The sequence below is a fragment of the Pyrgilauda ruficollis genome, unplaced genomic scaffold, assembly GCF_017590135.1.
Source record: "Pyrgilauda ruficollis isolate IOZ18807 unplaced genomic scaffold, ASM1759013v1 scaffold54, whole genome shotgun sequence".
NCBI lineage: Eukaryota > Metazoa > Chordata > Aves > Passeriformes > Passeridae > Pyrgilauda > Pyrgilauda ruficollis.
The window spans coordinates 1,157,881-1,229,409 of NW_024527044.1; the positions used below are offsets into that span (position 1 = coordinate 1,157,881).

A 71,529-nucleotide genomic window follows, 5' to 3' on the forward strand; every position below is an offset into this window, starting at 1 on the left:
TGATGATCTGGATGTATGTTTCATGCATTTGCAGGAGCAGATCCCATCCTGTTGTCATATTATTGCAAAAGTTCCATATTGTTGTCTCCTTATCACAAAAGTTTCATACCTTCTTGGCGTGTTCTCATGGGCAGCTCCTCAGAGCACTGACTCTCCCTTCCTCACCAAGCAGCCAGCTGCCTCCAGTTCCTCCTCAACCAGCCATCCCACTCTATTATAGCGCTCTTATTATTATTGGTTACTGCTGTGGCCTGTTAAAGTCAGGCCTGCTCCTAATCTTTGATAATTGGCCCAGCTGCAACTCCTTAGGGGTGAAATTACTTTCTGCACTATCTTTATTTTCTTATATTCTATCCCCTCACACCATCCTGAAGTTAACTTTCCCACATCACCACTGCATACCAAATCTAGGCGCCCAATGCATTGGGTTCTGCATTCCATTTTGTCAAGAGACTTAATTAATAAAATCAATGAGTTTGAAATATTACAGTCACTAGAGATGCTGCTAGATGCATTGCTGTAGGAATTTGTTTGTATTTCATGTTTTAGGCTGGCAGTGACCATAATACATAGGCAGATTTAGTGCAGTATGAACTCTGTCCCAGTGAGCCAAGGCTCCCCCTTGGCTAATCTGTAGCCAGAGCCTCAGAGAAACAGGCTTAGGAGCTGCAGACTCTTTTCACAGCGGGACTTTCTCATTCCTGCATCGTTTTGCCCCACCATTACTTCACAAGCACAGCCTTTCCCTGCCACAGCCATTCATGTGCTGAGTCAGGGCTGATCTTCTGTTCTATTGCTTTTGACCACTAACCTGTTCAGCCTCTGCAGCTTCTCCTTGTACTGATACTGTTGTCTGAATTCTCTCAATCTTCACAGCCTTTCTCAACCCCCTCTTCTGATATGGAAACATTTGATCCACATTATGCAACTGCATCCATTGTCTAGTTTTAATGTTTATAACTGCATGTTTTAAGCTTTTAATCCCATGTGTGGGAAGAACTCTTCTGAGTTAGTTATCCTTCAAATTTCCCATTTAACAAAAACTGTACAAAAAGGCCTTCCCCTAGTATTATTCCCATAAACCCGTTTGACAACAGCCAGCCTCTAAGTATGCTGAAAAGGCCAATCTGCTCAATTTCTCAAAATTGTGGTATTATTTCCATTTGTTTCCCCCTACCTGTATGTGCACCTGTAAATTTCTTCAAGGAAGACCACATAATCTGGATTTTTATGGACTAGATAGCAACTGGCATATCATACTGAACTAGTGCACATGAGTTTAGCAGCAACAGAAAATTCACAATTGTATCATCGTAAATTTTGTCACAAATCCCATTTTTTAATGACTCATTACTATACTACTGTTCTAAAATGCTGGCTTGCCATTCAGTTGCATACATGGCCATTGCGCCTGTAGACATTATTAGCAAGATAATAATTCTGCAAGAACAAGAACAAGATGTTTAAAAGAAATGCATGAGAGGAGGTGTCAGTGAGTGGCATGCACAGCCCTGCAGCACAGATCATCATGAATTTGTCCCAAGAAAGAAATATCTCTCCTGGAAATGTTTTGCTAAGTAAATCTGTGCTATAATGGTGGAGGAGACTTGTTTCTCTTGCAGGATGGCTTGGTCCCCGAGTCATTAATCCCCTCATAATGGCTGAGGTCTGAACAAACTTCATAAACATACCTCAGAGTCACAGCCACCAGAGCCTGCCATTGTAACACAACCAGAATCACTAATGGCATTACCTCACGTACATGGATGAATGTGAATAGCTGTGGAGAGCAAAGCCAGAAATAATGCCAGCTGGTTTTTATATTCACATTCACTTCTTTCACAACAGAGTGGCATCAATGCTTATCTTTAAAAAAAGAGCCTGTGTGTCTCAATAGAAGTATATTTTTCTTTCCAGTGGAGAATTAAGTTACAGGAACTCTGCGTGACAGAGGCAGGGTGTGGCTCTTAGAGCTGAAGATTGAATATGATACTCAGTATAAAGAATGAAACCTCAGAGTTGGGCATCAAATTATTTGTCACTCATTTCATATATTAAGCAGTAATGAGTAAACATTCTAATTTCTAAAAGGGGGAGAAAAGTTCAAAGAAATATCTGAGGCAATGGAAGCAAGCTCAAGAACTCTGAATAATAGGGAGGGTTGTTGGGTTTTGTTTTTACACACTTAGGATGACATAATTCAGCCATATCAGAACAAGAGTGGGAAGAATGCATTTTTTTTTTTCTCTCCTAGGGAAATACATTATAAGAACTCTAAAAGCATATCCAGAAGTTTTGACAGTTTTGCATTGTTTCTCCAACTTAACTAGAACTTCTCTGTATCTTCAAAAATGAGAAGCTGTAGTGCAAAGGATAAACTAGAAGAAAGATCTGCAACAGTACTTTCACTTACATAATTTCATTTCTTAGGTTGCTTCTACCTCTCGCCATATCAAATGCTGATCCTCCCAATTGCCAAAGGTTCTTCTGACAGGGCTCTGAACCAGAAGCCTTGAGACCAAGTGGACTTTGCTTAGGGTAACATTTGGACATCTGCAGTCATCTCTGCTCTTCTGGTGTAATCACTAGGCTATAATTTTTTCTTCTATCTTAACTGCACCTGAAGCTCACAAGAATTTCCTGTTCTTATACAGTGTCAAGGGGGCCCAACCGCAAGCAACAAGATGACTGGACACATCATTTAAATACCAAAATGGAGCACAGATGTATCAGCTCAGAGCTAGTTCAGACCTCTGTTCTGACTCATCAGTATAGCATGAAGACATACCCACTGGCCCCCATTTCCATACAGAGAACCCAAACCTCCTTCTGTGCCAAACATGCCTTCAGAGCAGCAAGGCACAGCACAGTGAGTATAGAATGCCAGACACAGACTGAGGAAGAGAAATTCCATCTTGCTTCCTGAGCTTAAACAAAGTGGTTGAGCACTGTAATACTGAAAAGTAGGTGCCAATGTTATGCACATATTACATAAATAATAACAGTGTTTTCATACCTCTGTGGGTTTACCTTTAATTGTATCTGCAGGTTTTACAGACTCCTAAAGTTCTTCTCTTGTTTCTGATGCATCCTTCTTCCTAGGCAGTTAGTCAAACACAGAACAAAACAAGAAATTAATTGAGCTGAAACAATGCATTTTTAAACATTACAAAATTCAAGTTCTTTTTGTGAGTCAGCTCTCCCTCTCTTGTAGTACAGGAGTACAGGACCCTTGTCTTCAGCTAATCTATTATCAGGGCCCAACAGCTGCACCCCCAGTGCTGGGGTGGGGACCCAAGAGTGAGCCGGCATCTGGAGCAGCAAATGGAAAAGGCAGGGTGAGAGGGAAGAGAATTGCTCCTGTGGGAGCTGCTGGGGGAGGAACCCACCACCCAGCCAGCTATACCTTTGCTGTCTCTGTGACACCTGGAATAAAGAGCTTTGCAAGTGGGAAGCAGAGATTAGCTCTTCAAATGGGAATAATCAATTCCCATTTCCCTGGCACAAGAAAAGTAGGCACGAGACCACACCCTGCAGCTTGCTTTGCCTACTGGCTTGAGCTGGCTCCAGATGGAAATCCAGTTTGTCTGGAAAACTTCTTCCCTTGTAATACATCCTGTTAGTGGATTGCAAATCAGGAAGTTTATATGTGTAAATAAGAGGTGCCTTTCCACTCATTTTGGCTAAGGACATGAATTAGAGAACATCATCTGTAGATGCATCCAATTTTCATTCAAGAGAACAATACTACTTAAGAGTGATTCCTGTACCTCCATGTCACATCATGCTGACTGCATCATTGACAAGGCTGATTAAGGAGCTCTGATCTCTAGACCAGGAAGAGTCCTCCAAACCTTTTAGCACAGTTCTTTCCTTCATAAGATCTCAAGTGAAAATTTACCAAGTGGAATGAAAGCCTGGTTCCCATCTCCCACGCATGCATACTTCCCCTGGAAGGCCAAGAAAAGATGCTTAATCCATTTCATCCTTCTTTTTATTTATATCTATTTTTAGCTTTAACCAAAGCATACAGATGGAAGGAACTAGTCTCAACACATCACTATTTTCCCAAGATCATTAGTTTTTCTGTTGGTAAGAATGCACAAGATGAAGCATTAGTTGGAAATTGCATGTTTTTTGCAACTTCATAAAGCAGCAGCCAGAGATCTTAAAGTGTCATAAATTACTTGACTGTTCCAGGCAAACATTCATTTTTCCTTTATATTTGATAGAGTCTAAGTGATGTTATAGTTAAACAGCATTAAAATTACCCCCTTGTCCTAGCTCTTTGAGAAGCTGGGCAATTACTGGTATGGACCCTGGCTAAGCTTATCCCAGGAGATCAGCTTCACAGGGCTGGAAGCATGGATGGCCCAGAGCCTATCATACACCTTATAGCCACTCCACAAAGGAAGTGTTTTGGGCATGTAGGGACAAACCCTGCCCTCATGCTGGCCCTGACTGCGAGCTGAAGCACATCCCACCCGTGCGTGGGGCAGTAGTGCCAGGGTGATCTGCCTCACACGTGTTGACAGAGCAGTGCCAGGCAGGGATAACCACCCAGCCCCACCCTGCACTCCCGACTCTGGCCCAGGGAAAGCAAACAGGTGGAGGCAGCTCACAAGACTTTCACCAGCTGCTGCAAGCAACCTTACCCTATTTTCCTTCCTGGTTGTTGTTCTCCATCTGCTTTTCCTAGTCCTCTAGTAGTAGGGCAGGTCCTCTGCTGTGCCACACTACCAAAGCTGGTGCTTCCCTCACTTCTGTGATTAAGAGGAAGAGAGGTGGGTGGGCAAACAGCCCTTCAGTCCTCAGGGTTATTGGGGAGGTGTGGCAGCAGTGGGGCAGGCTGTGGAAGGGAGCTGCCTTCTGTCTGCCCTCAGTGTCCCTTCTTGTCCAGAGTTTCATTCAAAAATAGGGATCCGTTTTTGTGAAGTTTTTAAGGAATTCAGTTTAGTACCTGCAGTTACTATGTCCCCTTTTCTCCTGAGGAAAACTGGAATTATTTGGGTCGATGTTATTATGATGTTTCTGACAGGAATTGTACAGAGAAAACTATTTTATTATAGAATGCTACCTAACAGAATGAATATAGATTTACAGGTTAAGCTCTAAGCATGTGTTGTAAAAGTTTATCTTAAAAATAATAAAACTGTCTTGTGTTAGTGAAGGTATTATTGTGTATCTACTCAGAAATGTAGGAATGGATTTCAGTGATTAAATAGAATTTTGGCATGTTTAAGTTCTATTTTTAATATTGTTTTCTAGAAAGTTTTCATGAAAATGTGTATTTGTATTCTGGTAATGATAGCATTCATTTGCTAAAGACTTTGTATAGGACAAGATAATCTAATCTTTAATTAAACTTAATAAATAAATGAAACTTAATTCCAACATTTAAAAGGTGTTCTTAAGAGTACAAACTAGTGCATATAAATTATTAAGGCTAAATTGCTAGGAAAAGAAAACAGGACAGAATATGTGTGTGTGTGTGTACACATTGTATACATAAATAGCTATGAACCCAGGAAACACAGAATGAAGGAAGAAATTTGCATAATTTCCCTCAGTTGCTGAAAGATAAAGTACCAATAGCACTTGATAGATTAACTCAACCTGTGCAAGTAGCGGTGCAATCAGTACTTTTCCCAAGTTGTAATTATTTATTTTCAGCTGTGGTTCTCATTTCATCAGTGTTTCATCTTACTCCATCAGTATCTTCTAGAGCAGCTGGTATCATAAAATCATAGAATCATTAAGGTTGGACCTCCAAGACCATCAAGTCCAACCTTTGACCAAAAACCACCATGCCAACTAAACCCTAGCATTGAGTGCCACAACCAGTTGTTTCTTAGTCACCACCAGGGATGGTGACTCCAGCACATTCCCTCTGCAAGCCATTCTAATGCCATTCTAAGCCTTCCCTCTGCTAACCATCTTTTCATAAAAAGGATGAAAAAATTCTTCATGGTATCCAACATGGACTTTGATGCAGCTTGTGGCCATTTCCTTTCATCCTCAACACTCTTTATGATCTTACACAGTGGTGGCTAGATTGAGTTCTAGCTGAGCTTTCACCTTTCTAATTTTCTCTCTATATGACCCAATGACGCCCTTGTATTCTTCCTGAGTTGCCTGCCTTTTCTTCCAAAGGTCATAAACTCTCTTTTTTTCCCCCCTGAGTTTCAGCAAAATGTCCCTATTCAGTCAGGCTGCTTTTCTTCCCCACTGACTCATCTTTTGGCACATAGGGACAGCCTGAGCTGCTGACTTTACCCATAACTTTGGCTTACCACCCTTGCTTGTTTCTGGGGGGCCAGCTGCATCCCCTTCCCTCACTGAACATAGTTTAAAGCCCTCTCAATGATGGTGACTCCAGCACATTCCCTCTGCAAGCCATTCTAATGCCATTCTAAGCCTTCCCTCTGCTAACCATCTTTTCATAAAAAGGATGAAAAAATTCTTCATGGTATCCAACATGGACTTTGATGCAGCTTGTGGCCATTTCCTTTCATCCTCAACACTCTTTATGATCTTACACAGTGGTGGCTAGATTGAGTTCTAGCTGAACTTTCACCTTTCTAATTTTCTCTCTATATGACCCAATGACGTCCTTGTATTCTTCCTGAGTTGCCTGCCTTTTCTTCCAAAGGTCATAAACTCTCTTTTTTTCCCGCCTGAGTTTCAGCAAAATGTCCCTATTCAGTCAGGCTGCTTTTCTTCCCCACTGACTCATCTTTTGGCACATAGGGACAGCCTGCTCCCTAGCGTTTGAGATTTCCTTCTATCTGGATCCCACTGTTTTTAAGGGTGCGGTATGGCACTAGAAGCTTCCTCTTGAACACAGTAAGATAACTAAACAAAATATTCAGTGCCTAATTGGAAACATGGGATACGAAATACATTTTAATAAAGAATATCTATAAAACAAAAGCAAGTCCTTTAAAGTTTAATAGTTGCAGAACCAGAATATGCTGAGCCCTTGCTCAGCAGGAACAAGGAGGCTCAAGCTCAGCTGCAGGCTGTCTGCAGACCCAGACAGGGAGCACTAACTCAGCTTGTGGTAAATTATTGGGTTTAAGATTCACTTTTAACTCCCCAAATTCAGATCCGCTATTGTAACATGACAGGAAAAGGCAGTTACTCTAAATAGAAACAAGCTCAGTTTTAGTGATGATTCTTGTTGTGAACCCTAGGGCTATCCTGCATCCTTAGAAATGTCATTTCTACCCCACCATCCTACTCCCAGCAGCCCAAGCTGGGTTTTTGTTTTGCTAGCTGCAGCTCACATTGGCATTTTTAAAATCCCAGCCAGAGCTCTGCTGCTCAAGGAGCCCTGTTTTTATGCCAGAGGCACTGTTGCCTTGGGGGCAGCCACACACCCCTGAGCACATCATGAAAGAAGCTGGTGGGTCCAGGCCATCTGCAGTGGGGTGGAGGCCCAAAGCTGCACCCTTCCAAGGCTCAGATGTGAGAAGTGCCCGGATGCATTGGGGATGTAGAGCATTAGAGTCAAACACATGGGGCACCCGTTCCCCAGGCAGAGACCTCTCAAAAATCCTCTTTCCTTTGTCTGTTTTCACACAGGATATCTGGGGTGTGTTGTCTGTCTGCCCCAATTTTTCTTCTGGGCTCAAGATGTATTTCAGAGCTCCACTTTCCTGGCCTTTATTTCCTCTCTGTTTTCAGTCAGGCATCTCTACTTATGTGGCAAGCACAGGCATCACGATCTGCCTGCAAGTGCAGTTCAAATCTTGCATTTTGGAGGTAAGAGTATTCAAGCTGAATTTGTGGGTTTCCATGTTCTTAAGTAGAGAAGGCCATCAAACCCACATCTTATGTCTTGGATGAATTCTCTGAACTTTAGTACCTCTCATCCAACTTGATGTTTGTTGTTTGGTGGGTTTTTTTAATGAAAAAAAAAACCAAAAAGCCTTGATCTCTTCACAAATTTATAAGTATGGTATTGGTGTCTACCTCCAAAGAAAGTTATGGGCAATGGTTTTGGCCACTCCACCCTCAGATTACAGGTTACTTTTAATCCCATCTAGAGATTTGTAACTCTTTTCCAAGCATGGGACAGGGAAACCAAGCCCATAACTGTGTTCCAAATATCACTCCTGGGACCTAAAATTAAATATTGCAAAATATTTGCCCACATGTTTTGCCTAGTTTTTACCACTGACATTGACCTTTACTTTAAATTAGTTTTCTCTAGTCCTCATAGTTACTCCTGAGATAAAAAAACCCATAAAGACATTAAGGACACTGTTCATTCACAGCTCGAATATAGTCTGTTTGTGCTATCTTAATGTTGAAGAAGTAATACTTACGGTGGGCTTTCTTTTCAGCCAAAATGCAAAATACCAAACCCAGATGCGGACTGAGCCATGTTGCATTATTGCTCGGGACCAGTAGATGGCAACCACCCATTGCAGTGTCAAAGGTAAGTGAGAATTGTTCAGGTAGGGAATGTATTAGGTGACAGCTTGAGCAGCAAAGCTCTGCTACTCCACACGAGGAGAAGGCAGAACTTGTATTTTTACTCCTTATTATACCTCTCCCTTTGGGAAAGGAGCAGTGAGTTGCCCTTTTCCCTACTCACTTTTGCAAATTATAATTGTGACAATTCATTTGACTAAACTATCTGCTGCTGCTCCTATCTGTGGCTGCTCTTAACTGCTAATATCAGTCAAAAAAAGAACAAGACAACGGAAAAAAAATCCAAAGCAATCAGACTACCTTAGCTTCCACACAAATAGCCTCAATTTCTTATCGTTATTAATTAGATTCCTTATTACTTTAGGTGGAAGCAGTTAGAACTCAGTAACAATGAATCTGGGATTGGAAATAGACTTCCCTCTAGGAATTGACTGAGGCTATTGACATACCAGGTAATTAATTCTCGTTATATGAGGGGCCTTACAGAATTTTTTTTTTACATGGTCAAGCTGGAAGACATTCTACTTTTTTTTCCCTACAACATTAGATTAAAAGTTATTCATTTCTAGGAGCAAGAACAGTAAAGGTTTGAAAACATTCCTTCCAAGAACCTTGCATTTACACTTCAAACCAGAAGTTCCTTCATTAAAACAGGAGAAGAATTAAGGAAATATATGTATAGCTTTACCAGAAGGATACTTAACTACCTGTAGTCACATGACATTTTCTTTTAGCGTTGATTTAACCATATTTTGTGCCTTTGTTTTCAATAAGGATTGGAATACATAATACATGTATTGATGCACACAGGAGTGTCAGTACTGCAGGAAAAAAACCCAGACCTTTGGACCCCTGAAGGATTCCAGCATTGCCTTACAGTGTCGTTTGCAATTTACAGAAGAATACACTACAAATAGCTAAACCAGACAAGAAGAGCACTGTCACTTAGTAAAAGCAAACCAAAATACTTTGCATTAGTGGGATGCCTCCCTCCAAGTTCTCAACCACTTTGCAAACCATTAACTTGAAATGTGTTAATTTGCACCCTTGCAGTACAACGTGTATGTTTATTCTCAGAACTCACACCTTTGCTGGGAAAGCTTAAAAAACCTACTTGACAGATAAAGTATAAGCTTTCTCTTTTGTTACAGCTACCCCTTGATCAGCTGTGAATTTCTACAAGGGACTCTGAAATTAGGAGAAAACCAGCTGGCATTCATTTCCTAGTGAATACTAGAGAGGTGATATTAGGATTAGCTTCTGAAATCCTTTAGGAAACCCATCAAACTTTTTCATTATTTCCTTAATGATAACATTTATACTCTAAACCCCTCTACTTTTTAATGAGATTTGAGAGCTTTTTTCTTCTTTAGAGAACTTCAAGTCCTTCAACCTGATGATAACATTTGAGCACCTTTATTTGCCTTAGCATGAGAAACTATACGACTTGTATGTGATGTTTTTCTTGTGGACCCACGAGTGTTGTTAAGGGTCCAAGAGTTACCTTGGACTCTTCTTGCAGACAACTGCAAAGCTAGTTAGATATTTTTTTTTTTTTTTGTTCAAAAAGGCAAAGAAAGAGAAGTCTAAATTATTTAGAAGGAATTTTTAGAGAAACAATAGCTCTGTTTATAGTCATGCTTTTTTTAGCTCAAATATTTGAAAAGGACAGATAGTTTTAAAGATTCAAGGTCTGTGGTTGCCATGAAGAGCAGAGAAAGGTCTCACTGTAATAGTCGTATTTATAGCAGAACCTGCCTCAAGGTCTGGAATTTTATGTGTTAGATATCTGAGTAAGGGTCAGGGGTATCTTCAAAAGCTTGTACCATGTTTCTGTCATGTGGGCATTGAAATGTGTGTACAATGAGCTGTGACAAAGTGCTCTGAAGATTGTGGTCCGGTAGGACTGTGCACACCTTATCTACAATGGTAAAAAGGCCCTGGAAAAATGTAATTGTAGCCTTTTCATGCTTCTCCACCTCCACTTCCTAAAATTGAGAAAAGCCCACATTGCCCTTTACTTTGCAGAAAAAGAGTCTCTGGACTGTTTTTAGCAAAACCTTTCTGTTTCTTTGATCAAGACACTGGAAATGTTCCTTGTTGAGCAAAACCTTAGCATGTTGGCCAGCAGACTTGTTTGTTTGATCATGTTACAGTGAAGAATGAAAATATGATTGAGCGGTGAAGCAAGTGCTTGAACATTGACTTTTCAGCAAATAATAAAGTACAGATTTGCATGGGGACTTTGCTTACCTGATCCTTATTTCACATGCTGTCTGAGGCATGATTTAAAGGAGAGATAACCAGGATCACAGTCCAGTAATGTGCTGAGTGATTTTGAGGTGGTGCTGGATACTACCCATTACCATTACTTGCAGTGAGATTCAGGGATAATCAAACCTGGCATAATAAATTACCAAGATAAGATAGATAATGAAAGAATGTGAAATGCAGAAGACAGGTTTGTGCTTCTCAACAGCATTCAGTGTGACTTTTGTAATTATTAACTAAACCTTAAAGCCTGAGGTAGTCCTTATTCAAATGCCTTAATCCTTTTTCAATTCTCTCCTTACAACAACGTCTCCTGTCTCCTCACATTTCCACAATGAGGGAAAGGAAGGCAACAGATCCACTCCATTCATCCACAGATCTGACTGAAGGGAAGGAGAAGTTAAGACTGAAACAAGAGGTCGGCCTGATTAGCGGCGTGTCATTAATTGCAGGTACCATGATAGGCTCGGGGATCTTTATGTCCCCTGAGTGGGTACTGCACCACATGGGGAACCCTGCCAGCAGCCTGCTGATCTGGGCAGCATGTGGTCTCCTGGCCATGTTTGGAGCCTTGTCGTACGCTGAGCTTGGAACAATAATTAAAGAGTCTGGAGGAGAATATATTTACATTTTGAGGATTTTTGGTTCCTTTCCTGCTTTCCTTTTCGCCTACACTTCTGTCATCCTGGTGAGACCAGCTGGTTTGGCAACTGTGTGTCTGAGCTTTGCTGAGTACGCCATTGCGCCATTCTACCCAGGATGCTCGTCTCCGCAGGTTGCCGTCAAATGTACAGCTGCTGCCTGCATCCTGATTTTAACTATCATCAACTGCCTCAACGTGAGGCTGGCAACATCTGTTATGAACATTTTTACAGCTGCCAAACTCTTGGCTTTGTTGGTGATTGTGGTGGGTGGGTTGGTGCTGCTTGCCAAGGGACAAACTCAGAGTTTTCAGAATGGTTTTCAAGGCACCACTGCAGGTATTGGGGCAGTTGGAGTGGCGTTTTACCAGGGGCTCTGGTCCTACGATGGATGGAACAACCTAAATTATGTAACTGAGGAACTGAAGAAGCCTGAGGTGAGTGAGTGAGCAAGCTGGGTTTTACTTACTTTATCCTGCTGTTAATATGTTTGATTCTCTCTGTGATGGTGTCAAGAGTGGTAGTCAAGGGATTTACAGTGAGGGTGGTGAGACACTAACACAAGAGACATTGCGGATGTCCCATTCCCAGACGTGTTCAAAGCCAGCTTGTGTTGGGCTTTGAGCAGCTTAGTGTAGTGGAAGAAACCCCTGCTCATTGCATGGAGGTTTGAACTAGAGAATCTTTAAGGTCTCTTCCAATCCAAACCATCTTGTGTCCTATAAAAGTCCTAAAATCACCCATTGACAGGAAAGAAATTATTAGGCAGCACTTGGATACTTTGGGGATAAAATTTTGTCTTAGTGTTTAGATGATCTCACTGTAGACACCTAGATTTATTCAGAAAAACACTCACTGCTATAATCCATAAAGGATTCTTAACAACATGTATTTTCTTAAAGACTTGATCCATAATCTATGCTTTAGAAAACTACTTTATCTCTCCCTGTTGCATTGAGGAGCAACTTCAGAGCAAGCCAACCCTCACTGGAAAGGGAATCTAACTCTGTGAATGATCCCTGTCTTTAAACATCTATATTGTAGCATTGTGCAGTCCATGCTATAGGCACTGAAGTAGCTCACCTGCATTTCACATCACCTTCTCTGTGCCATATTACCCATTTTCACAGATCAAACTCTGCAGCAGTGCAAGAGTTGCGTGAGTGCAGAGTTTATAGAGTGTGCTTTGTACCAGTGCAGCACACAAGATCCTACAGATCAAATGCAAATATACAGTTAAATATTAACCTAAATGGCAGCAAAGATCGCAGGGCCACTCTCTCCCACAGGATCATGAGCACTGATATTCAGGCCCTTCCAGAGTGGAGACACCACCATTAGGAATTGCTGTATCTTGTCCTGTGTTGAGAATGGGGAATGCAAAAACTGGTATTTCAGTTCTTAGATGCATACAGTTGCCATTTCCCAGTATTTTCAGTTGCATGACACTTTTGATTTTATTGAGTCTTAAAACCATCCTGTGGTGTTCTAAGACACAATCCTGCCACTTAGAAAAATAAATATTTCCTTCCTAGAGCAAATCCTCTTTGAGATTTTGAAATCAACCCCCTATTTTGATTTAAACTGCAGAGTAGTTAAATGTGATACAACACACACTAGAACTTTTACCATGGCAGTGAGGTGTTTATGGGAAGATGCAGCACACCAGGAGACATAGCATACTAATAACAAATAAATCAATATTAAAATAATCAAGAAGTGTGCAAAAGGCATTTTGGGCAGCTACAAATCAAAATCTTTTTGATAAGATTTGGTGGGTTCTTTTTGTTTGAATTATTTTGTTTGGTTGATTGTGGGGTTTTTTAGGCTAACTTTGGAACTGTACAAGACTGGTGTGAAAGCTGCCATGTGAATCTGAATCTACGTCTTGTTCTGAGAAAAGGTTTAGGGAGTGGAAGAATTTGAATGAGAGACGTGGGTGGCAGCAAAACCAAACCGAACAAAAAAAAGCACAGTGCTGCACCTAACACTGCTGTCATCCCTTTTCCAGGTGACCCTTCCCAGAGCTCTGATGATTGCCATTCCTTTGGTTACGTGCCTGTATTTGCTGGTGAACGTGAGCTACTTGGCAGCCATGACTCCCTCTGAGCTGCTGTCTTCAGGAGCTGTGGCTGTCACCTGGGGGTGAGCTCTGCGTGGGACAGCATGGGCAATGCAGCTCTGAGAAACACTAGTTCTCTCCTGAGTTTCAGGAGATTTAAATGTTATTCCCAGAGGGAATGGCAGCACTGCATTGGTCAGGCCAGGAGGACCTGTCAGGCAGAGGACTGAAGCACATTGCTGTCTGAGAGAGCTGGGACTGTTCAGCCTGGAGGAGAGAAAGCACTTTCCAGTGCCTAAAGGGTCTACAAGAGAGCTGGAAAGGAGGTTTTTACAAGGGCATGTAGAAGTAGGACAAGCAGGAATGGCTTCAAATTGAGAGTAGGTTTAGATTAGACATAAAAAAAAAAAATATTTATTTCTTCTAAATAAGGGGGTGGTGGGGCACTGGCACAGGTTGCCTAGAGAAGCTGTGGATACCCCATCCCTGGAGACATTCAAGGTCAGGTTGGAGAGGGCTTTGAGCAACCTGGTCTAGTGGAAGGTGTCCCTGCCCATGGCAGGGGCTTGGAAGAGGATGATCTTCAAGGTCCTTTCCAAACTGTTCTATGATTCTATAATTCTGTGGTTCTATGAGGCCAAGGCTGACCAGCTTCATCTGGCTCCAAGGTGAATCTAGGCTGCCAAGATGGCACCTTCCTTACTCCCCATTCCCTTTGTTTACACTGGGAACCTGTAACTCTCCCAACTCATGTTTTACCTCATGGAAAGTGTCCATAAAGGAGAGGAGAAGGTGACACCAGGAGCATCTCCCCACAGGCACTGGGAATGCAGCGAGGGTACATATCCAGACTTGGGGACTGAGAAATTACTCACATTTTAGATATTTCCAGGGAAATGAAGAAGGCAATGTGCTGCTCTGCTAATGCAGAGGCAGTGGGTTGGGAGTGAGATAGGCATCAACTTGCTGAATCCTGTCTACTTGGCACCTGGAATTTAGAGGAGACCAGAGTCTTTTGTCTCAGTTTCTCCATCTGTGGGGAAATGGAAAATGTCATTGATCTCAAAAACGCCTTTAAGAGCTGTTATACACAAGTTGGCTAGCCTTTGGTAACTGTAACTTCAATTGGCTTGTGTTTTTCCAGAGCTGCACAGAAACAAATTCTACTTTTCATCAACCTGAAGTATTTGGTGACATTAAACAGTTTCTGTACAAGACAAGGAATTTAGGAAGAGAAGGAAGGGACCATTGTGAGAGGTATAGACACCATCAATGATCTTCCACCAGAACATCCAGCCTTAGTCTAAACATTTCCAAAGACACAGAATCCCTGATAGCCCTAAATGAGTTGTCTGGCAGAAATGATGGCATGGTACACAGATTATGTACTGCTCTTCCTAAAAAGTCAGCAGCAGCTTTGCTTCTTTGTGCATTTCACAAGATCTCCCATTTGAAGATCTGACTGAGCTCTTGCTGGATGTGTTCTCTAATAGCCTTTCACATCATTATGAGTAGGAGCTTTTAAAGGTCTAGTGCTTTGTTTGAGCATGTCACAAAGCCTCACTAAGCTGCAGTGTCACGAACTTTCCCTGCACTTCCTTTCCCATCATTCTTAATTAACAAGTTATTTGTGAGCTTCCTCCTTTGTAACACATCTCCTTTTCCTGCCTGATTAACCTTTTCACCCAAGAGTGCGATTCAGGAAGAAATATTGAACTAGTGACATGAGAACTGGGCACTCAAAGGCCCAGGTAGGGAGCCAGTCTGAGGAGGAGGTGAAGTTTATGGCTCACAAGCAAGACATGCAGCTATTCAGGCCATTAAGAAAGAATGGGAGGAGTATAAAGAAGCCAGAGGAGGACTTGTCACATTTAAATGCATTTATTCCCTATATAAGAGGAAAACTGCCAGAAAGAAACATTGTTCAGTGGTGACAGGTGCAGCCACAAAAGGAGCTCAGGAAACTCTTCCTAGCATTTCTTTGATGACAGTGATTTAACAGCAACTACAGACTTCAGTTTGTTTGTAAATAAAGTGATCTAAAAAAAACATTTGAGTTTTGGATTTTTGCCAGTTAGATAAACAGTGTTTGTGTATGTGATAATTACCCCAAACACCAGCATTTATTACTCAGTTAATACTCTTAATGCTGCTTCATTCCAGAAGACAGTCTTCACTTTTAGGTGAGAAAACTATCATTCCTTCCAAATGTTTACCTTGAACTGTGTAACTCTGCTACTTCTTCTGTTAAGTAGAAAGTGAAACAGAAGTGTCTGAACATGTTGTAGAACCAAACATCTGGAATTCAAACAATTTTTTTGGCTTAAGTCACAGAAGAGCAGTAATAGGTGTATGTGGGATTAAAGGGTTAAAATCCATATTCAGCAAGAGGTTGTAATGCAGAATATTTCTTCCAGTGTGATGGGAACAGTTTCTCTGGATTTCCAAGCTAATATTATTGGTTGTGATAGCAGTATCTTCAGGTGTTTTGCCACAGCATCAGTACACAAAAAAGGTGGTTTTGCCTGTTGTGACCTCTTTGTACACCACTGCAGTGTGGACAGAATATATATATATATATAGCAGGAAGAAAAGCTGTCAGACAAGATAAATTTTCTAGTCACTAAATATTATGGGAATTGCAAGACTTTAAATATTTAGAAAGACTTCAGAAAAAGATTCTGTATAATACAGAAATAATGGAGGTATGTAACCTGTCTGGTTCTACAGTGAGTATTCAGTACATCTTCGAACTGCATCTTATGCTGTGGACTCTTTCCCACCTCAGGGACAAAGTGCTGGGCAGCTGGGCATGGCTCATCTCCCTGTCGGTGGCCCTGTCTACGTTTGGTTCGTCGAACGGGACGTTCTTCAGTGGAGGCCGCGTGTGCTACATTGCTGCCAGGGAGGGCCATATGGTAAGCACAAAGAAAGGGGCCTGGCTTGCTTTGAACATCTTCACCTTCTTGTGACACTAAAGCAGAGAGGAAAACACTGTGTATGTTCAACTGGCAGAGTGATAGCTCTTCAAGGGGTTTCCTTGCTCATTAATCCCCATCTCTTTCAAGTGCAAGGTGTATGTTGTCTCTGGGCTTTCTTCTTCAATCAGGTGCTTTCAAAAAGATAACATATTCACATCTAGCCTGAATTCTAAGAACAGCTTTGAAATGAACCACTCAAATATTGCTGCATTGGAGCACCAGGCACAGGCTGTGGGGTGACCTAGTCAACACACCTACCAGGAAAGGAGAGCCTGGCCATGCTTGTGTGCTGTGAGGCACCTTTGCTCACACTGGGAAGGTAGCCCAGCACCAGCCAGCTGCCTTTGCAGCTCTTTTACTGACTACACAGGTTGGTCTCTGGCGTGATCCAGCCTTCACATGGGTAGTCCAGTTTAGATGCAGCATAGGATATCTCTGCTCTTCAAGCTTCATAGCAATTACAAGGTGACACCAAGCCTTACATCTCTCCTAGCTTGGGTTTATCATTGGTTTTGTTAGGTGGGCCAAATCTGGTAACCCAGTGGAGGTCAGGCTGCTGCAGCTCCCTCCTCTCTGGTCCAACCAATAAGTCCATCATCTATTCCCAGTAGCCACAGACACACAAACACAAGTATGAAACATGTTTATGTAAACACATACCTGTATAGCTGTGTATATACATACAGAGCCAGCAGGGAACAGAGAGCTGCACATACAGACATACCTGGGGCTCACACAAACACCAGCACTAACAACACCGAGGGCCTTTCATTCACTCTCTGGCTGATCAGGGGTCTATTAGTGAGAAATACATACAAAACATATATACAGTGTGGGTCCCTCCAGCAGCTGGGCTCAGATACTCAGCCCCTGGATCCCAGTCTCCCCAGTTGCTGGTATCTGGACAAACAAGCCCCCAAGGTTGCTGCCACATCCCAGCTGCTGATACAGACCCCCTCACTCAAAGGTACACCTCCACACACACTTAACCACACTGCTCCACAAAGAGGAGCAAAAAGGCTGACTGCATTTGTCCTCTGTTTTGAGCAGGCCTCTTGTGTTCCTCCTGAATCTCTCTGCTTGTTTTGGTCCTTCCCACCCACAACATCTGGATTTCTGTTCCTCAGGTGTGAAGGCACTGAAATAAGTTGCACAGAGAGGTTGTGGATGCCCAGTCCCTAGAAGTTTGAGGCCAGGCTTGATGGGGCTCTGAGCAGCCTGGTCTAGTGAAATGTATCCCTGCCTACAGCAGGATGTTGGAACTAGATGATCTTTAAGGTCCCTTCCAACCCAAATCTTTCTATGAATCTATGATTGCACACCAGCTCCACTCCTGGTTCGTAGCAGGGAATCTTTTATGCATATGAATGACCAGGTTGGTGGAGATGACTGGGCTGGTGGTTGCTAGTTTTGGTGGTTCTTGAGTTCGGTGGTTACTGGTTCCTCAACTTCTCTCTCTGAGGATAGTGCCTGCTCTATCATGGCAAGCTCTGTGCTGAGAAGTGCACAGATGGTCTGAATTTGACCATACCAGACTGTGAGCTAAATGTCATTTATGACATTTCTCAAACACTCATCTCTAGCAAAGGCCTTTGCATGATATTTTGGTTGGGAATTAAAAATAAAATAAAAAAATTTTAAAAGGAGCCTTTCTCATTAAACTTTCCCAATGAAACAAACAATAAGAGGCTACTAATCCTGTAACAAATCCTGGTGTAATTTGTATTTACATAAATGTTTCAGGAGTAGTCCTTGTTTCATTTTCCAGTCATCCCAAGAGAAGTCAAGTCCCAGAGAGATGTTACAGAGGGCAGAAGAGTGGGCCCACGGCAAAAGGTCCTGATGGTGGTCAGGAAAGCTCTAATTTGACTCATTGTGTCACATCAGTAGTTTGAAAACCTCATTTTGCCTGCTCAAACTGAGTATATTTGATATGAAACCAGTGAGACACAATAAAAATACCTTTGAAGGAGTTTTCTGTATTTACACTCCTTGGTGTTGGTCTGATTTTATATAATGCTTATTTGCTGATTATGAATGGCTCTGGCTGTAGGCAAAGCTCCCACCAGCAGCTGGGGGGGATGAGTAAGGACCTCTGAGTTCATGAAATGATGATGCAGGGCTTTGCTTTGTTTTTCAGCCAGACATTCTGTCCATGGCTCACGTGCGACGCCTCACGCCCTCCCCTGCTCTACTGTTTACATCTGCCATGTCTTTAATAATGATAATATCAGGAAGCTTCACCAGCATCGTCAACTTTTTCAGGTGTGTGTGTTAGGGTTTCTGTTTGCATCCCCTGTGCTCCTGGGGTTTACACTGTTTATAAGTATTTCCTTGCATTATTTTTTTGAGCCTGGGGTATTGCTTTCTAACCAATACTGGAGAGAGGAGGAGGGAAGAAAGAAAAGAAAGAGATTAGGTACCAGCACCTTTGCAATGCATGAGTGCTCCTGTCACTAGAGACCTAACTGAATGTGATTCATCCCCACTGAATCAGTAATGTTCAGATAATTCTAAAGTTCTCATTGTTTCTACTAGAAAGGAAATTAATGGAAGAACTACTAAATTTGTATCAATATTCACCTTTTTAATTGGAGATATGAACATCTGGGATCTGCAAGGCAGGACTGACATTCCTGGATGATCTCACCCCAAGTTTAATGCTGTCTAATTTTTTTTCTTTTCTTCAAGTTTTATGGCATGGCTTTTCTATGGAATGACTATTTCTGGGCTCCTGTATTTAAAAATCAAGAAACCAGAACTGCCAAGATCTTACAAGGTAAAGTAATAACATTAAACCCTCAAATATTTTCCTATATTGTTCAAATGACTATGAGAACATTTAGAGAATAGAGGGAGCACTGGTGGCTTACAGATTCAATGTGGTTGTCCTTCCTTTTTTAATTTCAAGTTTTGTGTCAGTAAGGCCAACAAGGGATGGACAGTGTTAACATACAGGCATAAGTCAAGGTTGAATTCTCTGTCTTGATAAGCTAATAATGCCCTGCCTTCTCACTATGAAAATATGTCTACCATATGCTTTCTTTCTAAAATATTTAAGTGGTAAAAGAAGGATGATTCTGATCAACATTGTAATCACCTGTTTATGCTCACAGACTTTGGGCAAACTCCTTGGAGGCTAGCCCAGGTGTAAGAACCTTGCAGAGAGAAAAATAACTTAGGTGGAGTGCCCCAGATTCTTTGGGATAACACAGGGACAGGTTTGTTCCCCACAAAACAGATACAAGGAGGGAAATCAAGAGTTATGTGTTCTTCCCCTGATGCCATGAGTGAGCTGATCTTCAGTGCTTCCTCAGTGACTGAGGATTATTAATGAATGCACAAGCCACTCTTCTTTTTTGAAAGGGTGGCTTCAAATTGAAATTTAAATGCTTTCTGACCAGGCTTACAGAAACTGCTTCTGAGATTGCCTTTCCACCTGTCTGGCAACACATGGACAAAACTTCTTGTGCAAGAGTGCTAAGACACAGTTGATTTGAAAACAATTGCTCTGTGTTTTGTCTACAGCTTGGCTTTTAGATGCAAGGTAGTAGGGAGTACAAGAACAGACCTGGCACTAAACCCAGTAGTTTGCATCTTCAGGTCTAGGAAAGACCAGGGGTTAAGGTGTGATATGGTGGCGTAGCTCTTGCAGGGGTGCTCAGCCTTGGGGTGGGGGTAGGCTGGGAAACAGATGTCTGGATTAATTGGTATTTCTAGGTAATACCTCAAGTTGCAGAAAGGTTTAATCTAAAATCCTTCTGCAGAAGGGTTCCAGGGTTGTCCAGACACACAGAGGCCCAGAATTACATGAGTCTTTATGCTGATGTTTTGCTTTCACAGGTCCCAATTATCATCCCCATAATTGTGCTGATGGCAGCTGTGTACCTGGTGTTAGCTCCCATCATTGATCAACCCCAAATAGAGATCCTCTACATCGTCCTGTTCATTTTCAGTGGCATCATTTTTTATTTCCCACTGGTTCACTTTAAGTACCACCCTCGCTTCTTACAGAGAGTCACTTTACACCTCCAGTTGTTGCTGGAAGTTGCTCCAACTACCAGGGATGCAAACTGAGATAACATCCTTCTGGTGGCTGCCTGCACCTCATGGTTTATCCCACCACCTTGGTTTTCAAGGCTCAGAAAATATTCTTCTGTAAAGAGCAATGAGTAGAATGTGAATGACACTAAGTGTCCAGGTGAGATGGACTACAGCTATGACTCCCCATGTTTCCCTAAAATTCTGGGGACATGTTTTTCTCCTTTTCAGCTTTGCCTTGGCATTACATATAGATTCCAAAGGAATATGTGCTTTTGTATTTTTCATCCCCAAAAGGGCTGTTTCTTAGGATCTTATCTCCTATTTCAAGATAAAATGCAGCACAAGATAGACAATGAAATATTATTCATATAGCAGACTGAGTTCCATAGCCATTCCTGGCAATGCCTTTAATTATTTACACCTTGTTCTACCCACTGTGACTGCAGAGCTTCTCAAATCAATAAAGCAAGGGCTCACCATGGCCACAAGAAATAAACCCTTTTTCACTCAGGTATTCACCCTGGAAGATTATGCTTCTTCCAGTTCCAGGTGCACAGTCACAACAGTCCTTTCTCTGTCTCAGAAACCATCCCACATCTCCCACAGAAAACCCTCTGACATGAGACAAGAAGTGCTTTAAAGCTCTGTAAGTTCACTCAGTTGAGAATGCACTTGTCATCTGGGATCCATCCATTCATGATGAGGACACAAGCAGCATCACTCAAGTACCAACATTCACCCATGTGCTTCCTCTGATCCCCCTGAAGAAAAAAAAAAAACAAACTTATTTTGTGACAAAGTGAGGGAAAAAAAAAATCAAAAAACCGTAGAGCATATGTACCAGCAAGATACTCTGACTAGGAATTAAAGAAACCACATACTGGGCTACATTAGGAGAAGTGTGGCCAGCAGAGCAAGGAAGCAGTGTGTCTCTTTGGACTCAACCCCTGAAATCATGTATTTAGTGTTGGGCCCTGCTGTTCAAGGTGGAGTTGTGAAGACCACCTCAGCCCTTCTTTATAATGGCAGCTCAGAGCAGTGGTCACAAGCTGTGGCTTGAGACGTTCAGGCTGGGAACTGTGCCCCATGAGGGCAGTGCAGCGTTGGAGCAGTGTGCAGAAAGGTGGTGAGATCTCAGTTCCCTTGCATTTTCTACCACAGCCTTTTCCACCAATTTCTGTGATTCTAAAGGAACAGCACAAAAGTCACAGGCTGTGCTCCCACCCACACCTAACACACTGAAGTCACTGTTGTTTCCCATTATCCTGAGGCACAGCTGGTTTTTTCCAGCTCTTGGGGAAGGAGAGGTATTATAAGCTGTTTTCTTCACATTTTTCCAGATGGTTCCAGAATGATACCTGTCATAGACTAAAAAGGTCTAGGAGTTAGTTCCTAAAATGCCTTGTTAAAGTACTGAAAGTTAACTTTCTGTCAGCATTCTTCTATAGAACCTGCTACAATCCTGCTGCCTTTTACCTAACCTGCTACCATCCTTGAACACAGGTTACTTGATCCTCCAGGCCTCTTCCAGCCCATCTCAGAGTTGTGTATCTGATTACAATCTCATTCTACAATGTCACCCCTCCTGCTCCTCTGAGTGGTGATATCAGCAGCTACAGGGATGCACCAAGGGTCTTTTTCCAAGGATTAGGTATGGATAGGCCAGATGCCACTCATCCAAATCCTTAGCTTAAACAGTGTTTAGGAGGATTTCCTTCCACTGATTTTTACTGGAGTTGCCAACAAAGGCCAATGAGGGAACAATTTTCCCTCCTGAATCCCTTGACAATATAAAATTCTTGGGCTGCATCTCTTAAAGGAGGGGATGTTCTTAAAAGGACTGATGAGGTCAGGAGCTCTAGGTTGCCTTCCCCCCGACTGCCCCAGGCTCTTCATCTGATGTCAGGAAAACTTCTTAAAGGAGCTGCATCTCAGCTACTTACCTAAAAATTAGAATAATACAATTTCTCTGATTATAATTTTTTGGAAACAATCTTTTTCCTACCTATTTATGAAGCCTATCACACAGGGCTGTGCACTGATAAAGAACATGAAAAGACTTAGCACTTTGAATAAATAGTTTTTATATGTTATTGGTTTGTGTATGGATATAGGGGAACTGGAAAGCTGCAATTATCATACTCTGCACCAATCTCATTTTCTATAGATATTATTGTAAAAAGATGTTCTTTTTTATTTATGTTGCCTCGGATTTGCAGGTGTTTATAATGCCAAAACAAGATGCTGAAAGCTCAGAGAATTGAAAGATAATTACAATAAAATGGGCATTACAATGAAGTGAGTTAATGTGTCTGTTTCTGTTTTTCATCCAAGAAAAACAATTCCATAGAAATTTTACTGCATGATCATAAACAATCAGCATCAGGCTTATCTCTCCTTGGTCAGAAGGTTTAACAACATGCGTGGGTGTTTATATGTGCGCACACTCATTTTTCAAAATGATTGCTTATCTATTCAGCCCCAGGATATGTAAATTGGAATCACTTTTTCCTTCATGAGACATTTACAATAGAAGTGCCAGGAAGAGGCAACACATCCTTACCACTTATTCCTGCAGCACAGTGACAATGTGACAGTGGACTGAGCTCTGCACCTGCAGCTCGTACCAGTTATCCTACAAGAGCTTATTGGTCCTGTCTGTTTCCAAAGCTCCAGATCCCTGTGACCTGTGCTTAGACCCTTTCTTCACGGGCTCAGAGGAAAAATGGACTATCAGCATTGACCTCAAGATAATCATAAGATCTCTACTTCACCTCTAGACCCTGAGTATAATTGAGTTCCATCCTTCAGCTGGCAAACTGCAACAACCTGTTGGGAGCTTTACTTTGGTGCACAAAGCTGAATGTATTCTGGGCTTTTTCCTGACTTCCTCAGAAGCATCAGAGATGGACTACACCTAGGGACAGTAAAGGACAGTACAGTGTGTGAGAGAGCACAGAAAATCCTCCTTTGGTGATTTTCTAGTCAGGCATGCTCATATGCCCAAGTTCAAGTGATTGCCATAATTCATGGTTGAGCACAAATTTCCATTTTGGTGGGACAGAGCAGAATTCAAGATAACTTTAATTTTTCTCTGTTCAAGAAATACAGTTCACCCACTTGGACTGAGTGGGTTTATCTGAACAGTTCTCAGCCAGTGCAGAAGATTTGGTGTTTAGTCTCTCCTGCTCTTTGCTGGGAGATAGGAAATAAAAAAGACCTCATTGTACTCTCTCAGCAGTGTTAAGTTGCTCTCCAGGTCATCACACTTCGGGGATGAAATAAATACAGTCAGCTCTGGGAATCACAGACCATTCCAGTGTGGATTGGAACTGGACAAGAGACTCTGGAGGTCTCTTGTCCAGCTTCCTTCTTGAAGCAGGATTATCATGTAAGGTCGTTTACCTGTGCCTCTGTCTCTTCATGTTTTGGAAAACACTGAGGATGGAGCCCACCATCTATCTGCACTCTGGATAAAGAAATTTTGCTGAAGTTCAGTCTGAACATCTCAAGCTGCACCTTGTGGCTGTTGCCCTTCTCTGTATCATCTTCCACTGCCAAAGTGGTTGGTTCTATCCTTTTTGTAACTCTCTTTTGTGGAGCTGTAGGTTGCTGTTATGTTGCCTCTTTCTTTTTGCCAGACTCAACAAGCCCAACTCAAGAAGGTTTTCATGTAGGCAAAGTGCTCTGGACCTCTGACTTGGGAGCTTTTTGCTGAACTCTCTCCAGTTCCTCTGTTTTCCTTTTGAACTGGGAAGGGGTCAGAAAATTGAATGCAACATTACAAGTGTGCCTTCACAGGTGTCAAGTCTACAGAGACACTGACATCCCTTGTTCTGCTTAGGTGTCTTTCCTAATGCAGGCCACTATGTGTAACCCTTTCAGTCAGTTACTTCCGAGAGCTTCAGCTGACTTAGTTGAAGGCAATGGAAAACCCTTACTTTGTACAGTTGGTGCTTTTATTAGAAACTTTGTCTAGGCTGTGATAAATCCAGCGTCAGGATGACTCAGTCTAGCAGTGCAAGGGGATCTACATCTTGCACTTTACCATTTATTGATTAGTTAGTTGGATACTGTCAGGGTATTTATGTATGTGACTCATTCCTCATGAAGGAGTGCTTTTGCTAAAAAAGGATGCACACCCACAGTCATACAATAAATGGGTGGTCTTAGGTTTGTGAACTAGCAGTGAGATTAATGGCTAGTGAAATAGCCCATCTGTTTTTAGAATCAAGCTACCGTGTCATGTTTGTCCTCAGAGACAGTGAACCCTATGGCTTGAGTGTCTGGCAGATCATCTTTTCCTTCTAAAGCTTGGTCATCAGTTGTTATTGTTTAATTTAATGGACTATGCCCTGGTTTCCATGCAGTGACATGAAAGGCAACGGGAGCTTGAGAACAGGGAAAATGAGAAGTAGCTTGAAAGAGAATTACCGTACATACAAGTCTTGGCTTGTCTGTCTGAATTACCTATGTAAAATCCAGACGTGGACAACACCCAAACAGCAAAGACATGTGCCCAGAATTTTTGAAATGACAGAATAATTTATTTTTTTTTTCTGCTTAGCAGTAATTGTACATTTCTGTTTGTACATTCTGGGCCTGTTCTTCAGTTCACAATCTGTTTTTCCCACAGCATAACTGTGTCAGTAACAAATTAGAGCAATGGTTCAGTCTTTTTTCATTGCTCAGTCTGTGGTTGCCAAACGTCATCAACAGGTCATGATTCCTTTGAAGAGAGGGCACCAGAATGCACACAGATTTCCAGCAGAAGCTACAGACCCTGGCACAAGGAGCACCACCAGTTCCTGAATTAGGAATCCAGAGCTGTCCCCAGGATCTCTCAGGGTATTGGATCTGCTGTCCTTCTCCCTTTGCTGTGGCCTTACTCCAGGGCTCTCAGTGCTCAGTTTTCCACTCACATCCGACCCTGTTTAAAATTGGGTTAATGAGACTTCAGCCTGTCTGAGCTGTTACAAATTTTAGTTCATTCACATTTGTAAATAAAAGGAAATAATCTCATCTTGCTGAAGAGGAAGCAGGAGGATCAGATGATGCCAATAATCTTCTTTCTTCCTAGGCCAAGTAGTCCCTCTTACCTATACTTTTACGATCTGTATTAAGTGTGCAGCGGCTGCAGGAAATACGGAGGGTTTCATTCTGGCTAAAGGGCCACTCTGTGAGCTGTAAGCCACCAGCTGAGCCACCCTTTTGGTGTCCCTGGATGGCTCCCAGTCCCCTGGGGCCATGTGGGCACTCTGAAGGCAGGAGCAACGCCTCATGCCCAGCAAGAAAGTACAGAGGGGTATGGATGTATTTGAGCACACCCAGGTGATGCTGCAAACTGTCCCAAGTATCAGGGCCCCTGAGATCCCCAAAACACAGCAGAGCTGTGTCCTTTGGAGCAAGACAAAAAGCTTGGACCAGATCCTGCTGCAGGTTCCTACCAGGATTCTCATGTACCAGGCACAAGCATGAGCAGGGGTAAAGAAGCATATGGTGACTTTCATCCCCTTGGAGCTGCCTGGACTCCCTGCCACTGTGAAAGCAGGAATGGTCCTTAAAAATCCCTTGAAAGTCCCCTGCAGTCTTCATCAGCTTCCCAAAGGGTCCTGTCATGCCATGACCCCTTGGATCAAGCTTTCCTGCTCCTCCTGCCCTGAGGGCTGTGCTGCCAACCTGCCCAGCAACCCCCTTGCCTGTTTTTCCACTCTCATTTAGTTTGCTTTCTGCTAAAAGTAGCATTCGTCACATTTACAATGCAAAATACCCCTCAAACAGCACCAAAATACTTTACTTAGGAGTCTTGAATATGGGCAAAGGACAGGGATTGGGAATAGACATTGGCACAGATGGAAATGATGCGGAAGCCATTGCACTCATTTTGGGCTGAAACCTCAGCTTAATGTTGGCTTCCTTAAAATCACAGAATCATTTAGGTAGGAAAAGACCTGTACAACCATTGATCATCGAATCCAACCATTAACACAGCATGGCCAAGCCACCATTAAACCATGTCCCTAACAATACAGCACCCACCAGAGCCCCCTGCTGAACAGCACTGGGGACACTTGGGCTGCAGCAACTGCCCTGGGACAGGGGATTCTCCCAGGGCCATGGCTTTTTTTCTTGAAGCAGTAGTGATTAGAAAGGAAGGCAGCTTTCAGGCTGAAATCAGGATGAGTCCTTGTGAAGTCAGGCAAATACAGGAAAACTGAATTATTCATCACTGTATTCAAAACATATCTATCACCCTGCCATTTTGGAAATCCAGGTTAAATGCTTTTGTGCTGGAGTTGGATACCCCTAGAGGTACTTTTATAGGTGCATTTTAGGAGCCTGGCTCTTTGTCTTGTCTTGAGATCAAAGCTGTTTGGGAAGCAGGAGCTGCCTCCTGGAGCAGGCAGGACCTTGCCCTGCTGAGCTCAGGGCTTGCTGGAAACCCACAGAATAAAATGCAATGCTCAAGTTGTATAACTGAGCACAAAGTGAAAATGACTTTTTCATTATTCAAGGTGAGTGCAGACAGATAAACACAGGGGATAATGGGGAAGGGTTAATTACATGTATTTTTTTTTCCGGCAGATGGAATATGGGTGGAAGAATGTTACAATTTATTTAAGATGTGTTAGTTCCTAACACAAAGAAGCTGTAGCTGTGAGTTAGGACCTGCATTTTGCTGAACATATGCAGAAGCCCCCTCAAAAATTAAACCATTTGCCAGAGACTATCTCAACATAACTCTGCTATACAATGCCTGAACTGTGCAGAAGAAGCACATTCATGTTTTCAATAAATGAAGTAATAACAAATTGGAACCCAAATTACTGTGCAGTTGAATGGGCTTGGCAAAGTGTGACCCATGGAAATGCTTTGTGGAACAGTGCTCCCTCCAGGAGTGTTTTCTTAGAAGAGATGGCACTGGCAAACAAACTCAGTTTTCCTTTTCCAGCATTCCCTCAGGTAGGACAGCAGGGGAGCACATTCCTCCTGAGGCAGAAGAAAAACAGAGCTATCATTCCACCAGCCGGGCTTGTCCACAAGGATCTATCTCCTTGCCCTGCATCCTCTGTAGGGAATACCTGGATTCATGTTCCTGATGTGTCAGCTGCCACAGAGATGTTTTCTATGGCTTTAAGCAGAAATGAAGATATCTAGCCCATACCATAAGTCTTGTAAAGGAAAGAATACATATAAAGCACTATACCTGCTCTAGCTTGCAAGAGGTTCTAGAAAATAAAGTTCAGAAGGGCAAAAACTTTGGCTGATGGCTCTGACAATGTCCCAGGCAGATGTAGTCAGTCACAAATGGCATCAGCAATAGCTAATTAATTCCTAAAAGCACTTTGAATATTAGCAGGTCGCTTCAACAATTGTCTCTTTGTTACTACACAGAGAAACAATTTCTCCAGAGTTATTTTAGGTTCCACTATCTGGCTTTTCTCAAGCCCGTGTCCTGGGATCCATGTTGCCCCTGAAATAATGACCATCCTTTCCAAGAGAGGATCCACACTGTCCACAACACTATTTTAGCATTTTGTGGGGGTGGCTTTGGCTTAAACTGGTTGGGGGCTGTAAGGGAGAACCAGGCACAGCCACCAGTAAAGCAAGAAAATCAACCTGATATAAAACCTGCATCATTAAGCACAAAGCCTTAAAATCGCCCCACCCCCCACTGTCGCAGAAGTGCCATACTGGGGGCAGACGTGGCCAAGCTGCCCCTCACTTCCTGCTGAGGTTCTCCCAAAGCCCAGTGCAAGACACACAGGTCTCTCTGAACTCCTTCCCCCAAGTGAATTTCACCCCATGTCACATCCCAGCCAGATCCAGCTCTTGTCTCTCACAGGCTAGGTGGGTCACCGGGAGCTTTCAAACAATCTGATACACCTCCAGAGATAATGGACAAAAAATGGGATCCATATGTGTCCTCCAGCAAAAGGCCTTGCTTTTGGAAGGAATTTCCCCAGGTCTTTCCCCAGATTTTGCTCTCAGGGTTTCTTTCATATAATGTACAGCAGCTTCCCTCCAGCTGCCAGCCACCAGCATTGGCTCCCAAGGTGACAGCATGGTCAAAATTTTGCCTGCTCCTTTCCATTGCCACAGTCTGCTGCTTGCCCATCCCCTACATGCAGGGAGTGGAGCACCCTGAGCTCTCCTGAACACCCCACACCACTTCAGAATGCCAGCCACATCCTGGGATGCATCCAAAGCTGAGTGGACAGCAGGCCCAGGGAGGGGATTCTGCCCCTTTGCTCTGCTCTGGTGAAACCTCACCCACACTCCTGCATCCAGCTCTGGGGTCTCCAGCACAGGAAGGCAAACAACCTGTTGGAGTGAGGCCAGAAGAGGCCACAAAAATAATCAGAGGGCTCAAACACCTCTTCAGGCTGAGAGAGTTGGGGTTGTTCAGCCGGGAGAAGAGAAGGTTCCAGGGAGATCTTATAGCAACCTCCAGTACCTGAAAGGTTCTGCAAGATGAGGACAAACTTTTTAGTAGGGTCTTGTTGCAATGAGATAAGAGGCAATGGTTTTAAACTGAAAGAGGATCAATTCAGCTATGAGGAAGAAAGCTTTTACAAGAAGGTGTTGAGAAACACTGGCATGGGTTGCCCAGAGAGATGGTGGGTGCCCTATCCCTGGAAACGTTCAAGGTCAAGGTGAACAGCGACAGCTGCTCTGAGCAGCCTGATCTAGTTGAAGGTGTCCCTGCTCATGGCAGGAGGGTTGGACTAGATGGCTTTTAAAGGTTTCTTTCCAGTCCAAACTGCTCTGATTCTGATTCTGATTCTGATTCTTCCTTTGGAGTCCCCAGCACACAGCCTGCATTTCATAAAGGAAACAGGGCACTGAGTCCTGCTGTATTGACATGAAACAAAGCTTAAAGCTCACAGTGAGCAGACAGTGGAGCCAAGAATGGAGCCTGGGCTCCTTAAAGCCTCCCTGCACCAGAAATGATGATGAAACATTTATTGATTGCAATGAAGCATTGCTGCACTGAGAGAGCTGAGGCAGGAGTCCATATGGCTCAGTGTTTCAAATCCTTTGCCTCGATATTTTTCCAGCTACAAAAATGTATGTTTTTTTTTCCTCTCAGGCAGACATTTGGCAGCAGAGTTAAGTGAACTCTAAGGGTTGTTATAACTTATCTTTGGGAGCCCAGTGATGCATGAGAAAGAGCTCTGTCTTCACAAACTCCTAAAAGCACATATGACTACTGCACACTGCTTTTCCATTGAGACTTACAGACAACTTCCAGCAGGATCACGGATTAGGTTGTGGGCAGCCTAACATCACTGCTGTGTCATCTTGTCTGTTTATTTGGTGAATTCTGATTTTCATAATTAATGCAGTAGAGAAATTCAACAGCGAATTCACTTGGGGGAAGGAAATATGTCTGGGACTCCAAGGTTGAGGAATTTTAAACAAACTCTCTTTCAATAAAAGCAACCCATTAAGAGCATCTTGATTACATATTTGAATATTTCAAATTAAAATGCTAGTTAAAAAAAGTAAATAAAATATGCTTCAGTTCTGCAAATTAAATTTGGTCTCAGTTAAAGTCCATTGAGAGATACCCCCAGGGTGAATTTTTCCTACATCTCATTTCTGCCCTGGGGTGTTTTCATAGCAGTCTGAGTCATCCAAAGCTCCCAAGCTGAATTAATTTCTGAATCTCATAGTTGATATCCCACAGCCAAACCACGTCTGTGATTCAGAAAAATGCTGATTAATACAGAGCAGGAGGAAGTTGGGCACTGCTATTTGCCCCTGCTCGTTTACCTCTGCTTGTTTGCCCCAGCCCGTGTCCCCAGCCCGTGTCCCCTGCCCCTGTCCCCAGCCCGTGTCCCCTGCCCCTGTCCCCAGCCCCGTGTCCCCAGCCTGGCTCTCTGCAGGTCCCACCTGCTGCTGGCATTCTGGGGGAATGCAGAGCCTGGGCAGACTGGATGGGAAGCCACAGCACGGGTGTGAGGGTCCTGCCCCATCCCTGCCCCATCCCAGCAGCCAGGCAGCAGCAGCACTTTGAGCACATCTCCAGAGGCAGCAGCCAGGACTTTCTGCTGCAGCAATGCCCCTGTGAGCCTGGCCAGAGCTCTTTGCTCATGCTACAGATTGTCTGCCATCTGCTTCATCCTTCCCTGGACTTCAGCTCCAGCCTCTCCAGCCTGTCCTGGCCCTGCACAGGAGGTTTTCTCACAGATTGTTGCTCCTGTCTGTTGGAGCAGCACTGAGCTGGGTTATGAGGAGGAGGAGGAGGAGGAGACCCTTCCTCGCAGGGCAGGTGGGGCACTCACACCAGAGCCTCATATGGTGACAAGTGACAGTCCATAGCCAGTGAGCTCTGCCACGGGATTTCTCCATCCCCTGCATGTTGATGAGGCGCTGAGGAGCTGCACACACCAGCAGTGATGCCTCAGGCATCTGGAATTTTCAGCATTTTTGACTCCTCTGTTTTTCCTGTGAACATTCAGCTGGTTTTGGGCACCAGGCAGAGGCAGACCTGACAGAGTTCTCCGTGAAATCTGCACTCCCAAATCCCCAGATCCTCCTATACCTTCAGCTGGGCTTGTTTCAAATGCAGTGAGAGGTGCAAACCCAGCTGTGCCAGGGCTCTGCATCCACTGAGAGGGTCCATGGCTGGGACCTCAGGCAGGGTGGTTCTCCTGCTGCAGCTTGGTACATGGGCAGATGGTGCCATCAGGATGATTAACAACACTGAAGCCAGTTTGCCAAGAGCCTATTGATTTTCCAGAAGGGTGACAAATCTTCTCCTTATGTACCAACACTGAGACTGAAGTAATCTGCTTACAGCAGGAGGGAAGTCAGCTTTCAGTGTGATTTAGGGAGGGCTGAGTTGCATCCACACACCAATATGATCTTTCCTGAGTGCTGTTACACATTGCCTTAATAATTAATTAGAGATAAATAACATTTATGTTTAACACTAATTTGTAGCTGAGACAGGGCAGCAGACGAAGTGCCAAGACCAGATCCTGCACTGGGTGGATGGCTTCCCAATGAGTCAAAGTGAGTAAAGATTGTCCCAGGGTTCTCCCTCTCTTTCCCCAGGGGCCTTGGTGGATGACCACATAGGGAAGCCCTGTGCTAATGGCAATGTATTGATTTCTTTTTTTGACAGACTGATAATCTGGGGAGATCTCTGGTTAGCAGAGTTTATCAGATGTGATGATTTGCCATGGTCTTAAAGCAACTGCGCTGTGGCCAGACAAACAAGGGACGTCAGGAAACACTGTCACCATCAGGGGCACCTCCCTCTGCTCTGGGGTGGTACAACCCCTCATGTTTGGCACTGTGTGAGCACAACACAAAAGGTCAGTGCTGAGTTTGCAATCTAATCTCTTGATCCATGCGGCAATCATCACAGAACTGTGTCAAAAAAGGCTGGTAGGGGTTACCATGAGGCTTTTCCGTATCTGTCTAACTGTAATGGGAATCCAGCTGTCTGGGTTGTAGTGGGAGAAAATAACAAGCTTGTTTTTGTGATGTTGGATCCCACTCATTCCCAATCCTTCATCCTTTCCTCTGTGGTCCCTGCATGAGGCTGAAGTGGTGGTTTAGTGAGGGGGACCATGGTGATGCTTTGACAACCATGGCAGAGGCTGAGCAAGTCCTGTGGGTCTTGATCTCCAGTTGCTGGGAAAGAAGCCAGTGTGCTCTTTCCAATGAGACTGGGATGAAGAGAAGAAAAAGTCTGAGCTGCCTCCTTCATATTTTCAGAGCATCATAATCTGTTGGCAATTTACTACTGATGCAGTGTGCGCCAGGTTTACAGCAGGTCACTGGAAATGTACCCAGGCCCATTCATTGTTTTTAAAAGCAAAGCAATGCTTAAGTGCAACATTAATTTAAATTTACCTTCCTGCAGAAAACTGGTGGACAGGGAGCCTTCCAAAAGATGTATTTTTATTATCTCTCTCTTCTACCTTTGGCCGTTGATAAATATTTATTTAGGCTTTAACCTGCCAAAAGCTTTAAGCACAGCCACATTTCACTTCCCTCCAGGGTAAGTGTTGGCAGGCTGCTGTCCATGATGGGCAGAGCCTGTGGCACACCCAAAAGTGTCTTCCCATGGTGGCTGAGGAGTGTGACACAGGAACATGTGGATCAGAGGCAGTGGGGGGAACCCCAGAAACCCTCAGGAGGGGTCATGACCCTGGTGCAGCCCCTCTCAGGGCTGTCCTGGGGGGTCTCAGCCTGGGGCACTCCTGAGCTAAAGGAAAAGGCTGTGTGGACTGAGGGGGGTAAGGGGTACAGGACACAGCATGGGACACAGAGGAGGAGCATCTTGGAATTGTATTATTTACTATGGGCTCTTTAGAGGAGCAACAATGCAGGGGGGAAAAGAGGGATCTTGGTGGTTTGGAAAGGAATAAGGGTAGAAAAACACAATGATAAGGGGATAAAAGGGGCCAGTGGCATGTCAGGGGTTGGCTGGTTGCTTTGTCTGGCTGCCTATGCCCTGCATCTGGTCAGAAGGGCTTGTCTTCTCCTTGAACTCCACTTCAGAGGCTTTTCATGGGTGAGAGACTCTCTGCCCTGTGTGCACGTGTGGGAGTCTAGGTGAACCACTGGTGAATGTCAAGCTGGAGTAACAGGTGAGTGGGATAAAAGGCTTTAGCAGACAGATACCAAAGCAACCATAAGCCTGGTCTGGATGTTGGAGGCACCAGAGATCTCTGTATTGGCTACTGGAGGGAGCAGGGGGTCCTGGCCAGATACTGGGGGTATTGTGGAGCCTGAAAGTCAACAGAGAGACATGACTGTGTCTGTGTGAGAGCCAACTGGAGATGAGAGAATTCAGGGACCAGCTACTGTGTAGACTTGAGTGTCTCCGGATAATGGCTGAGGGATCTACACTGTATAGATGTCCATATAAACAAACAAACAAATAAATAATTAAATTCTATTGATAGGCTTTCATCATGATCTGCCAGAGAGCAGAACAGGATGAGGCCCTTGGAGCTGGTTGTGCTTGTGTGTGTGTTGAGCATTTCTGTGGAACAGATCACGTGTGTACCAGATATGTGTTTAGTGTGTTTGTGCTCACTGGGAACACACACTGAGCCCCACTGACAGCTGGCCCTGGGGCCAGGGACCTGCAGCAGCCTTGCCTCTACTGGACCTGTCAGCCTGTGATAGTGACCTGCTCACTTGGGCCTGCAGTGGGAGCCAAGGATAGTCTCTGCCAAGACTGCCCTACTGCCTGAGCAAAAGGGTTGAAAGAGAAAAAATTCTCCTTTTAATGTCTTCAAGCTTACAAACTGCCTCTCAGTCAAGGCTGGATGATGACAGGCAGCTAAATCCCCCATTCCCAGCACCCGAGCATACACACCTTGCAACACTGCTTGGCTCAGCCACACCTGAGCTGGCAAAGTTGCTCCCAATGGCATCAAACTGCTCAGAAGCCAGTCATGGGTGTGATTCATGAGCTGACTGTTTGTCTACCAATCTGTCCCCTCAACAGGCACAGCCTGAGGGATGTGCTGAGACAAGTCCTCTCCAAAAGCTGTGTCACCCTGACACAGGAGGTAGCTGGCATAAAGCACGTCTTGGGAAACTGAGCAGAGTGAAATGTGAACACATCAACAGTGCAGAGGTAGTTTCAGTGATGGACAAGTCCACTAGCAGAGATGAAACTTACAAGGCCTTAGAGACACACAGAATTTAGTTTTGGCAAAAACTTGCATTCTCTTTTTCATGTGCTAGTCTGAGTTGATGTAGAGGAATACCATGATCCAGCCCTGTATCTCCATCAAAATATGATACAAAATTCAAGGCTCTTGTATCACTTTGACATTCTCCAAGTGATTGCAGAGGTAGAAGATGATGAATTATTTAAAACAGATGCAGTTTCACAAAATGGATTTGACTGAGTGGCAAGACATTATGAAGAAAACTGATACAAAAGCCTAAGAGAATCTATTTTCATGAAAGAGAACATGCACCCTGTCTGAAGATAATTTTGAGTAAACAGATGAATTAGTAGGTAGACTGATAGATTGTCCACTAGGAAGACCTATTTACATAAGAAACTAATGCAAAATGGAGATTGGTCTTGCTAAGCAAGACATATTACCCTCTCTCCACTGCATCTGCAAAACAGGCAATGAAAAGGAGAGAACACAGGGCTTTTTTAGTTCCAAACTGCTCCTCCTTCCAAAGCCCTGCACTGGTGCTGTGCAGGGAGGTTTTTGCTAAAGCATTGCTGATATATCACTTTGTAGACGTCTCTGAAGCCTACAGGTTCTTCCTACACCTCTGCACAAGACACCTTCTAGATTGTCATGGCTTTTGTGGCTTATCATGGTCTGCAGAGCTCTGTGGGGGGAAGTCAGGTCCTTTATCAAATGGGACCTGGAGGAGGTCTTTGAAGACTTGGGTGCCCAAGAGCTTGTCTGTTCTTTTCCCAACTAAGTCAGCTTGTCTACAAACCTTGCCTTGATGGCATTCTTAAGCATGCAGGCTACTACAACACTATTTCATGGAATGCATAAAGTATCTTTGTAATGAAAATGGAAAATTGCTCTCACATACTGTTTTCTTATTGTTATGTATTGACATCATTTATTTATTTATTTATTTATTCTTATTTCTACATCAATATAATTTATTTTCATATTTGCTTCACTGAAATCCCAAATTGTACTGTATAACATCATATTCACCTAATATAGTATGAATTCCCCTGCTGTTTCAATTGGACAACTGTGGTGATGGGGAGCAAATAGTGTTTTTCATCTTAGAAATGGCCATGTTGAATGATATATGAGCTTCATTTAATTTCCATCTTCTGTTCCATAGTACTTCTTTCCTTTGTTTTTTTTATTTTCCTAATAAATACTCATATTTAATATTTAAATACATAAAAGTAAAAAAAAAAAAAAGGTTAATAAAACAGTTTCCTCTCCCTCTCTTTCTTCTCCTTTCACCTCCAACACTGGCAGCATTATTTAAATTAGAGGAGAGCACTTTGGCTCAAGCTTAGCCTGGGTATTGACTGCTGGCAGTTTGCTTCTGTATGGATTCATCACTATTAATTTTTATTCCAAGCTTAAGATACGAGCATGTATCACTTTCCAAGTGTCAGTCTCCTACAGACTTTCTAGCTCTTCAATGGCTAATGTCTGAGTTCTTCCACAGGTAAAGTCTGAGCTCTTGCCACGAGTGAGTACAAAGCCCATGCCAGCAGGCTGTGGGCAGGAGCCCAGTGCCACCTGGCAGGTGTTCCCGCACTGGGGTGGGCACAGGATCCTGGGGACACATTCCTAAGTGGGAAGGGTGAACTAGCACCCTGCTGCCATGGGGTACTGCTTCTTTCCAGCTACCTGGCAGTGCAGACATGCACATCCTCTTGTGTTCAGACATAGCCTGAGGTGGAATAGAGAAGTGACCCCAGATGCAGATGCCTTAGGATAATGCACTGACTGCTGGATCTCAGAGCAATGCTAAAATACAGAACAGGAAACTATCCAGCCTGTATTTCTCTTGGGAGACAGATGCCCTTAAATATGGACTCCAGCCAAATCAATCTCTTAGCCACATAGTAAAGATCTTTTGAAAAAGTGCTCTGAGACAGATACAGCGGGAAATAGTTGATTTTTTCATAGAAATGGCAAAAAAGTGAACTTATACACTCTTTAAGAAAAGATGATGAAAAACCTCCCCTGTGTTTCTCTTTTCCAGTTGCAGAGTGGAAACAGATTGCCATCTTTCTATTTCCCATTAAAAAATAGTAAAAAGGTTAATGTTAAGAAACAGAAACTAAGGTCAGTGTAACAACAGTTTAATTCAGAGATATGTACAGTGAATACTGGGAGTGAAACCAGTTACCCTTGCCTTGAACAAAACACCCTTCTGGAGGAAGGCACTTGTTTATTTAGACTGAAAACAGACACCAGCCAATATGCTGCCCAGTGTCCTACTGAGCAGCAGGCAGTGTGAGCTCTGATTCACCCAAGTAGTCTGAACTTTCCAAGCAGGGGGAGCAGTAAGTGGTTGGAGTCTTTGCAAAACTGCTTCTCTCCAGTTCAGTGCTCCACATCAGAGGCACCTGAGACACCTGTGCTCTTTAACTCATCTGCAGACTAATCCTCCCCACCCACACATGCACGTACAGGGTGGAAATAACAATTTAAACCTATCTACATAAATACAGCTCTTTGAAAGGCTCAGTTGGTGCTACTACCTGAATCAGGAGAGCACTTATGCACAGCACACACACACCCAAGTTGCATGTGGGGGCAGGGGGGGAGAGTTTTAAAATTTTGGTACAACATCAGGTTGCATCGAGGGGATTATTATAGACAGAAGGGAGAAGAAATTGTGGTTAAGAATGGTCCAGGAGACAAAAGGGAAAGGGTATGGAAAACAAGAAAAAGAAAGCTCCAGGAAGTAGATGATTCACAGTTACTTTAGGCAGCAGTTTAAGTTTCTCAGTTTGAAGATGGAAATAACACCTACTTATCACCTAGAGATGGGCTGGCAATTCATGCTGAAAAGCACTCAGGGATTCTTGGAAGAAAGGTACTTTTGGAAATGTCATCCTTGAAGCATTTGTTGTTATGGCACAGTGTGATTGTGGACTTCAAACTGCTACCAGAAAGTGATGTAGAAGGAAAGCAGCAATCCATCCAATACTGAATACTTGGCCAGCCCCAGCATTTCTACCCATGATATCATCAACAGACAAATAATGGTGGGAAGAGTGGGTAAGAAAAAAATCTTGTGTATTTTGCTAGGTCTCTCATCTGGAAAAACTCATTTGCAAAGTGTACAGCTCCAGGTACATAATGAGTTTAGAAATTTGTCTTTGTTCTCATTTTATTTTCTCCTGGGGAACTTTAACCAGGCAGCCAGAGTGATGACACCAGCATCGAGGAAGGCAGCAAAACAAAGGGACAGACTTCCAAGTTCTCCTAATTCATGGCAGTTACACTCAATTAGTGCTGTACCTTTGCTTCAGGATCAGAAGGGGTTTACCTTAGAATATTTCTCTGTCCATTTCTGTGTTTCAGCATGTGCCTTCAAACCCTGCAGTCACATTACTTGCCTGCTTCCAGCCTTGTGCCTTTAATCTCAGTTCATAACTCAGTTCTTTGGGCTGCCAGGACTCACTGCTTCTCAGAAGGGAGGAATGGGGAGTTGCACCCAAAATCTTTTCATTTTTGTCCATCTCTGTGCCTCTCTGAGATGTGCTGCTTAGGTTGACAGTATGTCTCAGTCTCCTTCCAGATTGTTAATGACTTGCAAAGTTGACAGCATGGTTGCTGGCATTCCCTCTTCTTTATGTCCTCTGCCTGCAAGCACTACGGAAAGACAGAAAAATTTAACATACATTCAGATTATAAGAACAAAGAGGTGTAGAAATTGAAGTCTAGACTTTTTCTCTACTTTTAAGGTAGGAATTCAATCATGAACTGGACTATCCTACCCCAAATCCAGAGTGGTTTACCCCAGTTAATTCACTTGTGCCTGAAGAAGAGGTGGAGATAGCACTGCCTCCATTGTACTCTATGCTATACATTGCATTCCTGATGCATATATGGAACCAAGCCTGGGCCAGCTCTACAAATGAATCCTAGAGAAAGTCAGACCTGCTCTGCCAGTCAGAAACCCACTGCCATTAGCACAGCAAACTATTGGATACCTGTGTGGTGACACCCTTCCCTAAGGACACCCTCCAAGGAAGTGTATGGAAGGAAACTTTGTCAGCACAGCAGTTTGCCACTGAGTCCTACAACCAGGAACCTGGGATGAGATTCACTAAAACACATGTTCTTGTGCTTGTCCCAGTAGTGCTGGTTTATATTTGTCTTCCTCTGTGTAACTCCCTTGACCAAAAAACCTCCATGGAGAATGGTATCTTGGTAATTTCCATTTCTCAGGACTGGTTCCACATCTCAAACCTAGAATTGCTCTCTTCAGCCTCTGTTGGAGGTGGAGAAAGAAATAAGTCCAGCTTTCAAGTGTGATGCTTTGCAGATAAGGGATGTTTTCCTCCTATAACATATAAGCAGCCTTTATAGCACAAACACAACAGCAACAAAGATATCTGCTTACCTTTCCACATGATGAAATCCAACTACAAAATAATGCTCCCTTCTCACAAAATTTGGCGGTGCCTGTAGTGTTTTTTTCTTCTCCTTTCCTCATGTAATGCACTTGGTTAATGATCTCCAGGCCTCTATCATCACCTTCTTTTGTCTTGGCAGAACAGCCCAGGCAAGCATATGCCCCAATGCTGGCAGCCTAAGCTTTTCCTTCTGTAGTGTTAATTGTCTCGTTGCCTGGAGTAGTTTCTTCTGAATACCTTAGTTCTGTCTTGGCAGCCACTGGAATAATAGGCACTGTGAGGCAGAACACTTCGATTTCTAGAACCCCAAAATCAAGGATGTTTTGCTGTAAGCCAGTCCCGTCCATGAAGAAGCACATTAAAGTAACATCTGTAGATGTCTACATTCTGGTGGAACTCTGGGCAGAGATCTCAGAAACCCACTTTGTCCTTCCCTGACACATCCAAGAGAATGTTTCATCTCTTCCCCTTCTATCTCTGTGTCAGTAGTGTCAGCATTGGCTCGTAGGACTTGGGAAGGTGTTCATGTCAAAGAGGAAGCACATTTTACCATAGGGGTGATCTCCAGCTGCAGCTAACTTCCTCCTAAAAGCAGCCACTCCTTGAAAATAAAGATGAAGTAAAAAAACTACATATTCCCAGGATGTGGGGTATTTTTTTTAAGCTTCTGTGAAGGGTAGAATGAGGAGAGCAGAGAAATTCTATTAGTTTGAAACTTCCCTTATCTCCTTTTTTCTCCCCATACTCCTGTCTTACCTTTCTTCCCTATTTTTTCCCATCTTTTAATTTCTCTGACATTAGAATTTTCTGAAATTGTGACTACCCTGTTCTTGCCTAATATTATAAATCAAAAAATTAAGGTATAAGCCAAATCTGCATGTAACCAAGACTCCTGCAGTACCCTATATTTCTGTTTTATCACCTCAGATATTGTTTATGGTCAGTGTCCAGTCCATAACAGATTTAATTTTTTTAGATTAAATGACTTAATTTTGTGAGTGAGATGGAATGCGAAACACTGTAGCGAATAACTTTCCAAATTGGTTTTATTGACATTTTCCCTGCCATGATCTGTTAGTGGAATTCTACAATGACAATAGCTCTTCTGCGTGGACCCATGCTGCTTCTGCTCACAGATCAGTGATCACGTGGGAATTGGGAAAGTGTTCTCAGTCTTCACAGAGTCATGGTTAATTTATATGAAATAGAAGTTTGTTAGACTTACAGGATAGTAATTTCCACCATCAACTGCCTTCCCTCAGACCAGTTTCTTCTAATATTGTTGCTGCCTCAGCTTCCTCAGGTCACAGGTTCCCCTGCAGAGAGAACTGACCGCCACACTTCAAAGACCATCATGAAGACCACAGTAATTAAAGGAATATGTTAATGTATCTTAATATAGCAAATAAATCTACATGGAGAACTATATGATATCATTGTTTTTTAAAGAAATCTACTTTACTGCCAATAAAGTGGAAATTACACAAATCATTAACAAATCACAACACGTTTACTTCAGAAGTTTCCTTGTTCCTGTTGCCAAAGCCTCATCCTGTGCGAGCACTTCAGAACTGAGCGTGCCAAGCTCCCTGGTGGAACGTGGGCTGGCGGTGCTGGAGTGTGAAACAGGAGCAGACCTGCCAGAGAGACCCTCCAAACATCACTTTTCAGATCTGCTGAGGCATCTCAGATAAATGAATTGCAGAATCAAAGAATGGATGAGGTGAGGAGGGGTTACCTGCTGCACCCTGCCCTGCTCACAGCAGGATCAACTACAGCAGGTTGCTCAGGACTGTGTCCAGCTGGGTTTGAATATGCCCAAGGATGGAGACCCCACAGTCTCTGTGGGCAGCCTTTTCCAGGGTCTGACCATCCTGAAAGTAGTGGAATGAACTACATCCACTGGAGAGTCTAAAGAGAAAGAACTTCCCACTGTTAAGGATATTATTTTGAACTCCACATAGAGACTGAATTCCCTGCTATCTTGTTGGCATTGAACAATCAATTTTTACTGTCTCAGCTTTCCTGGTAGACAAAGACTGCAAGGTGTCTGGAGTCAGTAAAAATTGAGAACAAAGGGAACCAGAGGGTGACAAGTTTGGTCTCTCTGCAGAGAGAACTGTTTCCAAAGGCCTCACTGGTGATGTAGGTATGTAACATGATTAGTATCTATAATAGTTATGTGGTCAGCTCATTTGTTTCATTCAGCTACAGAAGGGTTCTTCAACTGAGATGAGGGGTTGTAGGTCTAAAAATTCTAGCCTAAGGATGAGGCACTTGTTTTTATTTAATTTGAACTCAGCTGGAGACAAAAGGCCACTTTAATTTACTGTAGTGGTATAATTTTACTCTGCCAACCCATATTTCCTGAGTCCTATTAAAGTATGAATTTTATAGTCTTGCTATAAGAACTGGAAAAAATTAAAACCAACAGTTTCTAGCTGACCTCTCTTATTCCCTGGAAGAGCAGTGGATCCCATACAGCTCTTTAGTCAGGAAAGCATTTCTTTTTTGGGATGGTGTGCTTTCATGTGCACTGTACTTAGCATAAATCTCTGTATGAAAACACACAGGTCATTTCACCTTCTGCTGTGCCTTGGCACTCCAGTTTCTAGGCAGATCTGTCTGGACTGTCTGCTGGGGGCACTGATCCCAAGGGGCTCTGAGAGTTAAACTCTGCTTTTCTCCAGGTACTCTGGAAAGCAATGGACCTGTGGTGACACACAGCAAGGTTTGGTTCCTAAACGTGCCAGAAATTCTTTATTTAGGGAGACAGATACCATTTCTGCCTGTTCTCTCACATCTACCCAGAGCTCTTCCTGTGCTTTTTCACTGGCCTGTGAACTGCTCATATTTCACTGCCTCTTGCCTTCCTCACTTTGCTGGGAAGCTTTGCCTGCATGAGGATGCAGGATGCCTGATGCCTGTGTTACAAGCCAGTGTGCAGGACTTTGTGTGCCACTAGAGCACACATGGCTCCCTCAGCACGTTTTGCCACAGCAGGTAATGTACTTACTTGCCTACTTATTGACAAAAAGGAGAAAGATTGCCTTCCCCACTGAGCTTTCGTGCTTTTGGTACAGATTTACACTTGAACAAAAATTGTCTGAGTTACAGACATGCCCTTTAGAAAATCTGTTTAAAAGAAGAGCAGGGGGGGAATATAATCTGGAAACAATCTCCAGTAATTCACAGGAATTGTCTTCTCAACAAAAAAAATGCCACTTGAATTAAATAATAAAAAAAACCCCCAACAAAATCTGAGTTTTAATCTCAAAACCATCAGCACAAGCAATAAAAGCAAACAAGTGGTGTCTTCTTTCTCCTCCTTGATGCTTTCTTCTTCAATCATGCAGATGAATGTGGTGCAGCAGAACTAATGCTGTGCTTAGAGAGTGCACATTTTGGGATAACTAGAAGATTCAGGTTGCTTAAAGAACTATAGTTGAGCATATGGAGATTAATGTAGAAAATATAAAAGCTACAGCATAAGTTAAAATGCCCTGAAATACGTGAGCTGAATGCATTCACTAATTACAGATGTGTAATAAGCACAGGGACTTAGATGTTCCCCAGAGAGGCTGTTGCTGGAGTGTACCCCAGCACAGTGAAATGAGTGTCATCTCAGCCTGAGCTGGTCACAGGGCTGAGTCTCATGATATAAAGCTTCTGGAAAAAAAGATTTATAGAGCATTTGAAACCCTTGGTCAAGGAGTTACGTAGCCTTTGCTGAAGTCTGTCTTGCAAGGTGAGAGATGAAACATCAGGCACTTTGCTTTCAGTGCAACTGTGTGGAAGACTTGAGATGTGAGACTTCACTTGAAAATGAAGCAGTTATGGCTCAGACCATAACTGGGTGCTGCAAATACATGTGCACTGCTCAGTTACAAGAAAAATTCATGCTATGGATTTAACTTGGGTTAGCTGGACATTTGTGGAGTAATTCCTTTGCACAACTTGGAAGCTGGAACCAGCAGACAATTTGGATGAGGCCACCCTGCTTTGAAGGCTTTAAAGAGTTAAGCAGCATGAATGTGGGACACTTAAGGCACACCGGTAATTGCCAGCAGCACTTTGGGCAACAACAGAGCCGTGTGCTTTGAAATGAATAAGCTGCTTATTTACCTGCCTTCCGTGGCACAGCACAGATGAGTCGATCCACGCAACTGTTCATTTGCATTATTCCTTTTTCTATTTAACAAAACCTTTTGCTCCTGAAATGACAAAACCAAACACCCAGGCATGATTCAAGAGTCAAATACAAGCGGAATCAGAAGCATATTTAAGCAGCACCTCTCATCCCGGATGAAGCAGTCGCAGCTTCTTCTGCTGTCGCTGCAGAGGAGGACTTTTCCAGCTGTGGATTTTTCCAGCTGTGGATTTTCCCAGCTGTGGATTTTTTCCAGCGGTGGATTTTCCCAGCTGTGGATTTTTTACAGCTGTGGATTTTTCCATCTGTGTGTTTCCCAGCTGTGGATTTTTCCATCTGTGGATTTCCCAGCTGTGGATTTTTCCCAGTGCGGGTTTCCCAGCCGCGGAGCCGCAGGAGCGGCGCTGGGTGGTGCAATGCGCGGAGCCGCCGCGAGAGGGCGCTGGGGCCCCGCCGGCAGCGCGGCCGGGCAGCGGCGAGTTCTTGGGATTTCCATGGAACAGGGAAAAGAGCGAATTCCTGTGCCTGCCTCCCCGAGCGGCATGAACCTGCTTGGGACTGGGGAGAAAATAGCTACGAGCTGCCAGTGCACCATCGCCGGGAGGACCTGGCAGCACGGGGATGATTTCCGCGCAGTTTTGTGAAGAATTGAAGCCGGTGAGCAGTGACAATGGATTTAAAGGGACGATGCAAGCCAGAAATTTGGCCCGCTCGAAGGCCGCAGGTACTGAAGAACATCCATGTCTATGTCTACACTTTATTGCTGGATTCTTAAAAAAATCAGCTTGAATTTATTATGTTCACATAAAATATGCTGTACAAACCCCTGTAAGATCAAGGTACAAAATCGTTCATCAGCATCCAGGGACATGCTCTTTTGATTGGGAGTAATGGATATTACAAAAATCTAACAGAAAATTAATTTTATTTCAGTGTCTAGGATTAAAAGAACCTTTTGCCCTATTAACACACACCCCTCTGTAGCAGTCTGCTGCAAGTAACTTGTCAGGCAATTTGATGGACTCAGTGATGCATTCAATCTCCAAGTGCGTATTTTAAAATACAATTTTTAACAACAACAGTATTGTACAAACCACTCATTTTTCTTCCATTCCCTAATGCCACTGCTGGCTAGGAAAACGAGACACTTCGAATCCAGCCCCGAGAGGCAGTAGCCGCAGGACATCGTCTGCGTGGGAAAGCTGGCAGGGAAGAAGTTTGGGACACCACCCGGCTGAGCAGCGACAGCCGCACCGGGGACCGAGCGCGTGGCTGCCGGCGGTGTCTGTGTGTCCCCCGGCACTGCGGCCAGCCCGGCTCAGCCCAGCCCTGCCAGGCTCAGCCCGGCTCAGCCCAGCCCAGCCCAGCCCATCCAGCTCCTCCCGTGGAGGAACTCGCTCCCAGCAACCCCGCTCTACAGCGCTTTGCGCCCCTTTATTTTCCACGTTCATTTTTTCATTGCTGCGACTTCCGATATCCCTGTAAATTGAGACCCAAGGGCCAGTCCATTTCCAGCCTGAGCTGAAGCCTGCTTCTCCCGGTTTACAATTCCTCCGCTCCCTTTTGGCCAAGCGCTGGCGAGAGTCGAACATGATGATTTTTTTAAGGAAGGGAGTCGAGCGCTTTTCAGTAGCACCCAGCGCACGCTTTCATTTTATTCACCCGCCTGCAATACTCTGTCCACTTTGCCCGGGCTTTAAAGCAGCACCTGGGACGCGGCGGCGCCCCCCGTTCCTGCCGGGCGCCCGCCCAGCCTCTTCACACCGGCCATCCCGAGCGGCGAGGCTGCGGCGGGGACCGGCCCGGCCCGGCCCGGCCCTGCCCCCCCCGCCCGCCTCGGCCCCGCCTCCCGCCCGCGGCCGCCCGCCAATCGCAGCGCTCTCCGCCGGGGATGACCTCACTCCTTGCCTTCCCATTGGCTAGCTATATTAAGAAAGTCGCGAGCGCCTTTAAATAGCGGCGCCGGGCCGCAGCTTGCGGCAGTGGTTGCGCGGAGCCGGTGCCGTGGCGGTGTTTGCGGTGAGGGCGAGAGAACCGGCGGCAACGCTTCCACCGCAAGGCTCCGGGGCCGGCGGCGTTGCCCTGCGGCCGTAGCGCTCCCGCGAGGCAGGGTACGGCGGCGCGGTGCCGGTGAGCAGAGAGAGCAGGGCGCGCCCGCCTGCCTGCGCGGGCCGGCTCGCCACGGTGCCCTGTGAGAAGCGAGAGGGAGCGGGAGGCGGCGACCGCGGGGAGGAGGGCGCTGCCATCGTCCTGCTGCACGGCAAGGCCAGCTTGGCGAGCCTGGCCATGGCTGCCATCCGCAAGAAGCTGGTGGTGGTGGGGGACGGTGCCTGTGGCAAGACTTGCCTCCTCATCGTCTTCAGCAAGGACGAGTTCCCCGAGGTCTACGTGCCCACCGTCTTCGAGAACTACGTGGCGGACATCGAGGTGGACGGCAAGCAGGTGGAGCTGGCCCTGTGGGACACGGCTGGCCAGGAGGACTATGACCGCCTGCGTCCCCTTTCCTACCCGGACACCGATGTCATCCTCATGTGCTTCTCTGTGGACAGCCCGGACTCGCTGGAGAACATACCGGAGAAGTGGGTGCCCGAAGTCAAGCACTTCTGCCCCAACGTCCCCATCATCCTGGTGGCCAACAAGAAGGACCTGCGGAACGACGAGCACGTACGGAACGAGCTGGCCCGCATGAAGCAGGAGCCGGTGCGCACCGAGGACGGCCGGGCCATGGCCATTCGCATCCAGGCCTACGACTACCTGGAGTGCTCGGCCAAGACCAAGGAGGGGGTCCGGGAGGTCTTCGAGACTGCCACCCGGGCAGCCCTGCAGAAGCGCTACGGCACCCAGAACGGCTGCATCAACTGCTGCAAAGTCCTATAGGGCGTGTCTGGAGCGCGGCGCTGGGCACAGCGCCTGGGTCACCTGTTGGCAGGTGGAGAGGAGCTGGGTTACACACGCACACGGCATCTGCCTGTCCCCTCCGCTAGGGACTGGCTGTGGACGGGGTGGGGGCTGAGGGAGGGAGCACGCTCCTTGAGCCTCGGCCAAAAAGGGTTGTGCTTGCTCAGCCGTGGGGACGGAGGGAGGGGGGGATTGCATGCCCTGAGTCTTGGGAATAAAGTGGGGAGAAACCTTCTCCTACCACTGACCCCTGCGAGTTAGTCGTGGACTCAACAACAAAAAGCTGCTGAGACTGGACTGAGCAAACGTTGCACCCGGTTCTGCCCCTTTGCCAACACCTGCTGCTCCCGGGCAGCCTCCTCTCTTTTGCAAGAGGAGGGCGGTGGAGCTGAGATGCTCGAAGGGACTTCTGCCTCCTGCCTGCATGTGCCTCCACCCAGGCGAGCTGGGGAAAGGGGCTGCCTCTCCCAGGCTGCCTGCAGCATCCTTGCTTCTCCCTCACATGTTTCAGCCTGAGACTGACCTGCTGTGGAAATTAGTGCCCTGAAGACCGAGACTGGGAGGGGAGGGAAGGGTCATCCCAAGCGAAGCCTGTATATATGTTACCTTTTTTGTCTTGTGCAAACTGGGGGAGTGCAGGGGGTGCTTATTTAAAGTGAGGTGGGGAGGGGGTGCCCAGGTGGGACTTGTGTTGTGCAAAGGAACTTGCCCTGAGTGACTGATGCCTGCTGAGAACAGGAGCCATGAACTGACTCCAGCTGCAGAAGCCACCAGGCCAGAAAGTAAAGCTGAACTGTCCTGCTTGCTGGATATCCACCTCCTGACAGATGAGGCAGGGTGAGCAAGGGGATGATATTGCCATATTATGATTTTGGTGCCTGCTCCTTACTTTTAATGTTGTTTCCTGCAAGTGTGTTGATTTGGGTTTATTTAAAAGTTTATTTTCAAAAGATGTTACTTTGCACAACTCGGTGGATTTTTTTATGTTTAAATTAAACACTCAATGCACTCATCATCTGCATACAACACTGTAGCATTGGAAACACTCTTACTCAGTAACCTCATCTGGGTCTTGTTTAAAACTGATTTCAACACAAGACAAAATAAAACCACTGTATATTTTTGCCTTGGAAAAAAAAATGGGTGAAAGTGCTGTTACTTATGCAGTGAGTACATCAGACTTTAGTACTAAAGGGCAGTTTAAAGAATCAAGGTTTATTTAAAACTTATTTTCACGAGGTGGCCAGCCTGGGTGAAAATAATTTTCTGTTTCTCTGGTTCAGAGAACAAATGTATCCATTTATGTTTGTTTACTTTTCTCCCTCTTCCCTCAACAGTGGTACTGAGACTGTTTTTAATAAACTGACATGGCAAAAACTGAGATGTATATGATGTTTACATAAAACTATAGTGTATGCAGTTTTTTTATGTAAAGTATTAAAAGATTCTATGCTGACACTTGTGAGAGCAGTGTTGTGAATCACTGAGACTGTCCTCTGCTTGCAGCACTACACCTGGGTAGAGCTGAACTAGACCCGAGTTTGCCCCTTGCCTACACATGCTTTTATTGGGCTTTTTTCCACTGGGTGAAATACCTGTCTGGCAGCTTTTAGAGGATGGTGGTTTTAATTCCCTTTGGGGGAGCTGCTTCCTTAGTTTTTTTTTTTAATGTGTGTGGCATATGGAAATGTACTCAAAAGTCAAGGTGGTGACTAATCCATCCTTGTTGTGGTTGAGCTAGGGCAGCCTCTGTGGCTTGTGCTTGGGCTCCCAGTGAGCTGGTGTTGCAGCAGAACAGGCACAAAACTGAAAAGCAGCCCCAGCTGTAAGGATTATCTTTCAAGGAAGTATTTAGATAAAAGCAGTTTTTATTAGTGGTCTCCCCTTTGCTTGAAGTGCATGGCCCTGCTCGCTGCAGCAGGGCATGGGGCAAACACTGCTCTCTGTTGAGCCAGGAGTTTCCTGAGCTGCCTGGATGGATTTTCCAATTGTTGGCCTCATTAATTCCCATGGCAGCCGGAGGACTCTGGGCCTCTCTGTGTCAGGGATCCCCAGCAGGACACTGAGCCTGTCCCTTCCCTCTTTGCCTGGGCAGGTGCCCAAGGCCCTGGGCTGCTGCCTGTGGCTTTGCCTCCTGGCAGGAAGACGTGGCCTCATGCAAAATGTGATGCTGAACAGTAAGATCTATGCCCAAAGTGCTGATGTCTCCTATTTTTTTTTTCCCTGGAAAAACTTCCTTGGATACCTTCAAGGGAAATATCAGGACAGGTTTCTATTTTCATAAATCTTCTCCACTACTTTTGCAGAGATGTGAGAAGAGAGTTGAGCTTTTTCTGGTTTTGACCTATGAATATCTGCTAGGGTACATATAGTTCAGGCATGTTAACAAATGTTAACAAACACCAAAGCAAGGAAAACACATGGAGTGGCTTTTGCTCATTTATTCACAGAGGGCTGAAAGCGATGGGGCTTTTCAGGCAGACTGACATAGAAATAACAGGTTCCTTGTTCAACACCTGGGAAGTCAATCAGCCATAATGTGAAAATACTACAGTACATGCTCAGTCCATGCTGTGAGTTTATTACACTGTTTCCTACAATCCTTAACAAAAGACAGACACATTTACACGTCGCCAATTTAATGAGGATTTCTTGAAAGGTACCGAAGTCCTAGGTTTTGGGTATCATTCTCAATTCTCCTCATACTCAAATTTCAGTTTCAGTTCTCTGGACAGTGAATGTGTGAGTTTCTTATCTTCAATCTGAGAACACTAAAATCAAACATTCTTTAAAAGAGATCTCAGTTTTGGATGCTTAAAGGACCATGGCCAAAGGGGCCCTCATTTTTGCAGGGGGGCTCAAACCCCAGCTCTGTGCAGAGTAGCACTCTTACACGTGATGCCAGCCATTGATGTTAAACCTGAACTGGAAACCTTCTCATTAAAATGATTGCAATAGCTGAAAACCTTATCAATTCAGTTAGACTGCAGCAATAACTAATCTTCTCAAAACCCCAATGGAGAATGCATTCGCATTCATATTTGTATTTTAAACACTGGGAAATGGGTTAGCATTGCATCCCTGTATAATTAACTATACCAATATTTTCCACTGAGGTGCTTACAAGGTAATTACATTCATTATTTCCAATTGGATCTTTGCCCAAGTCAGGGATACTGCCTCTGGCCCAAGGGAGAAAAGCTGCAAGAAAGCACATTTTGGTTTTAACTGAGCGTGACCTTTCTCTGCTACTTGTGAAGCTGAGTAAGCCGTCAGGGTGAGATCACTGTGGGAGTCCACCCATTGGGGTCAGATGGTGGGATCAGAGCTCTAACATAACTCCTTTGCTTTGTGTCACATTGCTGGGCTTGCTTTGGTGGAGGGGAAACATAAGGTGTGGCACATCCCACCCTTCCTGACTCAGGCACCTGAACAGGCTGACACCCCACAGCCTGAGAGTGTCACACTGACCAACTCCATCCATCTGACACCAGACAGGGTCAGGCTGTCACCTCACAGTGTGAGTGTCACACTGACCAACTCCATCTGACACCCGGACAGGGCCAGGCTGACACCCCACAGCGTGGGGATGTCACACTGACCAGCTCCATCTGATACCCAGACAGGGCCAGGCTGTCACCCCACAGTGTGAGTGTCACACTGACCAACTCCATCTGACACCAGACAGGGCCAGGCTGTCACCCCACAGTGTGAGTGTCACACTGACCAACTCCACCCCACATCTGCATCCCCCCAGGTGTACCCAGAGGGTCTTGCACCTTTGGGGTCAGGCGGGCACCTGAGCTCAGGGCAGGTGCCTGACAACCTACACCCCGTATTCAGACAGAGGATTGGTTTCATCTGGACCTCCCCTTGCTTATCTTCATCTGGTCCCCTAATTCATATTCATCTGACCCCGTCTGTCTGCTGTAACCTTTTGGCAGGAGAAGCAGTGACGCTGAGCAAGTCAGAGCATCAAATGAAGGTCAACCATTGGCTCACCTCACAGTCCCTGTGCACACTGCTGGGCATAGAGGCTTTTGCCAGCTGTGTCCACACACTACACAGATGTCCTCAGTTGAGGAAGGTTGAACCTTCCCTTATTCTGTTCAAGATGAGTTCAGCCTCTGCTAAAGTTGTTTCTTCTCACGCGAGCCAGAACCCTGTGATGGTGCTGTCACATCCTTAGCAGCAAACTCTGGAAGTGTAGAGGCACCTTGCTGAAAGGCCCACTCATCATCTCCAGCATTCTCCATTCAAGAGAGGAGACCACTTGTGCACTCCCACAAGGTTCCCAGGCTGAACCCTCTGGCAGTGCGAGGGTGTCTTGTCAGGGCAGACTGAAGATGAAGCCACCCAGAGAAGGTCAGAACCACCTTTTGCTCCTCCTTTCACTTTTTACCCACAGCAGCTGTAAGTAGCCCTTGCATGATCAAATAGAGAATCTCTGTGTGGAATGCACGCTCCACAGGGTATGTCACACACAGAAGAAGTCATCTTTGGTGGGAGAAAGAAGTAATTAAATCTCCTTGGTACTTCTACCAGAATATTTGTTGAAGCACTTGTTATGCATTGGAATTAGGCTCTTTATACTTGCTGGTTTTTTTAACCCTCACATAACTCCACACACTCCAGGGGGGTTGCACAAGTGCAATTGCAGACTTTAAAGCAATGTCCTCTTAATGGCTTTCTGGGTTTGCAACAATAAATTAGTTTAGCTCCATTTGCCTTGCATTATGTTGGATAGGTTACGAATCTTTTTTAGCAACTCACTATGATGCCTTAAGTTTTAGCTTTCATATTTTCCAGATTCTGTACTGTATGAGTATAGAACTCTGAACTTCATATGAAGTGTTAGCAAGTTCTCTTCACAGTTTAGTCAGACAAAACAATCCTTTTCAGCCCAAGAACCAAGGACACCTTGCAGCTTCAGGCCCAAAAACTTTAAACAAAAGCAAATTGAGGAGAGCAGTCTGGGAGGATGGGACTTCATAACCTGAAGCTGCAATTGGACAATTAACCCCAATATGTAAATGGACCAGAACTTATAAAAGTGTGAAAATGTGTGACCCGCTGTGCATCTTGGGTCCATCTTGGGTGCAGCCTCAGCCAGGCTCTTGTACTGCCTAAGGTGTATCCTTTGAAGGCCTTTTAATAAATACCTCCTTTATTCCCTGAACACTGTCTAGCCTCTGTTCTAGGCAGCCTCTCAAGACATCAAGTAAAGAAGTGACACAAACTCCTGCAGTAAAAGAAATAAAAAAAAAATTACTCTAAGGGACTCCACACGTATATTACTCGAATCAGTGTCACTAACAGTAATTCAGTCACAGATTTTATTCCTTGGCTGCAGAACTAGATGATGTTTAAGGTCCTTTCCAACACAAACCACCCTATGTTTCCATGATTCCACGTTTTTAAGTGCTTGATTTGAGTAATCTGGTGTAATAGATGGACATTTTCTTCAACGCTACTAGAGGAAAGGAATGAGTTGCACTTCCCTCTTCCTCCCTTAAATTTGTCCATTTTTTTTGTTGAGAGCAAGTTTTCTTCAGGCTTGCTCCCAGGGGCAGTGGTAAGCCACAGTCTGTGAAAAGCAGCAGACAGGTAAATTCAGTTTTGTGGCCGTGCACACTCTGCACAGGACAGACCTCTCTCCAGTTCTGTCACAGGGGCCATGAAGTGAGAGGCTTTGAAAGTCACCTGGGAGAGGTGTATGTGTCAGCAGTGTATCATCCATCCATAACTCAGAAGTTATGGTATAACTTTATACTATTTGGTGTAATAACAGCTGCGGGCATATCTGCATTCCTTACATGATTATCAAACTGCTGCTAAAAGGTGGGGATGTTAGAGGGGGCCAGAGCCGGAGGCACCGATGTGATACCTTGCACTGAACTGTAGCTGCAGAGTAAGAACATGAGACCGGTGCCTACAGCACCAACTCCCTCAGTGTGTACATTCCCCTCCTCCCTTGCCAGTCTGTGTGGGTTTTGTCTGTGTTGCTAAATCTTGCTTTCCAGTAAAGGGGACCAGTGGGTGGGATTTTATGCTAAATGCTTAGTTCCGCTGCTTTTAGGTCATTCATCCGATTCTGCATTCAACGCTTGCTCTGGCAGGGCTGTAGATATGGATTTGGAAACAAAGGGGGTTTCCTGGTGGGAAATCACCCTCATTTGCATGCGAATGTCCCCTGCCCTCCCTGCTGCAGGGAGAGGAGGGCGGTGGCAGCGGGCAGCCCCAAGGCTTGGGGAGTGCCCAGGGCATGGGGAAGCGGGAGGCAGGATCTGCCAGGAGTCAGCCCTGGAAGAGCCTTTCCTCCGCTCCTAAGCTTTTGTGCAGCGGGGTTTTTATACCACGAAGTTTGACCCTAGAGCCCTTGCTCTGTGGGGCTCTTCCCTCTGAGTGCAGCAGCACAAGTCGGGACTGCAGGATCCGGTCCCACTTTGCTGGATTCTCTGGGGTCTGATGGCAGCAGCCTGACCCTTCCTGCTGACAGGCAACTTTCTCATCTGGTGAAAACAGAATGAGTTTTAGATCAGGGGTTTTTCATAAGGTGTGCGCAAAGTTAGATGTAGTCACACTACTTGTGTAAACGTATAAAAAGAAAAAAATCCAGGCTTTTGTGCTCAAGATTCTTACAAGAGTATTTGGACACTGTATTTTTGACAAATTATCAGCTTGGAAAATTTTGTGGAAAATCACTGCCTGGTGTGCAAGTGTAAGCACATCAGAAGGACAAAGATAGATATGTATCTTTTTGGGGGGTTTAAACCAACCAACCATGAGTGTCTGAAAGAAACTCCCAAGTTTCTAAATACTGCTTTCTAAAAGTACTCACAATTAATTTCCATTTTCTCTGACAGTCGTCTTGAAGGGACAGTAAAATGTTGGCATCTGGAGGCACAAGGAACTGGATGGGAGAGAGCTCATGTCAAGGCAGCGTGTACCAACACACCTTCCCACGGTGAGGCGATGGGCAGGAGGATGGATGTGTGTCTCTCCATGGAAGTGTTCCCAAACAACGTCCTTCAGCTGGGGAGGTCATTCCTTCTTGATGGTGACAGAACGCTTTGCATTGCAGTGATTGCTGCATTTCACTCAAAACACTCCCAGTGATTTCTGAAATGAGAGGCTCGAAGAAGACACACAGACACACACACATACACACCAGTAAAGTGGTGACAAGGAAAGCAAATTGTAGTAATTATCTTGCAGCCAGGAATTTAGCAAAGGTGTGCCTAATGCCTGAGCTCTGTGCTGACAGCCCTGGCTCCCAGACACCGGTGGCCTCTCCTCTTGGGTGGGCTCAGATTTAACACCATCGTGTGAAATGTGTGAAATTCAGAGCAACTATTCTCAGCCTGTATTCATCCGGGAAGATGTCAGACTGGAAGAAGGGCTTTGATTCCTGAGGGATTCTCTGGGTTTTCCAGCAGTACCTCTGGGTTTAATACAAAGCCATTCCTCTACACATTTTTAATCTAAAAATGCTCTTAATTCTTCATAATTTCAGGGAAGCAACTAAGTAAGGATGGCAGGCTGTTTCACTTGCACTCTTAGACTGACATTACTGTAGCAGTTGTAATATGTACTCTAAGACATTGGTTCCAGCCACTTTTTACTCTCCTTAGCCTAAGCATGTATTTGAAACATAAGCTTCTGTAATTTTGCATCTCACAAACTAGGCAAAGGAATAAGCCAGACATATTTCTTCCATCTGATCACAAGAAACTAATGACCACAGTCACTTAAAGGAGTATATTCTGGGCCCCTGAGCTGGGTGCAGGTACCTGGCAGGTTTAGGGACCCCCATTTCTTTGCACACCCTGCAGAAATGCCCATGGAAGGAAGGTTTTTTTCCCTAGCTGACTGCTACGAACACTATGCTGAAGGTGTGCAAATGCTGAGGAGAGCCTGCGCAGCTGCCCTCGGGTGGCTCAGGGTGGGTGTGTTTGATGCCAGCCTCCTCAGGATGGGTATGTTTGGTGCCAGCCTCCTCAGGGTGGGTGTGTTTGGTGCCAGCCTCCTCAGGGTGGGTGTGTTTGGTGCCAGCCTCCTCCTGCCAGGGGACACACTGTCACTAAGGGCTGGGGAGCTGGTGCACAGTCACCTTGCAGGGAGACAGTCTCCCTAATACCGTATAGCAGACAAATTGTAAATAATGCATTGATTCACTCTGCTGGTGATGTTAATCTCCTGAACCCTTTGTTAAATTTTGGGATTGTACTGGTTTGTCTCAGAAGGTCAGTTTATCAGTAGAGTCATTCCATGTCAGCATGATTTTTGTTGCACTGGTAAAACTCCTCATGTGCTTGGGGGCAAGGTTTCCCTTTTGCAGGTTACTTTTCTGCAAACAGGACTGTGCTGTGGCAGACTCTGCCGGCAGGATGAGGACATGAGGCTGGAAACAGCAGCACACTCCACAGGCAGCAGCTGGCGGCTGGGATTGAACTGGAGACACAGCTCAAGCTGCCGTGGCTGAAATTTCACTGCAAAAGTTTCTTGTTTCTCCTTTTGCTCCTTTGATCCGTGTAAAGATCAAGTTTCAGGGGAAAATCAGCCAGGACAAGCTGCAGAGGGCTAGAATTACAGCATATGAAGCAGCAGGGCCAGATGAGATCGCTTTCAGGCTGCAGCCAGTCCTTACTCAACTAAAGCCAGAGCCCAGGACTGAGGGAGGGCCACGTCAGCTGCTCTTATTGTTACAGATACAGATGTTTAAAATTAAAAGAATTGTTTATTAGGCATTCCCAAATGACTATTTCATAAAGCAGTCACACACTGTTTCAGAACTTGCAGCTCTTCCACTAACAGACTGTGTTGTCTGTGCATGAATAGTTTTAAAAAACCCAAGAAAAATATGCATCTTACGTGTTAAATTTGCAAGCCAATCCAGTGGCTATGCTTTAAAAGTTGACAAAGGAAGAAAAGCAACCCAGAAGGTGCTCACATGCCAAAATTTGTTGCATTTTTGGATGAAATGGGCAGGGGAGACCGATGGGCCCTTCCAGCCCTGGTTGGTGGGCTGGCCATGACTTACCCTTGGCATCACTGCTGGGTGGCACTGAGCAGCACTGTGTGCTCTGTGGGTGAACTGGGGCCGTACCCAGCCTTCAGTCACCAGCTTCTCAAACCTTCTGCCCTCACACTGAAGCAACTTCAACTAAAGGTTGAGTGTAGACTGCTTCCCTGTCCAGAAGCATTTGTTGGGCAGTGTATTCCTTTGAGGCTTTCTGGGTGAAGGAACTGTTGCAAATAGGGTTATCAAGGTGTCTCACAACACTGTGGATAGCACAGATGGGGGACATTTTTGTGGACAAAAGCTAGGTCTGCAAAACCATGTGTACATAGTTATGTTCATGGGATGTTGTCCATAATACTGGCAGGATTTAAATTTTCCAGAATTTGTGGCTTTGATAAATGTCCTGCAGAATTTCCTGCTGTCTCTCATGAAGCTCTTCAGCCTTTTTTAATAAAACAACTCCAATTAGACAATTCCTGTTGTGCTTGAAAATAATGCTATAAAAATCACTAATAGCAAGAAAAAAGCAAGGGGAAAAAAACCCCAACAAAACAACCAAAAAACCCCAAACTCAAAATCCAGGATTAGAAGTTCTCTCACAGTGTGACAGGCATCATGCCAGCACTCAGTCACACTGTCTGGGCTACCGTGGCACTCTGGGAACAATTCCCAGCAAGTTGAGTCCCTTGGCTAAAGGTTGTAGATCCTAGAAAGTAGCAGTCCAGCTTTTTCTAATGATGCTTCATTTGCTGAGGGGTTTGTTAACCCCTTCTTTTCCCTGTGAGCCAAAGCCCTTTCACCCAGAGCTGGGGCTGTGTCCGAGGGGAGCAGAGCACTGAATGGCAAAGCTCAGCCCATGGTGGGAGCCAGGATTGTTGTTTGTCTTTTTCTTTGCTGTGTGTGTTATTTGTCACCAAGCAGAGGTTTGATCAAACAGAAGCTGCCTGTGAATTCAGAAGAAATTAATGCCAGCAATTTTCCTGGACTAATGTCAATGTTAGCCCAGCAATAACCAGGGGACCTCCCGAGGTCCTTCCAACCTAAATTACACTGGTTCTGTACATCAAAGCTTAGCTGTCACTCACAAAGTTGGGAGGAGGTCAAACTCACGTTTCACATGTTATTTCCTGAGTAGACCTATGTTTAGTGGTCTCCCTTCTTTGAGGGACAGCTTGGATGTCTCATGACTGTCCTACCCACTACGCTGCAGCTTACACAGGTACTCACCAAGCCTGCATGATCAAAACTGACCTCTTTCCATCCTGCTGAACTCTGAGGGCATTATTTAAATTGAGGGATAATGAGTGAGTTTCACAGGTCTGACAAGGACCAGAGTATCCTGTCCTCACCCACATGGGACAGGAGATGAGTGAGCAGAGGTGCTAGTGCAGAGGAGAGGACCTTCTCCAAGCTTGCTCTATCCAGTGACAGGGCTGTTCCTGTGCTGTGGCTGTGCCTTGCACTGGGAGGGTCCTCACTGACCTTTTGGGTTTGAGACTCCATGGTTTGTGGTCTTGCACCTATTTCTGTGCAGCTTTGTGCAGCTCAAAAACTGAGGTGTGCTCGCAATGCTTTTGTCTTCCAGATGGCAGCCAAGCACCCAGGGGAACTTCACTTGATTTCTGCTTTGCCATGTAATTCTGATTTCTGTGTGTGAAAGTGCAGTGCTGGCAGCACCCCGGTTGTCACTGGGATGGACAGAGATCCCTGTGCTCCAGCTGTGGCTCCTGCTCCAGCGCTGCCCCCTTTGGCAGGACAGGATCAGATGGGATATCAGCCATGCAGCAGACACAGAGATCAGGACTCTCCCCAGCCCATCCACCAAGCCACTGGGCACATCAGCCTGGAAGCTCCTCCCCAGCCACAGTGGACCCTGCTGTCCCTGGCGCTGTCCCTTTGCATGGGCATTTGCAGCTGCACTGAGAGCCCTGCTCCTTGCTGCAGACGCCACCTGGACCCAGACAGAGGTGCCTGTGTGCTCTCTCCACCCAGGGCCTGCTAATTCCCTGTGATTGTCCCTTATTATCCAAATCTCTCTGGAAGTCCATCAGATTTTGGTTTTATTCCTCTCCTGACCTCTACTTCTGGCGTCAGAAAGCTGCTCTGAGCATCACCTCCTTGCACTTGAAATCTGATCTCCAGCCTATTTGTTGCTAATAGATGCTCATTTATTAATATGCTGAGATTAATGGACCTTTTCCCTGGTATAGGAAAACCATATTGCTACATTACTGAATACAGGTCTTTCCTGTCTGTGCAAACTGTGTGGAGCTGTTGGATCAAATCAGTTCCTACATGGGAAGCATTTAAGCCTCTGTGCTGAGAAGGTTGTGTTTGTTGCTAGGATTCACATCTTGCCTGTGCATTTCCCAGTCATTCCTGTCTGCCCATGACTGCTGTTCCTCATTCCACTCTTCATAAATGAGTCTGACATCTTTAGAAAGAAGGTAAATGTCCTCTGTCCTGGCAAGTACCAGAGTTTTGCTACCTAAAAGTTCTTAGAAGAACCGGAGTCTGGTGAATGCTCCCGCCTTTACAGATGGGAATTTTTCATCTGAACTTCTCCTATGGAGAGGTTTCAGTCCCTGTTTTTCTCTTGTTCATCACTAGGGGAGATTCATGGTTCCTGTGATGCAGCAGCACATGCCCAACATTTCCCCATGTATGCATGAGCAAGAACTATTAATTTTGAGTATTACCTCCAGCCTTTCTTTTGGCTTCTCGTGGAACCCTCCTGCCTGTGCTTGATGAATCTTTTGTCATGGGGAACAGTGCAGACACAAATGTAGCACACTCCACTCCCCCACCGCCCTCTGCTCAGACGTGGTTTTGGGGGACAGCTGAGGGAGCCGCAGGCTGTCCCCATGGCACACAGGGACACGTGCAGGGCAGGACACAGCCCTGGGGAACACAACTCCAGGGCTCCTGTGAGCAGCTCCGTGTCCATCTCAGGGTGCAGCACAGTCCTGAGCCCCCCCAGCGCCTGCCCCTGGCTGAACGCCTCGCCGGCAGCGGCACCAAACCTGCAGTGGGGCAGGTGACAGGGAGCTGAGTCACTGACAGTTCTCACACTCACCCATTTTTGTGGCCAAAACAATTCACTTTATTTTCCACAGTTGTCAGTCATGAAATGCAGCTTTGTTTTTTTTTTCTGTTTTCAGTGAGGAAGGAAAAACAGGGGTGAGAGTCTGCAACCAAGTATTACTGATTAGAACTGACGGAGCTGGGCTGCTCCTGCAGAACATTTATTCCTCCTACACCCTCAGTAACTCAGCTTCATGCTTCGAGATCAACAAATTACTGCTACAAAACTGCACTGTCAAGGCCGAGGTGTGTCCTCTCCCTGCTCAGGCTGTAGTCACTGGCCTAACAAAGGGATGCTTCCTCGGTGATCTCATGGATTAAATGTGTGTAGGGCACCACTTGCTTTTGAAGCTTGCTCAACAGTTTAATCAGCTTTGGAGGCAATTTGACAAGCTTTTTTTAAAATCTTTTCTGGTTTTGGCTATATGTGGTTTTTTTAGCAGAGGAAAATACTCTGCTCCTCCAAAGGCAGCACTATTTGCCCCCGGCTGGACAGATTATCAGCTAGAAGTGAGCAGCCAGAGTGGAGGGGATATGGGGAGTCCCCTCCTTTCATATCAAACACATAGCATGGCTGTGAAACTCCCAGACTGCTTGATAACTGGATAAGAAATGTCACCTCTGTCTGACTCTCTGCACTGCTCTTATTTGGCCACAGACATTCCCTGCACCATGCTTGCCCTTTCTCTGTGTCATTTCTGGACAGCAGAGGAAACTGTCAGTCTCCTTGCTTATGTTTTCACCCTTTTAGATAAGAAGTAAATGAGGCCAAGGAGGTCCCAGGGACACCTGACTCTTCTCCTCATGTTTCTTTATAGCTGACTCACAAAATATTTTTTTTTCCTCTCAGTATTTCTTCTTCTCCTTTTGAAAGCCAACTGCCTGCTGTGTACAGGACCCAGAAAACGTAAGGCAAAGTAGATACTGCCATGTTTATCAAAGGACCAGCCTGAAAGGTCTTGAACTTGTGACTGTCCATCCGTCTTACACTTACATGTATTTTTGTCCAAACTGCTTTTCTTCCTTACAGGCTCTTTAAATCCTGCCCTCAGTGTTCCTTACCAACAGAGCCACCTCTCTCCATAGTAACCCCAGCTGGCAGCTAAATATTTAACAGTTTGAGAACATCTTTTTTTAGTCACAGAGCTTGTATTTCTTGGAATTACCCAAACCTAGTGTTTCTACACAGTCCGTTTAATCCAGCAGCTGATTTCCAAGTCTCTGGAGCTGTCACTGAGTCACAGGCTCTGACACTGCAGCACATGCTGAGATGTTGGTGGGAGGGTTTGATGCTTCTGAAAGGGTTTGCTGGTGAATACATTTTTCTCAGAAGAAATAAGTGGGGTGTGAAATGCCCCCTCAGTCTTTTCACGTCTCAAGGATGTAGGGCTAATGTTCCTCATGAAAGTTTCTCATTATTGGCTTGGTTGTGTCTAACAGCCTCAGCCACCCTGAACATCTGCTCTGATCTGCATCCCTCTTGGCAGGCCTGGCTCATGGGTACTACTGGGATTAGTTTCATATGAAAAGTGTTTGAAGCAAGGAGGAGATCTAGAAATCCCTGAAATAGCACTACCAGTGTGTCTCAGAGTGTGGAGGTGCCATGCAGCAGTTAGCTGCTCTCTCTGCCCAGTGGGACCAGCTACAATCACATATATGCCTGCATCGCTGCTTCTACAGCATTTATATCACTTAATTATTTTAATAACCTCCTTTCAGGCAAGAAAAGTGTGGTCTATACTTTTGCACTGCTGCATAGTATTAGGAGCCCTCTGCTGTGCTCCTGGGCTTGCTGCTGATTCCCTGGGCAAGACACATTATCCCTTCAGACCCCCTATGTAAGGCACAGTTAAAAACACTGAGGTAATGCACTTTTCACAACCAAGCCCTCCTCCTGTATGAGCTGATTTATTAAAGTGCATAGAATCAGTAAGCTTGGAAAGGACCTTTCAGTTTGTGGAGTCCAACCATTAACCTAATACTTCCAGGTCCAACAGTAAACCATGCCCATAACCAGGACATCCACATGTCTTTTGAACACTTCCATGGATGATGACTCTACCACTTTTCTGGGTATTGTTTCAAAGTTTGATCCCTTTTCAGGGAAGAAAATTTTCCTAATGTACAATTTAAACCTCTCCTGGTGCAACTTGAGGCCATTTCCTCTCGTCCTGTCTCTTGTTCACTGGGAGAAGAAACAGAGCCTCACTTTGCTACAACCTCTTTCCAGGGAGTTGTAGAGAGTGAGAAAGTCCCCCTGAGCCTCCTTTTCTCCAGGGTGAACCCCCATCCAGGTCCTTCCTCAGACTTGTTCTCCAGACCCTTCCCCAGCTCTGTGTTCCTTCTCTGGACATGCTCCGACCCTCAATGTCTTTCTTGTTGTGAGGGGCCCAGAACTGAACCCAAGATTCTTGGTGTGGCCTCACCAGTGCTGATTAAGTTTGAAGAGATTTTTCTAACTTCTGTCTTGCTGGTGTCTAGACCCCCATGGCTACAGCAGTGCTACTGCTCCTGCCCATGTCTCCATTCCTAGTCTGCAGTCACAGCAGCACAAGGACATTAATAAAGGCATTGCAGAACCCAGCCAGGCTTGTCACTTCTGGACAAGGAGCTGCACCCTCCTGTGAGAAACATTAGGACTTAGGAAACTTGCGTGGAGATATTTATAGCATGGCTTCTTCCTGGGATGGAGAGAAACTTATTTTTGAATACCAGAGAGCAGAAACAGGCCAGCTCTGAAGGTGAAAAGGTATGAACTTCTATTTGGGGAACACTGCGTGACTGCAGTCGCGTGCAAAGGAAACGAGCAGTGGGTAGAGTCAGTTCAGGTTCTGCCTTGCCTTGCAGTACCTTTGAGACCCCCAAGGCCAGATTCTGCTCCTTTATTCAGTGCTGGAACCAGACCTGAATATAAGGAAGGCAGAATCTGGACATTTGTTTTGTGTTTCTCTCAATTTTTGCACTCTTAACCAGATATGTGCCAGGCTCCAAATGTTCCTTGGAAGGGAATCTGAGAGGTAATAGGTGCTGATGTGAAGTGAAAGATCTGCAACTTGTGATCAGAATGAACATCCAGGATTGTGGTGGAGTTTATCCCTGCATTTTTGAGAAAGGATGAAATTATGTATTGAATACAAACTGCCTTTCCATTAGATATGCTATTATTGCCTTGGATCAAATTAGCCCTTTAAGCAAGGCCTGCTTGCCATTTTCACAATTCTGCCTTTTAATCATCTCCAGCTTGTAAATTCCTCCTTCATAGGCTAAGCCTGCTGGAAGGATTTCCATGCAGCTGACAGAAGTGCTTTGTAGAAGTGGTCTCTCTTTTGTCCTGGGGAATTACAACCCTATAAGTCTTCATTTTACTTGACATTCCAATTTGCAGCTTGGATGCCACAAGAAATGCCTTGGGTTTTGGTTTAGTGATGAAACTTGTGATATTGCAAGTGTAACAGAAAAATGAAGATCTGTAAAGGCCCGGTTAAGCTTTCCTTTGCTAATGTACATAGCCCGCCTCACAGGAAGAAAAACCTCTCTTCAGCTGAGATGTGTAGATATATGCTTACTGTCAAACACAAAAGCCATGGAGATGAGGTACTGGGTTGGTTTTATCCTGAGATTGGCTCAGCTGGTCAGAGCATGTGCTGATAACACCAAGCTTGTGGTTTTGATCCCTCTATGGGCCACTCATTTCAGAGTTGGACTTGTGATCCTTGTGGGTCCCTTCCAACTCAAAGTATTCTATGATTCCATGACAACAGAGGGAAAAAGAAAAGTGTGGAAAGCCTTATGTATCCTCAGAAAGGATCTGCTTTGTTGCTCTGTTTAATATTCTCTGTGTATGGGGATGAGTGCCAGTTTACTGGCTGGAAGAGCTGGGGTTTTCTAGGAGATGCCAAAGTCTTACACTCATAGAATCATAGAATTATTTAGGTTGGAATTATTTAGGTTGGAAAAGGCATCTAAGATCATCGAGTCCAACCATTAACCTAACACTGCCAAGAATATTAGAGCACTTCTTGCTTTCTATCTAGAAGACCTTCCTCACATCCAAGTGAGTGCCAAGAAAGTTGCTGTCACACAACCATGGTTCGGCTTCCTCCCTGGCCTAAGGGATTCATTCTATTTTGATCTTCCCTTCTCTTCAGTCCTCTGAAATTTGTAGAGGGAATGACCTAAACTAAAAAGGCCATAAGTTTGTGTGGGAAAATGAGCTCCTACAGGCAAAATTTTCCCAAGAAGCCAAAAAGTTGGACATCTGGAAGCTTTCCTCTACATCACTCAGAGTAAGGATGGTTTGTTGCCTTGAGTAAGAAGAAGCAGGATTTGATTTGATCCATAAGCCCCTCATCTCTTCTGCAATAGCCCTGGTCAGCCATAAACCAGCTGGGTGGCAGGGACATCCTACTGTGCCTCTATTATTTTGTTCTCAGCCACTGACAAAGCAGAGCCCATAGGGACGATTTCCTAGCCAAAGTGGGGGTGCCATGGAGGTGGTTGTGCCATTATGGAGATTTATTTGTCACCTTTTGCTCCCGTGAGAGCAAACAGGGAGAAATTGATGCATGGAAATAACCATTTTCCTCTCTCCTGAATAACTTAGTTCAAATCTGCAGAAGGCTTTTTGGGGATTCCCTGCTTTCAGCAGTGGGCCTTTGGGATTGTGCACATAGACAGAACAATTTTCTCTTGGGACTGGTTTTGCACTTTGTTTCAAGGCTGTCCAATGTGGGAACAACACCAAAGCAGTTGGCCCTTGTAAAAAAATATTCCTTTTAGCAGAGCTACATTTCCCTGCAGACAAAGGGAGCTGTAAGGCTACTCTAGCTGATAAGTTCTGGGTGGGATAAGGGAAAGTGTTGTAATGCTGTAGTTCCACCTAACTCTGCCATCTCCACTCACATCTACCAAGGCTTTAAGTGTCAGAGATATCTGCTACCCATCTCTGACCTTCATTTCTGCAGACCACCCTTATTTTCTGCAGTGCAGAAGACACAGCAGCAGTAACCTTAGCAATTAAATGCCAAATAAGCCAAGAGCAGGCTGTCATTAAGACACATGCACTGGGGACCTTGTCCTGAAGGTTCACCTTGCATTTTCCATGCTCTTTCCCCTCAGTCTGAGGCTTCCCCCAAGTATGGCTTGAAGCAATAGATCATTAAAACTGGGATAACACTTTGGTTTTCTTTTCTCTCTACTTCCACAAGCTGAAGGAGAAAGCTGTGTTGTAGGGTGGAGTCCTGGGGCTGAAGCTGGTAGCCAAGAATTAACCCAATGCCTGTCCCAGCTGTTGCTTTCTATGCTTCTCTTCTCAAAGGCTGGTGCTGCCTTTGCTGTGCACCAAGGAGGACACAAGGTGCTTTTTAAAACTCCTCTTACTCTTTAACGTGGCCGATGATTTATGTGCGTGTGCTCAGGTGCTAAATGACTTTCTGCAGCGTTTGAAGTTTGGTGAATGAATAACCACCTCTCACCTGGGCAGAGCAGCACAGACTTTGTGCTCTGCTGAGGGCAACAATAAAACCCGGTCAGGCTTCTCCAGCATTAAGTTGACATGAAGGCAGCCTTTCCTCCTCTGACAGCAATCCTAAAACACGTCATGTCCTTCATGCCTTCTTCTGAAAAGTCACAGAAATGATTTTTAGTGCTTTTGCTCCCTGCTAAGCTTTCAGACCTGGTGCAGTCTCAGTTCTGGCATTTCTAGGCTGGAGGTGAGACCGTACAGGTTTCCCAGCTCAATTCTCCATAAGCCTTCAAGGAGGAGCAGTCATCTGGGACAGAGCTGTGTCTCAGCTAAAAATGAGAGGAAGGTGCCCTCTGACAAGACAGTGCTGTCAGCCATGGCAAAGCTCACATCTTTCCTGAGGAGAGGGTAGATTGTTGCTTTATTTTCAAGGCAACATCTAGGTTTATGCATTCAGGGCTGAATCCTCACATTTGGGTGGCCACAAAACCCTCGAGTCCAATGCTAGCTGTCTGTACACTGTAAGGGATGAGCTTGCTGCTGCTGTGGTGGGCCTGACATGCAGATAGGCCTGTCTTTCCAGGGAAAGACAGCAGTCCTGTGGTCACAATGACATCAGATTGTCCCCATCTCTAGGCTCCCTGCAGACCGTAGGAGTGCTGGCTGCCCTAGCACACTGACCCTCCACTGTCTGAAGCAGCCTTTTCCCAGCCAGATCTCTGCTCTGCTCTGGTGTGCAATGTGCCACTTGAGCAGATCAGCAGACTCCTCAGCCACCCTGGGAGCTGCTGGATTTATGGTGCTTGTGAGCCCTGTGTGTGAGCACAGCTAACACGTGAGGAGGGCTTTGCCAAGAGCTTGGCCTGAGGGTGGAGGCTGCTTGGTGCAGCAGTGAGGGAAGCACCTGCCTTCCCCAGCAGGTACAGCCAGCTGCAGGTCATCTGTGCTGCCTGGCTGGAGACCGGGCTGTTGCCACTGAATTGGTGCCACCAACACCCCAGCTGAGCACTCACAGGCTCTTGAGTGGATGTGCCTGTGAGAGGAACAGGTTGCCCAGAGAGGTTGTGGATATCCCATCCTTGGAAGTGTTCAAGGCCAGGTTGGATGGAGCCCTGAGCAATCTGATCTACTGGAAAGTGTCTCCCTGCCCATGGTGGGGGTGTTGGAATGGGATGCTCTTTAAGGTTCCTTCCAAACCAAATGATTCTGTGATTCTACAATTCTATAATTCTGTGATTCCATGATTCTGTGACAAATAGTTGCATGTGTTCTCATGCCTGAGATCAGTTGCCTTTCTCTCACCACAGGCTCAAAAATACTACACAATCTTTTTGCAAACAGAAATTGCCAGTCTCAAACATTGGCAAAAGTTACCCCTTAGTGACTTTGTACTTATACAGAAAAGTTTGAGCTCAGACAAAATTGACTTTCCTGCTTCTGTGGGTATGATGGATGTGTGTGTATTAGATTAGTCCCCTGTTGCCATTTGGGAATGTTGTAAAAGAGATCTTCCTCATGGAAGATGGGAAATGTTTACTTCTGACATGGCAGAAGCCAGTTCCTTGTCCTTAGGAGCCCAGGGGAGCCCTGTACTGTACAGAAGCCTCTCAGACAGAATTTAGGATTGCAAAACCTCTACCTGCCTTAATTAACAAGTTGCATAATGCTTCATTGGGCAAAGAATGCCTAAATTGTGAGTTAGTGCAGAAAAGAAAAAAAGCAAGTAGGTGGGATAAAAAAGTGACATATCCATAATGGACTTCAATATCTGACATGGCAATTTGAACACGTGCCTGATTTCACTGTGCTTTTTTCAGCCTCTCCTACTCAGCCATGTATAACATTAATACTGGGCAGGTCCGTGTTGCAGAGATGTTGTGGAAGTGCCTGTGAGGAAATGCCTGTGAGTCAGAGGGCTGCATGACAGACATCCTCTGTGCCATCATAGGTGCTTGGAGCACCTTTGATGCCAGGCTGATGTTGGGAAAGGAGCCCTGGAGTTCAGTCATACCCACAATTTCCACCTGTTCAGTCCTCATCAGGGATCACCTTTGACTTTCTTCCTCCTGATCCACACAATTGTGCCCTTCTCCTCATTCTGGGTGTACTTGACAGGAAATCCAGTCTGAAAAAAAGAAAAGCAAACCACAGGAAGCTTCTTTGCTCAGCCCTTCCAAGTGCTGCTATTTTTTAGCATATATCTATATACCAACATAACTGCTTGACCTTGAATGCGTTTGAAGTTTAGAAGTGGTCAGATAACATTTGCCTTTCAGTTTTGTTTGCTCTCCTGGCTAGGACTGCACGAAGAGCCGCCCTGCTCACACAGGAGAGGTTTCACTTGTGGCATGTCTAGCCAGGAACACACACAGCAGTGCCAGGGGACTCAACAGGAAAACCCAGTTGTGTGAGGCTCCCAGCCTGCATTTGCAAAGAGACAGTTCAGAGGGTTCAGACGGATCTCCAGGTCTCTTATGCTTTTCCAAACCATAATTCTAAATATTCTGACAATTATCCATGACTAGACAAATACTCTTGCAGTCACAGTAAGCCAATGAGGTTAGCCTGTTCTGTGAGTAATCATCAATTTAATGTGTGTTTAGGACATCTGAATTCTCACCTTTCTTTGAAGCACTCTGAAACTCATACAGACACATCCCCTTTGTGTCAGGGATGAAAATTGTGATTATTTGCCATTGAAGTTGACCAAATCTCCTACTTTAAACATGAGCTCTCCTTTGAATGTTAGATTGCATTTAGACCTTATCACTAACTCTTTCCAATCTTTAAAAAGTCTCTAAAATCAACTTGCTTCTGTTTGTGGAGCTATCTATCAGCTGCCAGCTCTCTGCCTCCTCTGTCCAGAGCACATTCCCAGCTGGCAGTTGCCACCAGAGACCTCCCCACTATCCTCTCACCATGTCAGGGCTGTAAAGGTGATCACCAGCACCATCTCCACCTTCCCAGGTACTTCTGCCTTGGGGCTTTGTGGCTGAGATGGTGCCAGGAAATTAACACAGAGCACGGCAGTGAGGAGACCTCCAGAACAGAGACAGAGGATGAAACCTCCTGAGCAAGCTCAGCTATGGGAGAAGGAAGGAGGGCTCTGGAATGTACAGCAGAAGGCACCAGCAGCTCCCACAGCCAGCAGCTGCTCATCCCTGCAGGCTTGTGCCTCCTTGTTTGCAGTCTCACCTTAGCTGGGAAGAGGGAATGTGGGCTGTGTCTGTGTGTACGTTGCTGGGGCAAAGGGAGGAAATTCTCTAGACCTTCTCTAAGATCTTTGGGACCCCCAGTCAGTGACAGGGAGAAATCTCCCTGCTGGCTGCAGTCCTCCAGGGGCTGCACCTGCAAACTGTGCACACTGTTTTGGGAAAGGGCTGGAGCCAGAATGAGCTCCCCATTTCTGTCTTCCCAAGGCTGTGAAGTGACTCACCCTCCCTGGGAGCTGTTCCTGAGGACGGGAGTGGGAGCGAGGTGTCAGAAACTGAACTAAAAACAAAAGTTAGGTTCAGGCCCAGGAAAATTTCCTGCTGCTGCTGTGGGTGGATAATGACACAGCCTCCACAGACACAAAGCAAAGCCTCTGAGAACTGAGGCAGAAGGGTGAACACAGGCCAGGACTATTTAAAACTGAAAGTCTGTGCTTTGGGTTTTTGTATGTGAAAGACCTCATTATGGGGACTAAATCCTGTCAGAGCAGCTACTTCAGATGACTGAGTGCAGGGCTGCTCACAGCATGGAGGAACATTCCCAGGTTGCTTCAGACAAAATATTTCAGGGCTTGATCCTTTATCCCTTTTCACACAGTCAAACCTCTCTCCATGCCAACAGCTCATGGAGATCAAGGCTACTCCACCAGAAATAGCTCCTCTGCAGAAGCTGATCACTGAGTTGGTTGAAAGGTTTTGGTCTGAGTCTTTTGCTGTTACATGGGATGGGCCACTAAGGACAAAGACAGCTGACACACAAAGGAGCAGCACAGCTGGATGCACCTCCAGCAAGAGATGGAAGTTATATCTGCTGCCTGTTAGGGTGGATTTGAGTCAAGCCTTTTAATTCCCTTCAGCAACAGTAGGACTGTAGTAAGCCCTTACCCTGCCAGATGTCAAGCTCTTGGGGGTTATTAGAAAAGAAATTCACTAAATACTGCTCTGTGTCATGCTTTGCCTGTGACTGGACAGGAGGATACTGTTGGAAGTCGATTTGTACTGCAGAAAAGTACCAGTGTTGCTAAGAACAGTCATGACCTTGTTCCAAATGGTTGCTGGTGTTATAAAACCCAGATTTGCCTACATGCTGCAGCAATCTCCTTGGTTTAAAGAACCTCCCCTGTTTTAAACTCGCCTATCCCACAACAAAATGCTCTCCCTCCCTTAAAGCACAGGCGAGAAACCTTTCTGTGAGTCACCGAGACAGCTCCCACACGTGCTCCCTTTCCCACACATGCTCCCTTTCCCCTGCTGTCAGATACAGGATCTAGGCAGGGCCACTCGTGAGCTTTGCTTTTAGCAGAGCAGAAGATCACATTCCCATCCAGTGCAGGTCATGACAGATTTTCACTCTGGACCCCTCTCAGCTGTCCAGCACTAACTCCATCTGCTGAGGATGCTGTGCCCTGTGTGGGCTCAGATATGGATCTAGACAGGCATAGTCCCAGCAGGATAACTCCCTGGGAATGGCATTAAGCATAATTAATAGTGACATGGGATGAAGCATATCTAGTCTGTCTGAAATCTCCCATTTATGTCAAGGGCTCTTTCGTACAGGTACACAATAACCCACCTACATTTCTATTGTTGCAAAGCTGATTTTATCTTTCTTGTACTTTACTGGGCAATAGCTCAGTACTGAGCTTTTTACACAAAGGAAAGCTGCAAGTTTTAACCCCTCAAGCTTCCCCCTTGTTAGAGAAAACAATCCCCTGTTCTTCAGCCTTTGCCTGTAGGTCACAGTTTTGAGTCCTTTCATCATTCTGGCTGCTGTGCTTTAATCTCCCCAGTTTGTCTCTGTTCTCTCTAATTGAGGCACAGTGGTCTAGTTGAGGATTTTCCAGAGTGGGCCAGAACAGAGTAATTATCTCCTGTCTCACAGAGAGTCTCATATTCTTGGTGCATCTTTGTTTTTTGATCCATTGTAACTCCAGGCCCTTTTTTGCTGCACTGCTGCCAACCTACATGTTCCTTGTTTGTGTCTGTGCCTCTGATTCATTCTTCTCAAGTTTAGTATTTTTCATGTGTATGTAATCAATTAAATCTTGCAGAGTTGGGTTAATTTATGATTTTCTTTCAAGCTTTTAAATCTCTGAATTTATCTATTGGGGTATTCTTGTAGCTAGCAAATTTTTAAAGTATTCTGTCTTATTCATTGTCCAAACTGTTAATAGAAATGAACAGTAGCTCTGGAGTAATACTAGATCAAAAGCAGAGTGCCACAGTACACATTTCAAATGTCTTCTCAGTTTGGTATAGCAGTTGATTATAAGAGACCTTTGAGGACAGTTACATGACATACCCTGACCTATAAATGAAACCAAAACAATTTTGTAGACGTATGCTTTGTCAATGAGGACTTCCAGGTTTTCCTGTTCAGCTGTCAGCATTAGTGGCACTCACAGAAATGGCTGATGGAACAAAATTTGTCATGTAGAGGTTTCTTCCTGTGAGTTTGAAATACTTCTCACTGTGTCTGTGGCACTCAGTCAGGACAAGCCTGGCTGGCACTTTTTGTCCTCAGCCAAGCCAGTTGTCAAATGCCAACTTAGTAGGTTCGTGGAAGGATCAGGGAAAAGGATAAGATTTTTCCCCAAAAGAGTTTTTTTTGTTGTTGTTGTTGTTTTAAATTACTTGAACTGTCCTTTCCATATCCCTGGAAATGTTCAAGACCAGGCTGGATGGAGTTTTGAGCAGCCTGGTCCAGTGGAAGGTGCTCCTGCCCATGACAGCAGGGCTGGAACTGGATGATCTTTAAGGCGCCTTCCAATCCAAACCAAACCATTCAATGAACTCACAAGCCAATCTGTTACCTTGCAAATGCTCAGAAAGGGTATTTGTGGCCTTTGCTTGTAAATGTTTGGAAACCATTCATGAATCAGACTGGCGGATGATGAAAAGAAACTTACTGTATGTTGGTCCTGCTGTTGTGTTGATGGATGGAGGCTGGACAGCTGAGAAGAAAACTGCCTCTAAATTCTGTGCATTGGCTCAGGGGAAACATATTGGTGATAAAGGCAAACTGAGCTTGAGCTGTGAGCAACTGAATGTGCTCAGGGTGGAGAATTTCCTGTAGAGTGGGGTAGGGTGGGCGAGCAGAGGACTGAGCCTAGACCGTCACTTATGGTTGTCCAGGGTCACTATGTTCCCCAGGGACAGGTGGAGTGTGGCTCTTGCTGGAGCCTCTGAGGGGATTTATGAGACTGTTTCCCTCTGTGGGTGCCATGGACTGTTTGTCATGGCTTGATGGAGGAGCACTTGTGCAAGAATGACTCTGGCTACCATTTTCTGGTACTGCCATTTTCTGGCACTGCCATTTAGTTAAAATTTTTAAATGTACCTTTGTAACTCAAGTGCTTGTTGCTGCTTAGTTGCTTCAAACAGGACTTGAAGTTCTGCTGATTTGCAACTCAGTTCTTGTTGAAAAACAAATTTGCAAGAGTGGTTTAGATCCAGCAGTGCTCAATATCACCAATCCCCATGGTCTGGAAAAATGCCTCAAATGTCTCAAAGGTTAGGGCTCATCCCTTTGCCTCCATGTAGTAAATTTATATTTTTAAGGAGGGTGTTAACTGTAATCATCACTCCTGGTTGAATAAATTGGGTACTAAAAAGGACTCTGAAAGAAAAATAATAGGCATGAAAATGAAATCCAGGAGCCCAGGCCATCTTGTGAAACCTGGGCTCTACTCTGGTCTCAGAGCAAGGAGACCCTCAGGCACAGAACATGGCTGTGCATCCTTCTGGCCAGTACCTGAGCCAAGTTCCTCTTTCATCCCCTATTGCAGCTGAGTCTGGTCCGTGGTTCCTTCCCTGGTACATCATCCCAGTGAGATTTCCTGAGGGGAAGCAGAGGAAGACAGGAGAGGTGTAAGCTGGTGTCCTGAAGGGAATGGAGAGCTGCAGAAGGACAGTGGTTTTGTTCTGTTCGTGCCTTGTGTAATGGGGTGAGATGCTGAGCTATGGTCAGGGGTCCTCAACATCATTACACACAAGACACAGTTTTTCCCTGGATTTATGGAAAACATCTTGTGCTACAAAACATCATGGGATTACCTTTGTTTTATTCATTTCTATCACGTGAAAGCAGGCAGACTGACTGAAAAGTTAGTTCAAAGCTGAGCAAGTAACTTCTATGTGAATGTTTACTCAAACAGAGACAAGTTGCAATTTCTTATGGTCGAGTTATACTGCTGATTCTGCTGTATGCTGGCTTTTATACCAGGCTCATCTGCTCTGTTTTGAGCACCTTCTAGCAGTGGATTCAGTGGTACAACAAATTCTCACTGATTCTGAACACAGAGATGTTTATGATACTACCTGAAATGGCAGAAATCTCCTGCACAGCATTTCTAAATGAAACCCAAAATACTCAATTTGAGTGGGGAAGAGTCTTGTGTATGCTTCCCATGATAAATAGCTTTTGGACTGGTGTACTAAAGGCACATAGACAATAAAAATAAACCAGGAAATTACAGGAAAAGAAATAGTAGTTTCCAGTGAAGAATAGGACACATTTGGAGCATCTGATTCAGTAAAGTCTGTTAAAAATTGCAAAAGTGAGAATTCTTACCCACGGTGATAATTCATCCTTTCTGCTCAGGATCTTCAGACTCTTTCAAATGCTGATATGACTTTGAAATAGTTCTCTATCTCACTTTGATGGTAATAAGAAATACAGATTTATGGATAACTAGCCTGAAGTCAGTGCTGTCCTGCCTAGAAACTGAAACCTTTTTGCTTTTGAAAGGGATCTAAGACATCGTGTCTGAGGCTTTAAATCCAGTCATGTTAGATGGATTCAAATAAGGAAGGGTTTGATGAAATACACTCTGGAGTACCTAAGGGCCAACAAGATGAATTTCTAAACTATTAAGCTTTATTTTATAGAGCTTCTAAAGTGCACACACAACCTTTGCAGTCTGGGAAAGGACAGATGCATCCATCTTCAAAAGCAGTAAAAAAGAGACTCTGTGATTTGACTTCAGATTCTGGCAAGCCCCTTGACAGCCCACCAGCATGGGGCTCTGTTCTTGCTCTATCCCCAACCCTCACCCCCACCAGAACAAGTCCAAAACAGACTTGTTGGGTGCAATCCACCTATCCCCAAGGGCTCCCATAGAGAAGTGTCTGGGACTGGAAACTCTTGGCTGAACTTCCTTTC

The 71,529-nt window shown here is 45.0% G+C and overlaps 2 protein-coding genes across 2 annotated transcripts; both read left to right on the forward strand.

Moving 5' to 3' along the window:
- Nucleotides 1-11,047: 11,047 nt before the first annotated feature.
- Nucleotides 11,048-20,474, forward strand: LOC121360842 (b(0,+)-type amino acid transporter 1-like). Its single transcript, XM_041480959.1, has 6 exons — nucleotides 11,048-11,791; nucleotides 13,366-13,499; nucleotides 16,205-16,334; nucleotides 18,538-18,662; nucleotides 19,089-19,176; nucleotides 20,241-20,474. The coding sequence occupies exons 1-6, from the start codon at nucleotides 11,048-11,050 to the stop codon at nucleotides 20,472-20,474; spliced, it is 1,455 nt and encodes a 484-aa protein (XP_041336893.1).
- Nucleotides 20,475-44,649: 24,175 nt separating this feature from the next.
- RHOB (ras homolog family member B) lies at nucleotides 44,650-47,038 on the forward strand. Its single transcript, XM_041480916.1, has one exon. The coding sequence runs from the start codon at nucleotides 44,969-44,971 to the stop codon at nucleotides 45,557-45,559; it is 591 nt and encodes a 196-aa protein (XP_041336850.1). The 5' UTR covers nucleotides 44,650-44,968; the 3' UTR covers nucleotides 45,560-47,038.
- Nucleotides 47,039-71,529: the final 24,491 nt, after the last annotated feature.

Coding starts and splice junctions, on each gene's coding strand:
- RHOB (XM_041480916.1), top strand. CDS start 44,969: ATGGCTGCCATCCGCAAGAAGCTGGTGGTGGTGGGGGACGGTGCCTGT.
- LOC121360842 (XM_041480959.1), top strand. CDS start 11,048: ATGAGGGAAAGGAAGGCAACAGATCCACTCCATTCATCCACAGATCTG. Junction 11,792..13,365: donor AGGAACTGAAGAAGCCTGAG/GTGAGTGAGTGA, acceptor TCCCTTTTCCAG/GTGACCCTTCCCAGAGCTCT. Junction 19,177..20,240: donor AACTGCCAAGATCTTACAAG/GTAAAGTAATAA, acceptor TTGCTTTCACAG/GTCCCAATTATCATCCCCAT.